Source organism: Ipomoea nil, unplaced genomic scaffold (assembly GCF_001879475.1).
Source record: "Ipomoea nil cultivar Tokyo-kokei standard unplaced genomic scaffold, Asagao_1.1 scaffold1421, whole genome shotgun sequence".
In the NCBI taxonomy this organism is placed as follows: domain Eukaryota; kingdom Viridiplantae; phylum Streptophyta; class Magnoliopsida; order Solanales; family Convolvulaceae; genus Ipomoea; species Ipomoea nil.
Window position 1 is genome coordinate 5,786,121 of NW_017617849.1, and position 69,938 is coordinate 5,856,058.

The 69,938-nt window shown below is 34.8% G+C and overlaps 9 protein-coding genes across 20 annotated transcripts in view; 5 read left to right on the forward strand and 4 right to left on the reverse strand.

Moving 5' to 3' along the window:
* The window catches only part of LOC109187197 (50S ribosomal protein L9), a 3,156-nt gene extending 2,458 nt beyond the window's left edge, over positions 1–698 (forward strand). For both annotated transcript variants that reach the window (XM_019337324.1, XM_019337323.1), the window contains one exon: positions 293–698. In XM_019337324.1, coding sequence (XP_019192869.1) covers positions 293–457 — 165 coding nt within the window. In that variant the 3' untranslated portion in view covers positions 458–698. The remainder of the gene's footprint in view (positions 1–292) is intronic.
* Positions 699–1,786: 1,088 nt separating this feature from the next.
* Positions 1,787–10,042, forward strand: LOC109188352 (GBF-interacting protein 1-like). Of its 5 annotated transcripts, XM_019338989.1 has the most exons (13): positions 1,789–2,209; positions 2,871–2,914; positions 3,424–3,526; positions 4,396–4,513; positions 4,694–4,886; positions 4,923–5,052; positions 5,170–5,346; positions 5,965–6,352; positions 6,722–6,748; positions 6,860–7,160; positions 7,715–7,876; positions 8,393–8,881; positions 9,189–10,042. In XM_019338989.1, the coding sequence occupies exons 1-13, from the start codon at positions 2,005–2,007 to the stop codon at positions 9,462–9,464; spliced, it is 2,613 nt and encodes an 870-aa protein (XP_019194534.1). In that variant the 5' UTR covers positions 1,789–2,004; the 3' UTR covers positions 9,465–10,042. The 5 variants fall into 5 exon arrangements, with proteins under 5 accessions (XP_019194536.1, XP_019194537.1, XP_019194534.1 ...); XM_019338991.1 differs by lacking the exon at positions 7,715–7,876 and having other exon boundaries at positions 1,787–2,209; XM_019338990.1 differs by lacking the exon at positions 6,722–6,748.
* A 3,918-nt stretch (positions 10,043–13,960) lies between these two features.
* LOC109188127 (U-box domain-containing protein 2) lies at positions 13,961–16,323 on the forward strand. The gene is made up of 2 exons (XM_019338665.1): positions 13,961–14,386; positions 15,251–16,323. The coding sequence occupies exons 1-2, from the start codon at positions 14,016–14,018 to the stop codon at positions 16,074–16,076; spliced, it is 1,197 nt and encodes a 398-aa protein (XP_019194210.1). The 5' UTR covers positions 13,961–14,015; the 3' UTR covers positions 16,077–16,323.
* A 403-nt stretch (positions 16,324–16,726) lies between these two features.
* LOC109188128 (probable E3 ubiquitin-protein ligase XERICO) lies at positions 16,727–18,360 on the reverse strand. 2 transcript variants are annotated; one of them, XR_002055358.1, is made up of 4 exons: positions 18,251–18,359; positions 17,982–18,053; positions 16,837–17,499; positions 16,727–16,755 (listed from the first exon to the last, which is right to left on the reverse strand). XR_002055358.1 is itself a non-coding variant. In XM_019338666.1 (3 exons), the coding sequence occupies exons 1-3, from the start codon at positions 18,311–18,313 to the stop codon at positions 17,023–17,025; spliced, it is 612 nt and encodes a 203-aa protein (XP_019194211.1). In that variant the 5' UTR covers positions 18,314–18,360; the 3' UTR covers positions 16,803–17,022. The 2 variants fall into 2 exon arrangements, 1 of the variants encoding a protein (XP_019194211.1); XM_019338666.1 differs by lacking the exon at positions 16,727–16,755 and having other exon boundaries at positions 16,803–17,499; positions 18,251–18,360.
* A 4,486-nt stretch (positions 18,361–22,846) lies between these two features.
* LOC109188328 (zinc finger protein CONSTANS-LIKE 9-like) lies at positions 22,847–27,415 on the reverse strand. 5 transcript variants are annotated; one of them, XM_019338958.1, is made up of 6 exons: positions 27,163–27,413; positions 25,544–26,263; positions 24,776–25,003; positions 24,076–24,377; positions 23,577–23,708; positions 22,847–23,476 (listed from the first exon to the last, which is right to left on the reverse strand). In XM_019338958.1, exons 2-5 carry the CDS (start codon positions 26,126–26,128, stop codon positions 23,579–23,581), a joined length of 1,245 nt encoding a protein of 414 aa, XP_019194503.1. In that variant the 5' UTR covers positions 26,129–26,263; positions 27,163–27,413; the 3' UTR covers positions 22,847–23,476; positions 23,577–23,578. The 5 variants fall into 5 exon arrangements, with proteins under 5 accessions (XP_019194503.1, XP_019194502.1, XP_019194504.1 ...); XM_019338957.1 differs by having other exon boundaries at positions 22,847–23,456; positions 27,163–27,412; XM_019338959.1 differs by having other exon boundaries at positions 22,847–23,708; positions 24,076–24,359; positions 27,163–27,415.
* Positions 27,416–34,269: 6,854 nt separating this feature from the next.
* LOC109188339 lies at positions 34,270–43,111 on the reverse strand. Of its 2 annotated transcripts, none has more exons than XM_019338974.1 (17): positions 42,506–43,111; positions 41,638–42,350; positions 40,239–40,827; positions 39,738–40,099; positions 39,283–39,600; positions 39,087–39,158; positions 38,741–38,821; positions 38,582–38,616; positions 38,382–38,469; positions 38,157–38,309; positions 36,594–36,785; positions 36,438–36,517; positions 36,261–36,333; positions 36,056–36,157; positions 35,606–35,711; positions 34,987–35,074; positions 34,270–34,781 (listed from the first exon to the last, which is right to left on the reverse strand). In XM_019338974.1, exons 1-17 carry the CDS (start codon positions 42,906–42,908, stop codon positions 34,598–34,600), a joined length of 3,639 nt encoding a protein of 1,212 aa, XP_019194519.1. In that variant the 5' UTR covers positions 42,909–43,111; the 3' UTR covers positions 34,270–34,597. The 2 variants fall into 2 exon arrangements, with proteins under 2 accessions (XP_019194519.1, XP_019194518.1); XM_019338973.1 differs by having other exon boundaries at positions 38,741–38,827.
* A 317-nt stretch (positions 43,112–43,428) lies between these two features.
* On the reverse strand, positions 43,429–46,457 carry LOC109188340. The gene is made up of 4 exons (XM_019338975.1): positions 46,274–46,457; positions 46,097–46,196; positions 45,512–45,898; positions 43,429–43,754 (listed from the first exon to the last, which is right to left on the reverse strand). The coding sequence occupies exons 1-4, from the start codon at positions 46,378–46,380 to the stop codon at positions 43,626–43,628; spliced, it is 723 nt and encodes a 240-aa protein (XP_019194520.1). The 5' UTR covers positions 46,381–46,457; the 3' UTR covers positions 43,429–43,625.
* Positions 46,458–51,249: 4,792 nt separating this feature from the next.
* LOC109188461 (protein transport protein SFT2-like) lies at positions 51,250–55,266 on the forward strand. The gene is made up of 4 exons (XM_019339158.1): positions 51,250–51,545; positions 53,096–53,363; positions 53,476–53,580; positions 54,641–55,266. The coding sequence occupies exons 1-4, from the start codon at positions 51,355–51,357 to the stop codon at positions 54,749–54,751; spliced, it is 675 nt and encodes a 224-aa protein (XP_019194703.1). The 5' UTR covers positions 51,250–51,354; the 3' UTR covers positions 54,752–55,266.
* An 8,835-nt stretch (positions 55,267–64,101) lies between these two features.
* On the forward strand, positions 64,102–66,316 carry LOC109188331 (aspartyl protease family protein 2-like). Its single transcript, XM_019338962.1, has one exon. The coding sequence runs from the start codon at positions 64,318–64,320 to the stop codon at positions 65,950–65,952; it is 1,635 nt and encodes a 544-aa protein (XP_019194507.1). The 5' UTR covers positions 64,102–64,317; the 3' UTR covers positions 65,953–66,316.
* Positions 66,317–69,938: the final 3,622 nt, after the last annotated feature.

Consider the following 69,938-nt stretch of genomic DNA (forward strand, 5'->3'; position numbering starts at 1 on the left):
GCACATGGTATTGAAGCTGACATTCATACAATACACAACTAGTCAACTACTAACATAATCTCATAGTGACTTGAATTGGATTAGCTGCTTATAACTGTAATATAGTTGGTAATATTTTCATGGCACCGATATTATACTGAACAAATGTGTTTCTGCATAATTGTTCTCGGACATATTGTATCAAATGCGTTTATCACATATTGGTATTGTCCTGTTAGGCTGTTTCATACGACAGAGTAATTCTAAATGTGTTTTGTTAAGAAAAATTGTTAAACTTATTTGTCATGTTCAGGTTGCAAGACAGCTTTCTGTGAGCATTGAACCTGAGAATTTGCACTTACCTTCTCCTCTATCCTCTCTGGGTGAATTTGAAGTGCCACTTCGCCTACCAAGGTCCATCCCTTTGCCCGATGGAAAGGTGCAATGGGCTCTCAAAATAAAAATTCGGAGAAAATAAATAGGAGCAGTAACTCAAAAACACTTTTGCTACGAGAGGAGAGCTTGTTTTTTAGCCGGGAATGCAAAAATAGTTGTAGACGAAGGGCTAAACGATCATTCCTAAAGAGTCTCCTGAATCTTAATAATGATAATTTGATGTAATGGTGCAAGTACTGCTGGCATAATATTTTGTAATCTTGGCTAGGAAAGGATTTGATTATGATCTCCTATTCTTATTCTGCATTCATTTTCAGTGGCAAGAAAGTCCACATAGGGAAGTTGCGGATTGAAAGCCATGCATTATGATTTATGCATACCCACCGAATTCAGCCCACAGATTTTCATGTTTTGTTACGTGTAAAACCCATGGCCAAATGATGAGTCTGGTAACAGAGAGAAACTTATAACTATTTGATAGTAAATTTTGCTTCATACCTTTTAGTTCAATATTATTGCAACTAATTTTTTTATTAACTTTGTAAAAAAAAAAAAATAATGCAGAATACCTTTTTGTTAAAGATGCATACATATTTAATTGTTTGTTAAATACATAATAAAAAAAATGTTGTATATATTAGTTCAATACTTCAATGTATGTTTAATAGACATTTCTTATGAATATTCGAATTTAGAGCTTTGTACTTGGTGTATAATCACAATAAAAATAATATTTCCCCTGTTATATTTTACTTGTTTAGTTTACTGTTCAATGGTCAAATAAATTCTTTATTCTTTATTTATTTTAATTATTTTTTTTTGTGTTTTATAAATTTTAATGTAGTTTCTAAATATATAAATTTTATATATTAATATTAAAGTTAATGTTATAAAAAATTGAATTCAAAATAATTTCAAAACTCATTAATCGAATCATACACATAAAATATGACAAAAGGAATGCAACAAAATATATGCTCCGAATTTAGCGTTGATTTGTCGCATGACTTAAAAGGTCATAATTGAAAGCGGTAATGTGAGAGTTTGAATCTCTATGATTGGACCCGAAAGAGTAATTCCTTACAAGAGTATTGTCATATTATTGCTTCTTGTAATTCTAATTAATGTTACATTTGTTACTATTTTAAATGGTGACTACATGATCGAATCTCGATAGTAAGACATATGTATTAATTTTTTGTACTAAAATATAGAGCAGATATTATATTGTAAAGAGTTATAAGTTATAAGTGTTTCGAAAAAAACAATTTGATATTTTTTGAATACAAAAAAATGGCTATTTGATTATACTAAAATGTTGTCAACTTGGTATTGGGAGAATCCAGGTCTTCCTGCTCCAATTTACCTCCATGCTATATAATACGGAGTAATATAATTATATGTTTACATGGTTCAAATCAAATAAGCCTTACTCAGCTCCTGCAAAATTTTAGAGCTAAAGAAAAGCAATTTGAGATCAGAATATTCAAAACCCTTTTTCCCTCTGCCCCTTCTTAATCTCCAGATACATATAATCTCTCTTTTCCCTCTCTCTTTCTATATAGATACATATATACAATATAGATCCATACACAGATAAATAGCTAGTATATACACAGATTGTGGGGTATGCTGAAGATGAGCAGCAGCGACAGCAATAGTGGGGTTGCTGGAGGAGCAGAGGTGGGCAAGGGTTCAATTCCGAGCAGTGTGTGGAAGACGATCCAGCAGATAAAGGAGATCACCGGAAATCACAGCGAGGAGGAGATATATGCGATGCTCAAAGAATGCTCCATGGATCCTAATGAGACTACCCAGAAGCTCATCTTTCAGGGTGGGTCCATTTTCTCTGTGGTTGCGTCATGTGTATACGTATACAGCTTTTTCTCTAGTTTACTGAGTGGCGTAGTTTGGTTTTCTCTTTACATTTTTTTTTATTTGATCTGTATGCACTATACAGTTTGATTACTTGGCACGTTCAATTTTCTGTTAGATTTCTTTCCATATATATTGCGATTTCTTAATTTTTATCTGGTTTTAGGGAGTATATGCATGTTTTTGAGCTGCATTATGTAGGTTCACCAGTGTTTGGAAGTGGGGGGGGGGGGGGGGGGGTGTGGTGAGTGAAGAAAGTGAAGGAAATAGCTTGGTGTCAATGTATGCTAACAGTGTATTCACCATTTTGTGATTCCAGGTGAAAAAAAAGAAGCTTTTTTACTTTTGACATTTTCAGAATCATTCATATTACTTTAGCTTTCTGGAATTCTCTGAACATTATGTTTGATTCAATTGGAGAACTTGTTTTCCCCTTCTTTTTTGCGAAGCATAGCATTTTTGCATGCGTTGCTAGTTCTTTTTGTAGTGAATTCCATGAATTTGTTGGAGAATTTTCCCAAAACCCCATAGCATAAAGGATATTATTTTCTTTTATGATTTTCCTTCATTAATTGCCTTCTTTCTCCTTGCAAAATAAAATTTTATTTTTTCTGTTGCAGATACCTTTCACGAAGTAAAAAGGAAACGTGATCGGAGAAAAGAGGTATATAGCTTTATTATCCACATGCCACTGAGAGACCCTACGAGCATACAGCAACAGCAAATCTATTTATCAGTAAATTTCTTAAAGCAGGATAAAACTCATGTAGGCTTTTTTTGAAAAAATTGTTTGTGCAATGTATTGACGTAATTAAGTAGCCACGTTTTCGTGATCCTTATAACCTTATTGCATATATTGTAACCTTTGAATACATGACACACTAACAATCTGTAGGTAGAATCAGTTATAGAAACAAAACACTTCATTTTTTCCCCTGTAAGTCCATAACTATATGGTGTCTTAAATTGCATGAGTTGCAGATTAGCAGTTTCATATGCTTTCATAATCCCTATGTTATTTAGTGGTTGACATGCTTTGGTTTGAGGTGAATAATAAGACTTCACCTTACTTTAATGGTTTCATTGCCTTCAATTTTTACTTTGATCTTACTTCTCTCATATTTTCCCTCTTTTTCTTCCATTGCAAAGGGCTTATATATTTTTTCTTTTCAGAATGTGAACAATAAGTATGGAGAGCTTAATCGGAAAGCAGGCACACAGGGGCGGGGGAATAAGGGTGGCTTTGGAAACTATTCATCTCGTTATGTATCTCATGGTAAACCTCCATTCTAGAACGCTTTTCTTTGATATTTTCTCTAAACGATTTCCAAAAAGCAATATGGAAATCTCAAGATTTTTTGGTACACATTCTCATGATATTTTTTGTTTGGAAGATTTGCTTTTTCATGATCATACCGTTATTATCTTCCCCTTTGTAATGCACATCATTGAGATTTCCTTTAACTATAGTTTTTAACATCAAACCAAGGGTTAAAAATGAGCATACTCCTCTCTGCTTACTATGATCACCTCTTTTTGAAGCCAACAAGCTACATTGTATTATTGTTTCCTATAATTTTGTAAAGAATAAATGTCACTTTTCGTCCTCTGACTATTATACATGAATCACATTTGGTCCTTGACTATTAAAATTTTATAATTAGGTGCATGACTATGTAATTTGTATCACATTTGGATTTGGTCATGCTGTCCAATTTCCCGGTCAACTATTGCTGGAAATGCTCCTTCCGGAAGAAGCATCTTCCAGAAGTGCTCTTTACGGAAGAATCAAATGCAGTGCTCCTTCTGGAATCTGGCAATAGTTGGCTGGGAAGTTGGATGACAGGACAAAATGTGATACAAATTGCATAGTCATGCACCTAATTAGAAAATTTTAATAGTCAGGAGACCAAAAGTGAAATTTTCTCTTTTGTAAACTATGAGATGGCTTCAATGGTTTTAGACACTTGCATTCCTTTTTCTGATTATTGTTACTCTGATAGTAATCTAGATTCTTGATGACACAATATGATAAATTGATAATGTATCTCTGGAAGAACCTTAGCTTGATTTTAGATACCTAGATGAGCCCTGCTTAAGCTTAACTGTGAACCTGATTATATTTATTTGTGCACACATTTTTAGATGCCGGTGGTGGAAGGAAGTTAATTTCTGGTAAGGTAAATGGAATCAGCCAAACTTTGGAGAAGAGCATTAGCCCAACCTCCATCCCTAGTTCTCAGACAGAGAATAATAATACAAGGTGGTACAGATGTGCACCTTGCTATTTGTTTATAATTACTTGATCTCGTATCCATGTTCCTTGAACTGTTAGACTGTGCTTCTATGGTTGCAAATATTCTGGATAAACTGTTCATCACCTTCCAATGTTTCTTATTGATGCACTAATTTTGTCATTGTTATTACCAATTTCCTTCTTCAGCTTGTCAATAGCTTCACCTAATGAACCTAGTGGTGTAGCTTATGCACCAACTACAGGTGCTGTTGCTGGTAAGTTGGAGGGGCAACCAGAGCATCTTATTGATGCAAAGAAAAGCCCCAAAGTTGAACAAGTGACCAGTGATATGCATGGCCAGCAAATGCAGAATCCTAGTAACTCTACTGCTACCAATGCCTCATTTCCTTCATCAGGAGTTAATTTCTCTGCTTCTGATCCAGTGCCATTCCCATCACAAGGTGCACAGCCTGATGGTATGGGTGCAATTCAACATGAAGTAGGAAATAGGCATGCACCTGATGAACACTTACCTTCCAACTCCAATGATAGCGAAGTGACTTCTGGTAAAGGTTTTCATCAATAAATTGAAGTGCATTGTTAATGTTCTGATCTTATCAAGATATTTTTTCCTTACATTGTAAATAGATTATAATCCTTGTTTCTGTCAATTATTAAAACAGCCACTTCTGAGGTTGGGAGCTCAAATGTGCGAGGAAAAATGCCTAACAAGTCCCAGGGACCTGGAAAGAATTTGCCTATAGAATCCTCACAGCCTGTTTCAACTCTAGGTGGTAGTGCTGTTGGTATGCTTTCATCAAATTACAACAATCAGTTACTGGTAACTGGGCCACAAAAAGGTATACAGCTTTGACATTCTAATTATACAGTATTTTTATGCCATGAATCCATGATATTCTTGGTTGAATTCTGCTGCTTTTGCATGGTTGATAATCAAGGGCCTAGTTTTTATGCTTGCAAAGGATGCAGCCTGTATAAACCATTTTATCACTTATTTGTCAGAGGTAGTGTGCTTTAGTCTTTCAATTTGGACATTGGTGTATGGACTTATCTTAGCTTTTCCTTTTTATTTCTTATGCTATATAAACAGATTAATTTTTGTTTACCTATTTGTACGATGTAGGTTGCTTCTTCTCTTGAATATAGTTTGGAATATGATAAGGGTATTGCTTATCTGGGGTGAGGTTTTAATTTAAGATGTCCAGTGTCCCTTCTCAAGTGTTGTTGCTTTATTATGAAGACTGTTAAATCCAAAATAGAAAGTCCGCTACCCTTGCTACTCCATACTTATTAATCTACAATATGTCATATGAAAATGAATGAATATGGAGTATAAGTTAGGAGTTACACTATGCGGTACAGTAAGTATTAATTAATATTATTTATTTGTCTCATACTCTCATGTGAATTAAGTTAAGCACTTTGTATTAACTTGGTCTTTGTGTGTTTTGTAACAGCTGGCCCTGTTAAAGAGTGGAAACCAAAAGCTACAAGTGCAAATCCTGCTCTGGTGTATGTTACAGCTGTTTCATCTGAAGTGCCTACAGTTTCAGTTGAACCCAATGCTGAAGTGCAGCCTATACCTGTTGCTATGGGTGCAGATGAAGCTGGTTTTGAACTTCAAAAGAAGTTTGAGGAGTCTCACATTTTGGATGTTCAACATGTTATCATCCCAAATCACCTTCATGTACCTGAAGCTGAAAAACTTGGGTTTTGTTTTGGAAGCTTTGATGCTATACATGGCTTAAACACAACCTCAAACAGTGGAACCAAGAATGATAAGAATCCATCTCTTTCTGAAACTTCTGATGCTATTGAAGAAACTGCAAAGGAACAACTTCCAAGGTCTCTCTCTCTGCACCTTAGTAAAATACAATTCCTATGATTTTCAAATTCTTGTTTATAAATACTCTGCATCACTTATATTTGTATCCAGAACACCAGTGGGACAAAAAGAGATTGGTATCCTAAAATTAGAAGTGGCGATACTGATCGATGTGAACTACTCAGTATATTTTACTTCCACCACTTTATTTATTTTTTAATGGCTAGTGGAAGTTAGAAAGGGTATGGAAAGTCAATTGGAAATTGCTCCTTTTTCTTCTCTTGGTTTCCAAAACCAAACAAGATCTTGATTGGAACTGTGGAAGTGTGATAAAGAATTAAAGATTTTTATGTATTTATCTTGTAATATCTTTGTCTACTTGGGCTCAGGAAGCAAAGGGAACAAGCTCAGCTTATGTGAGCTTGAAATTCTTTATCCTCATTATCATATATTTTCTTTTTAACATCCAGCTATATGCTCATCTTTCCTAGCATTTTTCAATGAGTGGATTTCATGATTGTGTGCAGTGATGGAAGTGCATTGGCAATAGCAGATGTGGCAGATTATCCTGATCCTCCACCATCATCATCTTCACAGGGGCAGGAGAATCTATTATCCAAGGCCAAGGGGGATGAGCTTTCTTCCTCTATTGCAGAATCCAACGAATCAAAACAAGAGAATGTGCATGGTGATCATCAATATTCCATTGTGCAGACATCCCCTAACCACAGTTATGACATCATGCCACCAAAACTAGGCAGTCAGCTTGGACCTCTTGAAAACTCTGAATCTCAGGCTTGTGACATTCCACAGCTTCCAAATGTTGTTGTAAGTCTCCTTTCTCTGGTCTTCATGATATGTTCTCTGGTTATATACTTATGTGGCTCCATTTACATAAATTTCCTTTAAAATGTCGACCTGGTCTTTTGATTATAATCCTTAGCTTTAGAGAATATCTGAAATGAACTGTATATGGCTCCCCACATTTGCCAATGGCATGTGGGGAGCACCTGGGGTTGAAAATAGTTCTTTGCTAGGACAAACATTGTTTTCCACAAAGTTACTCCAAGAGGCAATAAGCTGGACCAAACAATGTTTTTCACAAAGTGCTCTTTCAAGTAGAAGAAAGGCTATTTGCCTCCTTTTTTGTGGGAAGCCTCAAGTTGAAGCTAATTTGAAAAGTTTTTTTTTGGAGAGACACAAACCTGTTAATGAAATTATATTATATTCCAAAATTAGACTTATTGATTCTAAATAATTACAAGAAATATATTCTGAAATGTTCTTATTTATATGCTCTTTTTAAAATAGATCCTTTTACCTTTTATCTACTTGGGCCAAACAAGCACCAAATCTATAAATCTATTAACTTATCTGTCTAGGTTCCACAACCATTTGATCAAACAAGCTACTATCCTCAATTCTGTCGGTCTAGTGGGGATGGTGATGGCCGCATTTCACCCTTCCATTCAGCAGGTGTTCAGGCCAAGTACAATGGAAATGTTGCAAATATATCCACACAAACTACACAATCTAATCAAGAGGTTTGACAATTATCAAAACTTTTTCTTATCTTTATTCCTTTATTCTGTTTTTTTTTTTTTTTTTTTTTTTGGTCTGGGAAATTAAAGGGGGAGGACTGGATGGAGTAAATAGTAGATATTTGTACAGTTCTTTACACTGAATACACTAAATCCCTTTTATTCTTTCACATACATAAAGTCTCAAATGGCCTCCATTTTGTAGGAAGTATGAAACAAAAACCTTTTTCCAATTATAAGTTGCAACAAATTTTGGCCTTTTAATTATTCTGTATTTTTTATTTTTGCAAATTACTTTGTAAATAGAATAAATCTAAAGAATTTATAATATATTTGTTCTATTTCTGATTTCAAGTTTCAACTTTTGTTAATTAGATGATAGATTAGCATACATATGCTTACTTAAGTATATGAACAGATACTACATTGTAATAGAGCCAGTAACATTCAAAAAAAGTATATATAAATTGACGGATTAGCATACATATGCTTACTTAAGTATATTTAAATTGATTACAGGGTGCCAACCCTCTGGCCTTAACTACAGCAGCTGCTGCATCACTTGTGACTCAAACTGCTGGGCTTCTACAAAGTTCTCTAGCTGTACCTCAACCCCCTCTTGCAGTATACCGACAACCATCTGGGATGCACCTTACCCACTACCTGCCAAATTATTTTCCTTATGGTCACTATTTTTCACCATTTTTTGTTCCACCACCAGTAGTACATCAATTTCTGAGCAATGGTGCATTTCCTCAGCAACCCCTGGCTGGCAGTGTTTATCCACCGCCAGCAGCAGCTGCCAAGTATTCACTTTCACAATATAAGCAGGGAGCTAATGTGCCAAATTCAACTCATGTTGGACTTCCTGGTAGCTATGGACCATACGGCTCATCAACAGCTAATTATAATCCTCCTTCCGTAGCAACAGCAGGGAATCCAACATCTAATGAAGATCTTTCTGCATCTCAATTGAAGGAGAGTAGTGTTTATAACACAGCGCAGCAGGTTGGTTTAAGTTACATTAGAATTTCTATGTACATACCTTCTTTTCTATTTCCCATGTATGTTTTTCCTTTCGGAGCCGTGTCATTTAGTTCATGGAAGGGTAGGGTCATTTGGGAAGGGAAATGAAAAGAAAGATTGGCCAACTAGCCATTGACTAATTGCTGATGTTGCGTTATGGGGCTTTTACATGATCGAAAGAGCATTTTGACTGTGTTGGTTGAAGTTTGTGTGTAGAATTTGTTCTAATTGAAATTTTAAATATCAATTGCTGATTAATTATCAAGGCGGTTTAATTTGATCCTTGCAGAATGAGGGGTCTGGTGTCTGGATTACTCCACCTGGTCGAGATGTATCTAGCTTGCAGGCTAGTTCTTTCTACAATCTTCCTCAGAGTCACGTGGCGTTTACACCCACACAGCCTGGGCATGGAACCATTGCCGGTATTTATCATCCAGTACCTCCAGTTAATAACCCCACTCTTCTTCACCCACCCATGGCTGGTGCCGTTGATATGGTGGGACCGACAGCTACTGTCTATCAACAACCACAGTATTCTCAACTTAACTGGCCAAACAACTTCTAAGGAATAGTATTGTTTCACAAACTGGAAACAAGAAATGCCAATCCAGCGTTTTTGCAACTTGGAAGAAACTGCATGATGGTATATCATTTACTGCAGGTTTAGTGTAAAATGATGATTAAGGCATCCAAACGGACAAGGGAAAAGAAAAAAGAAAATAGTTGGCTGGATTCAAAGGGTGTAATCCTCCCGCAACGATTGATGACAGTTAGACTTCGTTTAACAGGTATATGTGAATTGTTTTTCCCGGGCATTTGTTAGCCCCTCTGAACCTTCAGATTACTTGGATATCTGTGAAAGTTGGACATTCCTATATTACATTCAGTATCTTTTCCCTTCTGGAAGGTTAGCCCTCAGGAAAGCAACATTTTTTTTTTTTTTTGGAGTCTAGGATGTCTATTGTTTAGGCACATTCTTTGTTTTGCTTCATTGTCACTTGTAAAAAGGTTAATTTTGACAGCAAGAAGGGATGTACCCGGATGTGTTGTAATTGGTTTTGTTATGAGTAAAATGCAGCTTTTGTTGTTGGTTCATGTTTGTGTGTTCAAGGAAAGATGTACATGTTGTTGGAACAATGCAAAGCCTATGGATTTTGTGGTTCTCTTCTATCCTCGCGGTTTAGCGTTGACTTTAATATTCATCACAAGATGGTTCAATTGTACTTTTTTTTTTTTTTTTTTTTTTTGTTGGATGGTTGAATTGCATAAATAGTACAAATTCAATGACCATTTGACACTTTTTTTTCTTTTTAATTTTTAATAGTAAATTTCCAACCCTTCATTGGGATTAACACATTCAGCTATTCAAGGTCTTTATGCGACAATTCGGTTGGATTATTGGAAATATGGTCTTGATTGATTTTAGCTACCTTTCTTTAATTTATTATTATTTTTAATTGGGGGTGGAAATTCCAACATTATACAAGAACATCCTCGGTCAGATATAGACTTAGAAGTGGATAAATACAATATGGTATGCAATTCAATGCTAAAGTATCCATATGACTTTGATTGGTTGGTTCACTTGTTGATTGTTATTTGGTCATTCCATTTCCCGGCCACCTATTTCGTAATGAACGGCGCAATCTACTCACACGTGACACGACACTCAATAATGCATTATATTAATGCCTATACTTATTTAATTCATTCGTATTCTTTTTATCTGATCACAATTTTTATTAATCACTCAATTAAAATTACAGATTAATCATGTTTATATTATATAGGACATCAAAGATTACTCCCCTAAGTGGGAGGTGATAGGTTCGAGTCTAATGGAATAGTTTGAGCGTCCTCCTTCCCTTGTAATAAAAAAAATGTAAGACATAAAAAATAACAGAATATCTTCTTATAGTATATGTATTTTAAAAATTTTATTTACTTAAAAAAATTAATGAAATTTCGTATTAAGTAATTTGACTTGTAGCATGTAATGGTGGTATGAGTTAAATTAATCCTTTGATTTACGAGAAAGTTTGTAACTACTATTTATTTATTTTTTTGAATGTTTGTAGCTACTATTTATTAACTGTTAATAAAATAAAATTATATATATTAAATGCTACTTCTTATATACAATTTGGTTATTCGAACTAGCATTATCTATTACTCATTTATATAGTGACAGTATTACCAAGAGTCGTATTTTATGGTACGTCCAATTACATGGATAAACCTTAAAACATTATATAAGTCATTTCGAATTCAATTTTTATTCTCCTTAAACGTGTCACATACACACGTATACATAGTTACAATTATTACGTATACAACTAGAACAATGAACCTTTTGTATCACATAACAAGATTTTGACAATTGAATATATATATTTGATGGACATCACAACGATATATGTATTATGATTTTGTATGATAAAGCTTATTTTAGAATTTATCAGTGTCGTTTAGGCACTGACCACCTAGCGTATCATCATAATCGATAGTTTAATTTAGGTAATTGGTCGCCTAGGCTTCTTAGGCGCCGACTAGGCCTCCTAAGCACCGACTAGGTCACCTTGTTAGCCGATTAGCTATTGTTTATTATTTTTTTTAAATGAGTTATTTCACTCAAAACGATATCGTTTGGAACGAAATAACTCTAATTTGTTCAAACTCTAAATGCTTTTTAAATTAATATTTAATATTTTAGTATTAACTATTAAATATTAAATAATTTATAATTATTAAGTTATAAAAAAAAAATTAAACAATTTTTTTAAAAAATAAAATAAAAAGAACTTAAAACACTCAAACATTGATGAACCAAGATAGACGAAGGGTTCATACACACTTTATTCTCATTTTATCATGCCTTTCTCTCTCTCTCTCTCTCTCTCTCTCTATATATATATATATATATATATATATATATATATATATATATATAGTATTTGATGATTCACTTGTACATCGATGATAACTTAATTACAAACTGAACGATTGCATTTTGTTTTCACTGAAGTATCATCAATCAATAAATTAAAATGATACTCCTAGACGACACAAAATCCTTTGTCACTAACACAAATTTTGGCATATAATAGGTGATTGATCATAGGGGGTGACGTCAAATTCATTCAATAATTCAAAACACAATCAATCACCCAATTCAATTAAGATTAGGTTAAAAGAACAGGAGTACAGCTGGTACGATGAGCGCATACAACAATCACTGCAAAAGTTTGATTAGCAATATGTTTTTGTTTGGGCTTGCTTGAATTGGCTTTTAGGTTCAATCTCCATTTCACTGTACAGGTGTGGTTTCTTCCTCACCTAAGACAAGAAAATTAGGGTTACATCAGGGACCACCCACCCCACAATATATACCTCCTCAATGCCCTCAATGAGTACTTTAGTTTGGTCCGCTAATTAATATATTAATTACTTTTTTAATAGAATAACGAGGAAAACTTATTTTTTCTGTCACCATTAATTGAGGATGTGCACGAAATAAATTTCACATTGTCACTCTAGCACGTAAAATATCACAATGATATAAACTATCTTAGGTTGTCCATAATTGACTGGTTCAAACAAATAATAGTTGCTCCCAATAGTAATCGAATTTAAAATTTTGTGATTATCAAACCTGATGCAGGCGTAAACTACACTAAGAAGACATTGTGTGACAAATTCGACCAAAAGAATCTTGCCAATAATCAAACTTGTGACATTCAAGTATTAGAATTATGCTTTATTTCCTCTGCCCTTTCTTTCATGACAAAGTTTCCTAAACCATGATTGCTTAAAATATTATTACCACTAATCATCATGCAGTTGAATACTCTCTCTCTCTATATATATATATCTTAAATATGCAACATGCTTAAAGATTATATCTTGAATATGCAACTTGCTTTAAAGATTTCAATACTTCACATAAGTGCCGGTTGTACAATTTGTAATGGCCTGCAGGCTGTATACATCATTTTTAAGTACTAGCTATGATACTTTTTTTTTTTTTTTTGGTTCTCAAAAAAAAAAAAGACTTTTTTGTGTTCTTTGAATGAACTAATAAAAAGCTAAGGTACACAAGTTGTCAGCTACTCAAGTTGGTATGGTATAGTAATTGGGTTTATTTATATGATTTTTTAAAATATATTGATCAATACTAGTACTTTTTATACAACCATATTTGATAACATAGTTAGTTTATCAGTTAACTTTAACTTGTTTGACACTATTAGCTGTTTGACTTGGATAAACAGTAAATATGAGTGTTTGATTAATTATTTTTTTGTAAAAACTTATTGCTTCAAAACGTTAAAATTCAAAAAACTGGGAGCAGCTTTTTCAATTAACTTTTTAAGAAAATCATTTTGTATGTAATCAGTTATCAGCTAACTACTAATTTATCAAACATTTTTCTACAATCAGCTAATGCTATTAACTAGTCAAACTCGCTACCTCAATCAACTAACAACTATTTACCAAACACCCACTCTGTATAATCAGAGACATATTATACTTGATTATATAAGGTATTCTTAGCTTTAGTTTTTGACAATACCAAGTAACATGCATGCTTCATTACAATGGGTACAAAAGGCAACAATACCAAGTCTAATTATCTATATATGTTCTCAAAACGAAAGAAGTATACACAAACACCAAAATTAAAATACCATACATATTACTATAAATAAAAATAAATCAAAACATTTTTACAAATTTGTAAATAATTATTATTTCATTTATAAAAATGTCACGTCATAATGACTATAAAAATATTACCGGTGTAATATATACCTGGTAACTTTTATACATGATAGATATTTTGAATAAATACTCTATATAATATACTATATATATATTATTTTATTTTGAAAACCAACGAAACTTTCATTAAATCAAATCATAACCAATTAACAGGTAATTGGCTAATTCATACGCCTAATAGCTACCCGTATTAGAAGTCTGCTAAAATGGGCGGAAAGACAAAAAGACAAAAGTTTCGTGCTGTTTAATATTTTCATCATTTGGCCTTTTTATAAATACACAAAAGTTTATGAATAAACTCCTCTGTAAATGAGGGAGAGATAGAGAGAGGGAGATGGAAGATGAGGATTCAGTAATGGAAGTTTTAAGGATGGTGGAGCCGGAAGAGGAGTTGAAATGCGAGGAGCAGGAGGAGCTGAGCAAGCACAAGAATAGTAATAACGGCAGAAGCAACAAGAGTATAATCGAGGAGCTGGCGGAGAGGCTGAGGAGCGCCGGAGACTCGGAGGAGGCGAAGATTGAAGCGGCGAGGGACATCCGGAAGCTGGTCAGGAAGTCTCCTTCCTCCACCAAGACTCGCTCCCGCTTCGCCGCCGCCGGCGTCATTCCGCCTCTCGTCCAGATGCTCTGCCCCTCCTCCTCCTCTCTGCCCGCCCGCGAGGCCGCTCTTCTCGCCCTCCTTAATCTTGCAGTCCGTAACGACCGGTCTGTATTCCCCTCCACTTTTGCTCTCCAATATCATCCCCTTTAGATTTTTGTGTAGTGGATTTAATATTACGCATGCATTAGATTGGATCTGGAGCTTAGTAGATTGAAATTCCTGTGTTTTTCCTCTTCTATTAGAAATACTAAAATCTCTAGGGTTTGGCCTGAAGTTGAAATCAATCGACTAATCCATCTTATCGCATTGAAACTCATGTCAATTAGTGCTAATTTCTAAGTACAATTGAAACTTTTGCACCGTTCATATTGATTGCACTTAGCTCAACTGGATAAAAAAATCCATATTATTGAATTGAATTGAGTTTATGTCAATTAATACCTTTACACCATATATTGAATATCACACATGAGCTGAACTTAAAGTTATCTTACATTGAAAATTTGTTGTGGGCTTGAGTTGTATGGTGGAAATCATAATTGTATAATAAAATATTTATAAATTCTAATATCTTTTTCACCCTGGACTAGAGTTATATATATATAGACATACAAGACATATATCATCACTTTTTGCAGAAAATAATACCACGATTCAATTCTATTATTGTCTAGATTCATATTCGTGGTTCAGAATGGTTTCTGTTTCATTTTTCTTGCACATAGATTTAAGTGTTAACTTGTTGGTTCTTGGCTACTATTGTAAGTAAGTAGTTATATGTCATGTTTATATCCATGATTTATTTTGTTCCTTATAGTTGGTTCTGCACCTCCTTGCTTGGTGCAGTCAGATGATTTCTTCAGTTTTGTTTTGTTTTGTTTTGTTTTTTTTTTTAATCTACCAGGCCTTGAACTATCTGCTTAATCCACTCCAGTCAATTTATATTCATTCTTTTAAATGTTTACCAGAAACAAGGTCGGGATAGTTTCAACTGGTGCTATCCCGCCTCTTGTGGAGCTTCTGAAGTGTCAAGATGGTCACTTGCGGGAATTGGCAACGGCTGCTATTCTGACTTTGTCAACAGCTGATTCCAACAAGCCAGCTATAGCAGGATCTGGAGTTGCACCGCTTCTCACTCAGATGCTCAGCTCCGGTAGTGTTCAAGGAAGAGTTGATGCTGTCACAGTTCTCCACAATCTCTCCACCAGTGAAGAAGATCCTAAGCTGGTTCTTGATGCTAAAGTGGTGCCCCCTCTGATAAATCTTCTAAAAGAATGCAAGAAATACTCCAAGTTTGCTGAGAAAACCACAGTTCTTCTTGAAATCCTTTCCAATTCTGATGAAGGAAGGATTGCGATTACAAATGTAGACGGTGGGATACTAACACTGGTAGAGACAGTTGAAGACGGATCTCTTGTTAGTACAGAACACGCAGTTGGAGCTTTGCTATCGTTGTGCCAGAGCTGCAGAGACAAGTATAGGGAGCTCATACTCAAAGAAGGGGCAATTCCAGGTCTTTTACGTTTAACTGCAGAAGGCACTCCCTTAGGCCAGCAGAGAGCTCGAACTCTTCTGGACTTGCTTCGCAATTCCCCTCCCGAAAAGAGACTGACATGCTCGATGCTGGAGAGAATAGTTTACGACTTTGCTGCACATGTCGATGGAGCAGATAAAGCTGCCGAAACAGCCAAGAGATTATTGCAAGACATGGTTCATAGAAGCATGGAGATGAGCATGAGCCGAATACAGCTACGGGCATCCTCTTGTACACCTTCTTCAAAGATGTCAGTATGAGAAACCATTTCAGCCCAGCCGAAATTTTATCTCAGTATGTTCACTATCCTGCAATTTTAGCTCACTATCGACGTGTCGTCATATACTACTACTAATCTCTTAGATAGTCTACACTGTTATGGCAAATACAGTATAACACTGCGCCATTTGAGGTGATTTTATGACCTCAAATGGCGCAATGTGCGTTGTATATCTCTCTAACGCAGATGAGTTTGTGTAAAGATTTTGCTTCTTGTACATTCGCCTACCCCTCTTCTTCCATTTCCCTTCTGCCGCGATTTGAAGTATTTTCTGTTTTTGTTATGCTGGTTTGAGAACATTTTATGATTTTCTTGGTTTAAATTTTGTGTATCTTACTATCTTTCTGAGCAGTTGAATGTCCGTTTGATTGACGAGAAAAACCCACAATCGCAATCATTATTTGAAGGTTTACACAAGGTAAATTTCATTTTGTGACTTTAACCGGTAACCACAAGGAAAATAAACCAGTCCATGTTATTCATAGCTAATCAACTCAATACTCAAACCAAGAAGATTCATATGTCGCTCCTACTAGAAGTCAAACTTATAATGTTATAGACCAAGTCAACAACTAACTTGGTTGGAATTGCCTCGAATGTGTTGTGTTGATTATATGCAAAAGAAAGAAATGGAGAAAAGAAAATCTTTAAGGAGCGATTCCTAGGGGTCTTAAAATGAAAATGTGAATATCAAAATTTTGTGAGATGAAGTAAAAGTTGGGAGTAGGAATAGTATTTTCCATAGTACATATCCGGCAATGTATAGAGTTCTGGTCACAAGAGACCCGTCACTGTGAAAGGACGCAAACATCGCCAGAAAACACAAGTACACAAGCTACTAAAAACACTCAGCCTGTACACTACCACGCTGTGCTCTATACATACAAACTCCCACAAACATCGTACACAGCCACAAAAAAAAACACTCACATCGGAGCAGTGTCACCATCCTCGTCCAGAGGCATAATGTAATTCCGGCAGAGGGGGCACGTAACATTCCAATACTTGAGCCATTTCTCGAGACACATCGCGTGGAAAACATGCCCGCAAGACAACTGGTTTACCATTGCATCTGGCGCAAACTCCGAGAGGCAGACAGAGCACTTTTGCTCCAGGTGCTCCGAGATGCAGCAGATCGAATCATACGGGACTGCAGGATTTCTGCTGCGGAACTCCTCCATGTAAGCCTCCGAGGGAGCTCCCCGACATTCAAAACCGTCCAACGGCCCTTCAACGTTGTACTCCTCCCAGGACGCTATCCGGATGCCAATGACATGAAGGATTGACCGGACTATCTCCTTCACGATGGAGATGGATATGGCGGTGTTCACCAGTATCACGCATAGCACACCAGCATCCGTTGGAGTAGGATAAGTTGAGAGACCCATAATCGACTTCAACCTAGTCAATGAAACCATTGAATCTTGGAAAATACGAAGATAAGTTCGAATAACTAAGCATTAACCGAAAGAAAACTTATACCACTAAGGGAAAGAAAACTTTCAAAATGCATCTATTTTCAACTAAAGGTTGAAACACTCAATTCTTATCCCAGATTTGATACTTGGAAAGGGATCTTGATCAATATATTTCCCTCGTTGAGAAGTAGAAGATCGAGTAAATTCTATTGCAGATATTGCATATTCATCAACATAATCAGCAAACAAGAATGGGAAAACGTTATAAACTTGGAATCCAACCACAAAAATCGAACCTTTTTAAGGATTATGCTAGAAGAAAGATAGAAACAGGATGACCAAATATGGAGCATAGAAATCAAATTAATCTCTCCAAGCAACAAAGGGGCCAAAAGGGAACCATAAACAACACTAAGATTGGATCAATGAATAGCAGTGAGAAATTAAGATTAAAAATTTTACCTTATTGTGGCTTGTAAAGCTGAGTATGCAGATTCCTCTGGGCAAAAACCTGTGAGAACAAGCTGGATACAAAGGATCTGCAAAGGGAAGGCAGAAAATGGAAACCATATAAGAAACACAGAAAAAGCTCACACCAATGAGCCAATCAGACTCTTGCAGATAAAAGTGGCATCTTCCTTATATGAAAGAAATACTATGGTCACAGAAGGTATCATTCAAGGTAGAGGCATACAGATATGGATGGCCTAACACCCACATGTGATGTGGAACCCACCTCAGTGAACAGAGCAGGTGAGGGAAAGGGAATATGATGAAGCAAAAGCCCTAATTCAATCATGGAAATTCAAGATATATATATATAAACTAAAAAAGAAAGGCATTTCATCAACAAAACCCCAACTTTAATCTTATTTCATTTTCTACCCTGTGCAGTACACACAGATCCAAGACTTGAAAGACTGGTGAACCACTACAGTCACTAAAAGTTGACAGCCATCAAAAGTACAAGAACCTGAGATCCAATCACAGATCATATTCTCACTTCCCCCCATGTGAAACCCATCAAGAAATGCAACAGAAAATGAGGCATTAATATCCCAGAATAGCAAAATTGAAAGACTCCCATGAACCAAAAGGAAAAGAGAACAAGTATTAATGGAAGATCAAGAAAAAAAGGTGGGTGTTTTGGGGGACTTACTCAGGAGATTTTGGAGGGCTTTTACAATACAAGAACTTGATAAAATGACTACTTTTAGTATTGGAGAAGAAGGGTAGAAGGGTGGTACGATCTCAAAGGAGTGGTGTTGTGTATTGTATTGATAATGGCTAATGATGGGGACCTCTCATCAACCTAAAGAGACCACCCCCCCTCGCATTTATGCCATAAAACGCTCTCAGGCCCCTCCACACATTCGTCAGTTTGCTGAAATTAATGTTTCTTGTGGGTTTGAGGAGGACTTGCAGACACAAATTAATGGAGTTTCAGATACAGATCAGAGACGATGAAGAAAGAAAGAAAGAAAGAAAGAAAGAAAGAACTTGAGTTTGGTCAATGTCTCTCATGTCTTTTCTTAATCATGATATAAAACACCACATTTCTTACGTCATAAGGATACTTATCTCTTCCTAATTAGTTGCACTTAGTGGCCACTTTTATGCAGGATGTGGCCCAATACCATCTTAATCTTTTCCCATCTAATTCTTCAGGAAAATAAAAAATAAACAAAAATTAGTTATGCTGCATTCTTTTTAGTTATAACAATCCGTGTTTAGAGCAATAGAGCGTATATAATTATATACTTTTTTTTTTTTTTAAATATGGGATCATTGAAAGAATCAAAATCTGAAAAATGGATCAGTAAAATTCTTTGTGTACAGAGTGTACATGCGAAGATAAGTTCTGAGGATTTAGGATTAGTCTAACATAAGTTGAAAAATTTAATATATCAAAAAATATTATTTATCCTTCCTAATCTGTTCATGCGTATTTACATCAAAACAATAGATATTTTCTCACGATTTCATCCTAAATGATGAAAAACTTTTGCATATTTACAAAATAAAAATGTTAGACACCTCTACGATTACCACTCACAAAATAACTACATCATGATGTGTCAAAATCCTAGACATTAGTTTTCTTTTTATAATTTTAATTTTAATTTTACTAATGGCTAGGATTTTGCCACATAATGAAGTGTGTAGCATAAACCTTTATAAAAATGTCACCACATCTTTTATTTAAAATTTTACTCATTTTAACATGGCTTTCCCAATGTTGTCTTCTTCCTATATGATGCAATGAAAGTTCTACATATTACAAAAATGTCATTGTATTTTTTTCTAATTAATTACTTAGATTCATTCTCATTTCTCAAGACTGGTGTGTGTGTGTGTATATATATATGTTTAAGTTTCAGGTGCGGGTGAATACTTTCCGTGTAGTTGTGTGGGTGATTAATATGTGTGAGTTTTGTACTTAATATGCGTGAGTCGTGTGCTTAAGGTGCGTGAGATTTGTGCTTAATGTGCATGAGTGTGTAATGCTTAATGTGCGTGAGTTTTGTACTTAAAGTGCGTGAGTCTTGTGCCTAATGTGTGTGAGTTTTGTGATTAATGTGCGTGAGTGTGTACTTAATGTGAGTTGCTTTGTGAGTTGTTGTTAAAACTTTAAAGTGCATAAGTTTTGTGCTTAAGGTGCGTGAGTCTTGTGCTTAAGGTGCGTGCGTTTTGTACTCAATGTGCGTGAGTGTGTACTTAATGTGAGTTGTTGTTAAAACTTAAGGTGAGTGTGTTTTTGTGCTTAATGTGCGTGAGTTTTGTACTTAAGATGTGTGACTTTTGTCCTTAAGGTGCATGAATTTGTGTTTTGAATGTATTTTGTTTGTGTGTTTAATGTGTATGTGTTGTGTACTTAAAATGCGCCAGTGTAATGCTTAATGTGAATCCACTCGCATAACCGCACGAAAAGCACCACCTGCACCTTATCCATTCCATATATATATAAACTACAAAATTGTTGAGAGAAAAAAATCTTAAAAGGACCCATTCGTATTTAGAATTAATGGATGGGCAGGACCAATTCAAAGAGGTATGTAGGTTAATAACCATACAATATTTGCTGAAGATTTTCTATAGATTTTTTGAAAACAATTTCTCTTTCATTAATTAATTATACCTGAAGGCTGAAGAGCTCCACGTTTGTTGTGTATGTATACCCTTCATTCATTTCTGGACATCGATTTCATCGAATATTTTCTCATACATTCATTGCATTTCTATTTTATTAATATAAATATAAATAATGATTAATGTCCTAATTAATTTAATTCTTAAAAAAAAAAAATAGAATGGCTAACTAATTGCCGAAGATTATCGTGTTGCTTTAGTTAATACTTAATAGTTCTACTAATTTTAGATTTTGTAGCTCATGTACTTGGTAAGTTGTTAGTATTTTGATTTACGAAAAAATCTGCAATTATTAATTGAGTGTACATCTTGAATAAAGTCTATCTTGTGACATTAGCTATTCAAGAATCACATTATATATATATTGGATGTAACCAGAGTTTCTACCGTCGAACGCAGTGACTAGACATCTATTTTGGATGGAACAGCTGGTTTGAAAATTTAACTATTGACCTTTAGTTAAGGATGAACGAGTCTCTTCCACTCAACCACACCCCTACTTCCTCCTGGATTGATTCAGGTAAAAGTTGAGCAAATTTTTTTTTCTTTTCATTATATTTTTTAAAAAATTAAGATATATGATAAATTTTTTTTTTTTAAAAAAAAAAAAATACACTTATGTGTGTGCACAATCATACATATATGTATGTGTACCTAAAAGGGAAAGCTGAGAAAAATGAAAAGAATGCATATATGGGAGAGGCGAGGCTGTGTTGTTTTATAAACTAGTACGTACTAGTATTAGTATATGCCCATGTGCCAACATAACAACTTATACATAGCTTGCTGCCGTTACGTCACTTCTAGCTACCTAACTTTACATACGTGTCCAACTCCATCACCTTATTGTTGGTAAAATTAAGTGTCCAATTTAATATAATAATTTGAGTAGGGTCCATTTTAATTTAAGTCAGGTGAAAGTGAATTTAGATTCTTTTAATTGAAATTATATATTTTATATATTATTATACCTTGATAATGTGTGAATGATAAATTGATTTTAAATTGAGTTTTGAAAGATTTTTTAATAGCATTTGTCTCATTGGAAAAACAATGGGATTACGTTAATATAAATATAATTTAATTTTTTAAAAGAGTGATAACGAAAATACGGGAAACCAGGTAGAATAAGCAAATAAATTATACGTATTATTGGTAATGGGTCACATCTGGATTCAGTACCGTCATAACTCATGAGTTATATTAGATACTGTAAATTCTTCTCCCAAAACGTTGAATCCCCAATTCCAATGGCCTCAGACAGAGCATTTGGGACGATGTAAATCACAGTAATTCACTGGCACAGTAGACAAGATTAAATACTTGTGCGCACAAGGGATCTGTCCACTTTGGACAGAATAAGAGAAACTATTGTATGTGGATCTAGTTGATTGAATGATGTTAGTTGTGTCATCCTGTGGCTCATCTGCCCCCCACTTAATGGCGGTTGGTGTGGTAGAGGTAGAGGCGATATTTTTCGTGAGATTCTAATGGGTTGTGCGTTGTTGTAACGAATAATATGGTCATTTAATGGTGCATTGGCGAGCAAAGAAACGGATAGTACAGCACAGTACAGTACAACTCCTCTCCTCTGTATAGCCGATGTGGTCGATCTTTTGGTACGATGTAAAAAGTGGATCGGAGCTCCTGTGACTCTGCAACCTTTCCATTTTACATTGGTGCTATCAAAAGTGGATATCCTGTGACCTTTTCCACCATCCTCTTGTTTATTACTATATAATAATATAGGTTTTTCAATTTCGCCAAATTATATTACAAGAAAGTAAATCGAACCAATCTTGTTTCACAACTCAACACAAAACTATATATTTTTCTGTACAAAAAGCCCAACCCAAACCCTTAATATTCATAAGAAGAATTCATAAGAAGAATCGAATCGAATTCACACTTTGCTGCTAGAAGCTGTTAAGCATATAACCATTAATGTGCAATCCAGATAGAGCCATGCTTCAATTTGGTGACTACGGTTCACGTGTTGCTCCACCCCACACGTGAGGGAGCATGTTGAGCATATAACCATTAATGTGCAATCCAACTATCAATTTAAATTTTTAGTTGAGATGGAGCACATGCTTCAATTGAAGCAAGTTTTAATTGAGACTTCTCATTCTGTCTATCATTACCCTTATTAAGAAAAAAAGGAAAAAGGCGATGATCATACTCAAGCAACTTACAATATATACATATTTTGCGAATATTATTGTATAATCTGGGTTGAATGCATGGCAGACAACCTAGCTACAACATATATGTAAATGTCTCCGACAAAACAAATGAAAAAATTACAATACTAAGTTTCTTTGCCTTCTTTGATGGTCATATATCCTGGGAAGTGGGAACCAATCGATATCGTCGTCACTCAACTCCTAAATACTGCATGCTGGTCAGAATATATACACAGACAGACTGACAGAGGAACGAAAAATATTACAGGCGGTTTTTTTCAATCCTCTGAGGCTGAACCAGAAACCGAATCCATCTGTTAGTTGATCAAGGCAGATAAACCTGGGATCTTTGAATTGAATTCTCGGTATAAACTTGATCATCGTTCGTTTGTTTTGTGTGAAAGGAGGAGGCCGAAGAGTTGTGATTTGAATCCCCATGCGGGAGAGCCCATGGAGGGAAGAGTGTTTTTTGTCTAGTTGTGTCAACGAATCTGAGGAGATCCATTCTTTCGTGATATATTGAATCTGATTGATGTTGTGCGAGGAATTGAAGCATCGTTCTTTGCATGCCCAATGTTTTCTCACTTCGAGGAAGCGAGAGATTCCCTGTGATAGAATCACAAAATCTGTCATTGCAACAGCCATTTGCAGGAAAATGTTAGATAAAATTCTTCCAAATTTTCTTGGATCATTTCTTTCCTTGTGTGTTAAGGATAAAATTTTTACTCTCAGTAGCTTCTGGTTGGGCTGAGAGGGTCGTAATCATAAGCATCGCCAGCCTTGACGAACCGCCCCTTCACACGCCTCCTAACGTCAGCTCTCGCCTTGCGTGAAGCATACCTCACGTGCTTTTCAAATCTATAACATTCATTATAAGAACACGATTAAATAGACGGTATTGGAAACGAACGAGTAAATAACCATCACAACTTCATAAATGGCCCCGGGCATAACCATTTAGAGCGGGTTGGATACATCAAGAAAAACGAGCCCTCCGTTTATGAACTTCATAAATGGTGGGCGGTTCAGATTGTTGAGCATATAATATATATAAACATGCAATCCAATTATCAGTTTAGGCTTTCAGTTGAGATGAAACACATGCATCAATTTGGTATTAGAGCCATGCCAAAGGTCCAACTATCAGCTTAGGCTTTTAGTTGAAATGGAACACATGTTTTAATTCAGATGCTTTGAAATTTCAAGGAAAAGAGATCGATCTTACGTGCGTGTCTTTTTCTTTTCTTTGTAGCGCAACACAGCATCGCTCCTGACGGATGACGGGAACGAATTCTCGGGACCAGACGGGCCCCACGGCGGCTCTCCCATGAGGAGCATCGAGGAAGCGCCACAGTCCTGATAATCTCCAGCACAGCTCTCTCCAGTGATATTAGAGAACGAGAGACTGGACTGTTGTCTAGCGAAACAGAAGTTCGGTTCGGTTTTGCAGCTCATTATGGAATCCGTAGATGCAGCATCAACGCTGCACGCTGGTTGCATCGCATTCACCTGTCCGATCAAGGCCCCCTACCAAGAATCAAAAATACATTTCAGTGCTTCATGCATAATAGATATCAGTAAGACTATATAAACTTTCACCACTTGAAAGGCCGTTCAAGAATTATAGACGAGCGGGCATAAATATGAAATTGCACGTGCAAACAAACACTTGCCAGCAAGAATGGATTGATAACCCCTAGCATAAATTACTAGATCTCAGTCTACAACCACATTAGACGAGGCAAATTAGGCCTACAAAGATCATGAGACAAAAATAATCAACCGAAAGAACAATAAACCTTGACATGGAGGATTTAAAAACACCGTTGTTATGAAGTATCATTTTATATAGAAGCAGCCTTGCAAATAGTTACTTATGTTAGATAAATAATAACCGGGCAGACAGAGTTCGATATGACAACAACCTCAACGGCATTTGCACCCTGACAACCGGAATCAGCAGCAGACATCTCCTTCGTTCCGAATAAGTCATCCATCCCTTCATTCTCGAAAAAGTGATCTTGAGTATTAAGAGATATGCCAAATAGTTCTTCGTAATTTTCAATACTTATATCAACTTCATCCACATTGAAATCCATATCAAAAGGATCATCCTCATAGAAACCTGGGCCTTTAGCTCCAGAATAGCAAACCTGAACGTAAACAAGATAGAAAGGCCAAGTGATTCTCGAGAATTGATGAAAAGTTAGCATGAAGCAGAAAGATTAGTCTAAAAAGTTCAATGCACAAGATATAACCAAGTGGTGATATAGAGTTCCAAGAAAAAAGTAAAATGGTACCACTAGTGAAAACCGGATAAAAAAGAAACAAAAGCATCCACCACAGCCCAAAATGGCAAAAAATCACTATTTGTTAAATGTCACATTAAGTAAAATGGACCATGTTATAAAGGGCCAGGGTCACTCAATTGGACTACAATGCACATGGGCCAAACCACACTAAAAGATTGAATCCAGCTTATTAGCTAGTCTAACCCATGGCCTTATAAACCCATATATTCTCTCTTATTTTATAAATGTAGGACTCTTAACAGACCACAAGCTATAGGCTCGGGATATGTACAAGTGCCAACATAAACATAGATTTGCCAGCAAAATCAAGCCGACAAGTTGTAAAATAGTCCGCAATCTTATTCTTTTAACTGAAAAATATCGGTCAAAAAACCAAATTACCTTCGGTGAAGTAGAGTTGGTAGCTCCAGTTGGCAGTTCCACGCTCTGCACCTTGTTGTCTACAGTTAGCACTGACGGTGCCATCCAAACGTTGGATTCATTCTCGGCTTTCATGCCACTAGCATCATCCACCGCAGACACATCTTGAGCGACGTTCTTTCCTTCGGGTCCTTGGCTATCTCTAGGACAGTTCTCGGTGATGCTCATCGAACCCATTCCCTGCTCACAAGTGGAATCGCCAACCGAAGGGAAATCCAAGAGAAATGACCACATACTCGAAAGCTCTGCAGCTGAAGGGCAGCCCGAATAACAACTAACTGCTTGCCTCTTGTGGGTTGAACCCGTGCTAGAACTAACATGCCCCGCCCAATCACAATTCTGGCAAAGAGATACCCTTTCCTCAATGCATCTCACAAAAGCAGGCTGTGCATTGCATCTCTCACATACAAGTGTCCTGGGGTGGCGCCGTGAAAGGGCATTTGCAGAATGAACATTCCGGTCACAGGACAGACACAAACAAGCTGCATCAGACCGACAATATACAATAGATCGCTGCTCCCCGCAAAATTCACACATATAACCCATTACTCTCTTTCGATTTTCCAAGATCAAAGCCCAGCAAGCTCACAATTCTCAGAACTTGAGCTTGGCACTATCCTTTTAACCGAATAAAATAGCTTATGAATGAAGACTTCCAACAAACAATCACTCCTCACAGTGCTACAAGGAAAAAGAATTGGCATTACTAAAACAAACTCAACTACAATGAGAGCACAGAATACAGATACATAAATAAAATAAAATAAAAAAACAAGACAATTGCACTATAACTTGGAAATAATAGCAAGAATTGGACAAAAAATCCAAAGAACAAGGATTCAACATCTCAAGTATTGCACAATGTTATCTTTATGTCCTAAACTAAAATTTTAAAATTCATACTCTGACCATGTTAAAAACAAGGTTGTTCTGTAACATAGGATCAAATTGGCGGCTGTTACAGAGAGTGGAAAGAAATGAAAAAGCAAAAAGCATATGAGATGCCAATAGAATAACAACCAATCAGTTTACTCCAGAAAAGAAAAACAAAAGTACTCCAAACAAACTGATTCCCAAGAATCAGAACAAAAAGGTGAAGAATTTAAACCACAGCCATTTGTTCCTGGCCATCCTAATCTTCAAAATCAACAGAAAGCCAAATGAAAAAATTCAGTCTCCTGACCAAGTGACTCCAAAAAAAATCACGAATTTGTAATAAAAATTAGATCTTTACAAATTTGTTAAAATTTTCATTTAATTAAATCATTCATTTCACCCAAACAAAGAAAAATGCAATAAATACATACCACACACAGGAACTGGAAAAGGAGAAATCCAGCTAACAAGTGAAGACACGTGACCCGATTAAAAAATTCAAAAATTCAAGCCGAAAAGGCTACAAATTTCAAATCCATACAAAGTTCACAAATTTAGGAACCCAGAACTCCATGAGCTTTAAAATTCCTCAAAATCAGAAACGGATCACACCGTAAAAATTAACCCAACTCCTAATAGAGGAAGAAAACAGAAACCCCATTTGAGATGCCAAAAAAAGGGGGAAAAGGTTGAAGGAAATCTACCTTTTTGCGTAAATTAACTGTGAAGCAGGCCAAGAAAACGGTAGAACAGAGACAAGTACAGATAACCTTTTTTCTCAGCAGCTTTCACATGGACAATGAAAACCCTAAAACAGAAAGATCAGACCTTTCCAGACACCCTTTCTCTCTCTCTCTCTCTCTCTCTATCTCTCTCTATATATCTCTCTCGCACCTCTGCTAGCTAGTTGTGTGCTAGTTTGTTGAAAATATGGGAGTTTGGGATAATCCTTTAAAATAAGTAATAAACTGATAAAAAGTGCAGGAGAGAGAAATGGGATAATAATTAAAAATAAACATTAATATATAAAAAGTGCAAGAGAGAGAAAATGGAGTTGTGAGGGTGGGGCCCTGTCCCTTTCATGAAAGTGAAAAGTTAGGCCCCACTTTTCTTGTGTCCTTTTGGGTCCCACTTTTTTCCTTTTTGTATTATTTTATCTCACCAAAATATCATATACATATGTACTCTACTTGCCCACAATTTTCATACGTGTATTCTTCTCCCCCCTGTACTTAAACAAGTACGGATTCTTCAAGGAAAAAAATAAAGGAATAAGGTTCAAATTGGCCACTGAACATAACCTGAAAATGTAATTAGGCTATTGAACGAAAAAAAGTGCAATTAGGCCATTGAATATTCAAAAAATGTGCAATTAAGCCACTGAACTCTCCAAACGTATGCAATTTTACCGGATAGCAAGTTACCATCAATTTTAGCAGGTTACCTGTTTACGTGGCAACTTAGTTGGTATTTTTAATAATTTTTAAATAATTTTTAATAATTAATTTTAATAATAAATTTTATAAAAAAATTGGAAAAAATTAAATAAAAAAATAAAATAAAGTCATTTTTATTTTTTAAAAAAAAATTAATAAAAAGTTATTATTAAAATTTATTAAAAATTTATTAAAATTTATTAAAAATGCCAACTCAGCTGCCACGTAAGCAGATAACCTGTTAAAATTGAGAGTAACCTGCTATCAGGTGAAATTGCACATTTTTGGAGTGTTTAGTGGCCTAATTGCACTTTTTTCGTTCAGTGGCCTAATTGCATTTTCAGGTTACGTTCAGTGGCCAATTTGAACCTTATTCCAAAAATAAATAAAAAAATCTTGACCTATTAAGCCATTGAGGTAAATAAAATTTTTACGGCGTGATTGGTTCGCGAAAAATATTTGAAGAAGAATAAAATTGAAAATTTATATAAAAGAAGTTATTTGAAAGATTAATTACATTGTTTGATTGTTGAAAAAAAAATTATTAAGAATATTGATTTCATTATTTGGTTACATTTGAAATTATAAGAAATATAATGATATAATGAGTATAAAGATCAATATACCGGTACACAACAACAATAACAACAACAACAATAATAATAATAATAAGGCACACACTTGCGTGAGACCTTCTCACATATCCTTATTTGTGAGACCGTCTCACGGATCCTTATATGTTAGACGAGTCAGTTCAATATGGAAATATAATGTTTATATTGAAAAATATAATACTAATCAGGAATAAAGTTTATGTTACTTGTAAGGAAAAATGTAATACTTTTATACATTTTTCGTATTACAGTTTCCTTTATAAGTAATGTTGGCAAGTTTTTTTTTTTTTTTTTTTTTTTTTTTTTGAAAGGACAAGTGTTTGTTACTTATAAAGAAAAAAAAATGTAATACTTATGAGCTATGAGGAAAAATAAAATATTTTTAAATTAAAATGTAAAAGTATTATATTTTTCTTCAAAATATTATATTTTTTCATATAAGTAATAAACACTTTATTCTTGATTAGTATTTTTTAGTATAAGTATTATATTTTAATCTTGACCTGACCCGTCTCATAGACAAGGAATCGTGAGACGGTCTCGCACAAGTTTTTGCCTAATAATAATAATAACAACAATAACAATAATTAAGAAAGTTCTATGAGGACTAGCCAAATTGTCCTACTAATTTTCCATTGAAAAATCTTTTTCGTGAAAAACAAAATACCAATGGTGAGCTAAGGATCGGAAAACATTTTCCTCATTCTTGAGAGAACATTTTCAAGTGGAAAAAGCTTTTCATGAACCAATTGGGAGAAAATCTAATTTCTCTCAAATTTAAGAGAGAAAAAATTCTTTAGAAAATTTTTTCCATCCAACCAAACTCCCCCTTAAAATGTCAAATTCTTATTAGTAAAATGATGATAAATTTATACACAATAAATAACAGTTTCGTCACATATCTTAATTTTACTAAAAGAAAAGAATGAATAAAAACGATGCTCTACTTTTTTTAGATGGCAAGGAAAACTTGTAATCACTACTTCAATGTATGCACTAAGTAAACCATGTTTTGTGACCTTAGCCGACAAAAGATCACAATGAAGTAAATTATTCTAGGTTGTCTATGACTAACTGACTTAATTCAAGAAAGTCAATAATACTCTGTTCCACTAGGAGTCGAACAATGCCCTACCTTTCATTCTAGATCAATTAAAAATGCCATGTCAATAATAAATAAAATATAGGATAAAAAGTCTCAAAATAAATGAACAAGTGAGTGGAGTATGATTCTCATACCTAAATGTCATGAGTTTAATTCTTATCAAATGCCAACATTCTTTTGGTGGAGTCTATTTACAAACTATCAGTCTGCTAGTATCAGATAATATTGTAGGTTTCTCTCCATCATAACTTATATATATGATTAAAAAAAATAAAAATATATATTATTGGACTTCTTTTTATTAGGTATAGATACCTAACACAAAAGTAGGATGAATAATAAATAAACTTAAATAAAAAGCTGAATTTTTGTTTGATAAAGTATGTCAACATTGTCAGGTCTTTAAAGTTAATATTGTATTGTATATGGATGGAGTAGATGTCAAAATTTGTATTAATATACAAAGTGAAATTCACATAATTTGACATTATGTTCTTTTATTTTACACTTTCTATGTATGTGTAAGTGTGATAAAATAAAAGTTTTTGCATATTTTTTAACTCACTTCTCCACACTATCTAAAATACTTTAATCCTTACAAATAAAATGCAAATTGCACTTATGACAGCAACTCAATATGTATTTTTTTCATGATTTTTTCAGAACAAAAATCACCAAATGTGTTTAATTTTTAACTAATGTAGAAAATGGTTTTTTTTCTCCTACAAATTGACTTTTTTTTTTTTTATAGATTTCACTGCTGAGAAAAATGGAAAAGGCATGTTGCATGGGCTGCTCGTTTGGGTTACATCCGCGCCCAGCTGGGCGTGTTACTATTCATTGTTTTGTTTTTTTTTTTTTTTTTTGTTAGATTTCTGTTGTTTTTTTTTTTTTTTCATTCTTTTCTGCTATGCAAAGTACAATATTTTTTACTATAGGAATGAATATCAAGGCCATGATTCAAAATTTACTAGAGGTAATCTTAAAATGGTCGGTTTGACTTTCTCTATTTAGCTTCTTTTTTTTTTTTTGAAATATTGTACTTAGAGTAATGACTATTTGTTGAATTGAATGCCAGTCATATCAAAAAAAATAAATGAATAAAATGTTTTTATTTTTTTTTGTATTTAATAACATAACATGATTAATAATAAAAGAAAAGAATGGTAGTTGTGATTAATGAATGGTAGGTGTGAGGGGTGTTTGGCACACTGTAATTGCAATTCTTTTACAATGCAATTCTTTAGCTTGACAAATTACATTGTTTGGTTGGAGAAAATTACAATTCCCTACTTTTGTTGAATTGAAAGTCATACCTCCCCCTATGAATTCCAATTCAATGAAGCATGGAAAGGAAAAAGATAAGGAAAATACTTTTTTACCCTTAGTAGTTATTATTTTTATTATTACATAGGGACATTTTAGTTTTTATATCACTTTTTCCCTTCACATTCTCAATAATTTTATTCTTCCCTACCAAACAATGTAATTTGAATTTCTACCTTATTATTTTTCCACCAAATTATAATTTTTTTTCCCTCATAATTCCTTCCTCCCAACCAAACGCACTGTAAGTGGTAGATTAGGAAATTGCCGACCAGCCGGGTAAGGAAAAGATTTTTATTTTAAAAAAAAAAAAAGAGAAAGAAGGAAACAAGAAAAGTAAAAAATTTTAATACTCCCTGACAGGGCGTTTGGTTGGGAGTAAGGAATTGCAATTCGGTGGGAATAAAGTATGAATTCAAATTACATTGTTTGGTAGGGATGAATAGAATTATTGGGTAAGAAATGAAAGAAGTGATATAAAGACTAAAATGTCATTGTGTAATAATAATAGTAGTAATAATTAAGGGTACTTTTGTCATTTCATCCATTTTTCCTTTTCCCACAACCACCGAATTGCAATTCATGGGATGAATTGCAATTCAGCAAAAGGAGAGAATTGCAATTCCCTCCAACCAAACGACGTAATTGTGGCTTCCACTGAATTGCAATTCAACTACAGTCAAATTACGCCCAAACAACAGGCCATGAAGTTTCAAAGTGAATGTATTAATTGTGTTTGATACCATTTTAATCTAAACAAATGGGATCAATTTTATCATTTGTTGCCAGAGTGATGTGCTAGGCTTTGTTTTTAAAATCAAATGTGACTTATTATCAAGTGAAAAGTTTAAAATAATATTTAAAAAGATGAGGAGTAAATCCGAAGCCCAACACAAGTTCGTATGGAGATGGCATGGGCGATCGGCCGGCTTTTAGGACTGAGGTGTGCAAAGGGGAAGGGTGGCATGCAATGATGGGACACATCACATGTTTAGCCTGAAATTTGTTGTTTACTTGTTATTCACTATAATTTTTTATCTTAAAAATATTATAAATAAGGAGTCTTAATTCCGATCCCCTTTAGACATCTATCATCAACAATTCACAACATAGTCACCATGTTCATTGTCTTCTACTTGTCCGGAAAGATGGAGTGTGTTTTGGAGAATTTGGCATATAATTTGGGTCAACTTCCCCGCTTATCTATTCACCATTCGTAGTCCAATTGCAGCATATACTAAGTGCCGATGACCTTGTTAATATTCGATCACAATTTCTCCAAATTACCTAGTTTATAGTGACATGTAAAAAATCATCAATATTAAATACAACCCGGTAATATAATATATATCAAATTTAGCCTTATCAAAAAATGAAAAGACATGTTGGGGTCTTATTTCTTTTTATTTTAATCCTGATGTGAAATAATAATAATAATAATAATAATAATAATAATAATAATAGTCCCGCGGGACTACTTCAACTAGTTCGAACGATTATTCTAAAACTTTGTATAACCTTGATCGATCAGAGGTGATGAAGATTCCTTGTGCGCAGAATGTACAGGCAAGGAATAGAGATTGACAGGGTAATTCACAATTTTTCTCGTCCAACAGCTCTAAAGGATTAGTTTGACATAAATTGAGAAACCTAACTTATAATAATAATAATAATAATAATAATAATAATAATAATAATAATAATAATGACAGATTGACAGTTGTGTATTTCAGTATTTGAGCTTTCACGGGTATACGGTCATAGTGATGTCATGGATGGTAATACTGATGGCAGGCCGATAAGGTCACGTGGCGTGCAAGAGTAGCGAGTATATACACAAATTCGTACGCAAAGTATAATAACAATAATAATAATAATAATAATAACTAAAGAATAAAATGAGCTGTGATAAATTAATTAATAAAAATGGATTTTGTTTGTTTAGGATAAGCCAGTGGAAGAGGTAACAATCAGCACAGCCACCACTTGAATGATGAGAAATGTGAGTGAGCATTGTACATTTGTACCCTCAAAAACCTACTCTGCTCTATTTACTCCTTTACCCTTCTGTCCTCCTCTTCACTCTTCTCCTTTTTCTCTGCCATTCTTTCCTCTTCTTTTTGTTATATTTACAAAAAATAAACTTCTCCTTATGAGGTCATCATCTGCCATACATTCTAGTGGCCTAATCTGCATCGTCCCATCATTTGCATCGTTCAAATGCGCGAGACAATCTCAACCATGTATCACTTGAAAATACACCACACCCTAGCACATAACATGCCTAGTTGACGAGTCTATTAAACCCGTCGACAGGTTTGACACCCCGTTGAGTGATGTAATACAAATCAATGCACCACATAGTACTTAAAAATGCATCACACACTAACTCGTAATGTACCGTTGAAATATACATGGTGCAAGAAATTACAAAATTGCCACCGTATAATTTCTCTTCTTCATTAATTTCTAACTGTTTGATCTCAGCTCATCCTTTAGTTCTAATATATCCGCATGACTGCACGGGAGACTAAGACTGCACTTGAGCTCTACTACATATATATTCTAGTTCACCGATTGCCGTAACTTACCTATCTTAGTGGCGTAGTGATCTGAGTGCTTTTCAAAAGTGTAGATTTGACTAGTAATCTTTTCAATCACACGAAGGAAAAGAAAATTGCGTGGAAAACATGTGGGACGGCGGGATGCAAACAAAAGTGTAGGTTCGGAGAGATCAGGCTGTACCTAAAGATTTTCAAACTTTTTTGCACCCCTTTTTTTTAATTTTCTGTAATCAAATGTTGAATTTTAATGATAAATAGGTGTAAACGTATATTAATATAGTTGTCATGTTTAATATTTTGTGTGAAATTGTCAAGGCAGAATAGACCTTACAACGCAAGACAGCTCATTATCACTCTCAGATTGTGTTTCCTGTCAACTTTCCCATCTTCTTCATTCCTTAAAGCAGTATTTATCACCTAATATCATACTTTCTATCAAATTACAATACAAATTCAAAATAACTAAGTTCCAATACCTACCAAAGACCATACCACAGCAGCATGATTGTGGCTCTCTAATGGGAGATTACAGGTTCAAATTCTAATAAAGGCATTAACTCTTTATGTTTCAATAGGTTGAGAAAGCATGTATGAACAATTTACATTGTAATAAAGTCAGTAGTACTAAAAAAAAATAGAGTGCATGAGATTATATATTACCGACTACTACCGACATATGAATTATTTAAACTCCGTATAATATATGAAAATTCAAATGGGCCCTAAATCCAAATCAGAGTGAAGAAGAAAATAGGCCAATCCGATAGAGTGGGAAAAGGGTGGGACAGTTGACTGAGGATGAGGATACAAGTAGGGACAGCAAAAAGTGGAGATATAATACAATTGTTACTTTTCGGTCAAACAATTGACCTTCATCACTATTATTCTTTACACAAATCATAAACCATTCAACAACAAGCTACTCTTACTCTTACAAAACTGCACTAAACATCATCAATATATTCTTCACCAACTCATACACGCCAAATTACTTGGGGAACCCCTTCTCCCTTCTATCATAGAAGAAGATCCTAACGTATACCCAACTCGCACCATCTCATCTATCCCGAGATCTTGTGAGCAGTAGTAAGAGTTCACCAGCACGCAGATTGAATTGCGCTGGAAATACACCTACATAACCGTATAACTCTCATATAACCTGGTTTAACACTCTTCACTGCAGTTTCAACATCGCCTATAATTGCTTCATCTCTACACTTTGTCCCATCAGCTCCAGCTGCACACACAGATGGGATGATCTCCCAAGGATAGATCCCTCTGTATGAAACAAGTAGTCAATATTTCATCATATATATATGTATGTATATAACATTGATCAGATATTTGCCGTGAGCAATCTTGCCAAACAATAGTGTAAATTTCTTATACTGTTTCAGATCATTAACATGACTGACACGTTTCACATAGATAAGGCAGAGAAAATGACAGGCTGCTGTTAAAGAAACCCACAGAAAAGACATACCTATTCAAGAACGATAAGCCAAGTGTTACTTTCACTTTAATGCCACTCTTAAAACTGATGAAATGAAGTTGCAGATCAAGGTCTCCAGCTGTCAATTGTCAACTTTTTTTGGTCAATATTACATACACAATTGACAATACAAAGTATACCAAAATTAGGGGAATGCTGTAATAACATTTTTGAAAATTAAAATTGAATTTAGTTATTTCTCAAATATAATTGATATCATATTAGATATTTTTATTTTTATTATTATTATTTTATAAAGATTAAGGACACTTTATGCTTGATATGTTTTTTCAAACTAAAACGAATATTCCATCACAATATTGACCTTTGAATCTTTAAATAATTATTAATTCCAACTAAATTTAAAACAAAACCAAAAAAAAAAAGTTATTAACTACATTTACTAGAGCACTACATGGTAAAATTATTTTAAGAATAGAGTAGTCCACTAATATTTTTCATCAAAACTAAATATAATTATAAAAATAAATATCAGTTCTAATGTGATAACAAAACCAGGTATGGGACGACTTCATCTGAAGTCCAATGTGTTTGCAAACCCTATTGCCTAATTGTGCAGGAGCCAGGAGGAAGAAAGGAATGGATTTACCAGTAAGAGAACAAAAGCGAGTATCAATCAGGTTGCAAAGCTCTATTCGCGCCAACTGTACCTCCTCAACCACATCAACCAAATTGCCTAAAAGGGACTGAGTCACCTGCACACATAAACAACATTCTCGTGACCATATAATATGTTGCTGAATGCGAAATGACTAAAATTATCAGGTGGATTGAAAAGGTATTAAGCAAAGTTATCTCCCTCTTCATTCCAGATTTCCAATGCCTAAGAATATTTTCTTCTCATTACAAGTATGAAGCAATGGGTACCAGGCTACCAGCTATAAATTACTTATCAAAATGGGGAGGAAAAAAAAATGCAGTGGCAAGGTGAACTCAGCTTTACAAGTCATAGTGGAGGTTAATCTTATTTTTAATTCCTTTGAAAATATGCCTTGGCTGATGGGAAAAAGAGCAAGCACAAATAGGATAGCAAACTCGCCTGTATTTCTTGAGCTAGACTTCTAGCACCAACGTACTTCCTGGATATCTCGCCTGGCAGCACAAATGCAAATACAGAGCAAGCATCCATATTTGGGAAACTCTACAGAGCAACTCAGCAACAAATACAAATAGATTTAAGTAAATCACGAGAAGCCAAATCCAAATAGATACCAATAGATTTGCTACAGTCTTACAACCCTTACCTTTGTGATAGCCATATCATTGAGTTCATTAGAAATGATAATGCTTGAAGTTGAACCAGCAACTATTTTCAAACTGTAACACAAGTGAAATTGGTATGTAAGAGCATGTAGTTAGAAGCCAAAAATTATTTATATATTGAAAAAAAAAAAAAAGAGTGGAAAAATAAATGAGAAAACCTTTGAATCAGGATACCAAGGTAGTTGAGGACAACAGTGTGATGACCAGCACTACTCCACATGTTGTGAATAACACCCATCTTATGAGAAGACAGAACAACTTCGTGAGACACAAGATAATGTTCATTCATACAATAAAACAGCAGAACTACACACCTGCATGTCCTGACGGAAGAATCTGCAACATTTTCTCTTCACCAAATAGTCCTTAACCAAGTCAATGGTATCATTACAATTTAGTTCTCCTTTCATTTTAAAATAAGTGTGAAAATATCTATTCAAATTTGTAATTTTCCTGTCTGAAACTTCCAGGGCCTGCATCATAGTGCTCACTTTGTTACAAGCCACCTGTTGGTGAAGATAAATGCAATTCAGTATAATCACTCACTATAAAGCATAGATACAAAAATTGCATGTTACACATGGACACGCAGACATGAAAACACTAGATTTTCAAGAGACATTTTGGGACACTATCTTATTCCTCATTTCCTCCATATTGATTATTACTCAAAAAGGACAATAATCCAAAAAAAAAAAAAAAAAAAAGACAAAAGAGAGTTATATAGCATGAAATAGCCTATAGAGATACAAAGTGACAAAGTTAACCTTAAGTTGTCAAAAGCAATGTTGTAAAAATCGGCCTAGGCGGCCGCCTAGCCGCTAGGTGCCCCAGGCCGAGGCGATTTCAACTCTAGGTGGCTTTTAGTTGACCGACCGACTAACCTGCCAACTAGGCACCCTCGGCACCGAGTTGGGCGGCTAACTAGGCAGAGTTGAGTGCCTAACTCGACCGGGTCGGTGCCCAACTCGACCGAGTGGTTTTTTTTCCTTCTCAGCTACTCTCTTCTATATTTCTTCAGCCATGTACTCAACTAACCATATAACATATGCAGTTGACTAGTTTGAGGGATTATAATAGTCTAACAACTCCTAGCCCCGAGTGGAAAAAATGGAGACGATATACTCAAATTACTCGACCACCTAGGTGGCTTAAGCACCTCCTAGGTGCTCTAGGCGCTAGGCGTCCCCCGGGCGTCTGACTATCGCCTAGCGCTTTTGCAACATTGGTCAAAAGTATAAGTTATATAAGCCACCAAAAGTTAGATTTATCATTCAAAGTTATTCAACTTCATCATCACCATCATCTAAATTAACCTTAAGCTGACATTCCTGACAAGATAGTATATTTAAACAGACTGTTATCATTTTGTCAAGATAGGTACCTAACTGCAAGAAATTTGTCAAAGATTGGATCCTAAATTCCTAATTGCACAAAATTTGGAATTCAAAACCTTAATTACACTTTTTGTTTTCAAAAAAAAAAAAAAAAAAAAAAAAAAAAACCTTAATTACACTTTTTTTAGTTGAGGTACTCAATTGCACTTTCACTAGGAGTATGAAGAGATATCTGACCCTTTTCAGATTTTCCCTATGAGAATGATTATGCACATATTTCTCAGGTAATATGTATGAATGTGTGCATATATAAATAGATATCTAGGAACTGCATTTTTAGATCCAATAAAGAAACCTGCCAAAGTTACCAACCCCAAATAATGGCATTAATGCCATTGAATGCTATCTCTCATTCTCTCATTTAATGAAGGAATAAGGATCCTGAACTTTACAATGTTTCTCTTCTACAGTTGAAAGCATAATGGCACAACATATCACCTTGCATATGAATGCAATAAAATTTTAAGCTTGATACTATACCTCTTGCATTCCATTTAGATTAACAGAAGACCTCTGCAGACAAAGTACATCAATATGGAGGTCTTTAGCAAATTTTGTAGATAGTTGAGGCAAAGAATTCAACTTCAAAGATTTACATTCTTGAACCCCAGAGCTTATGGTTTGAAATTTTTCCTGCATGCGAAAAGGAATTTCTTAGTGAAACGTAATGATACAAAAACAAAATCAATAAAGCACAAGCTGTACCTGTAGCTTCTCCTGCTTCACACACTTCAAGTGCAACTTTGCCTTCTCATACATGACCCGACACATAAGCAATCTTGCTTCAGCTATCCTGCTCAATCATTTATTCAATCTTTGAATGCGGGACTATTTTGAGCTAAACAAGACAGTTGATGAGAACAGAAAATATGTCACACATAACATAAAGCCAGAATGCGAAATACCTTTTCTCCTTTAGATTTTGAGGAGCAGATGTTTTCTGGAGAATACCGGAAAAGTTTGCATCAATAACTAACATGACTTTGATTTTTGAAATGTACTAATAGCATGCATTTGTTTCTTCTTTTCCTTATTTCTAGAAAGATGACACCATGTATGCAGACCTGAGAGAGAAGTTCATGGTGCAATGTCTCATATGTTTTTGACTTTTGCATGTAAGGTATGAATTCCTGAAGCATGTCAATCTGCAACTTAAAAAACAAAATAAAATGGGAAAAATTTTCACCAGATAATAAGACAACTTAAAAGGATTCCCCTAAAGAGAGTATCTTGAAGAGCACCCTAACTTAGAAGCATGAGCTGAATTGAAGAAAATTTAACTATATTAAATATGAAGCAACTCAAGCAAGCACTTCAATTGCAGAAAAGTTAACTTGTATTAAATTTGAAGCAATCAATGCAACGGAAGGAATTTGTTATCATATACTATAAAGCAAGAAGAGAGTATACCTCATCTACATTAAGTTTCCCTATTGACAAAGATGCCCATTGATCTGCATTCTCCATGAATTTTGACTTTATCTGCAAGTACAATAGATTTTTAGTAACAGAGAAAATACTAATCATATATTTTACATTTTCTTCATTTCTAAAGAAAAGGTGGTACTTGCTATTTCATTATGCCCAAACTAAAAATCATACATACATCACTCAAATATTTAAGTTCAGTGCCAACTATAAGGTTCCCACTGCACACTTCATCAGGACGAGATGAGATATCTACACTCTGATATTTTTGTAATTTTGGACTCCTATGCAACGTGATAATTTCATCCTGACTTTCTCTGTGTTCAACCAATAATTGGTTGTTTCCCCTTTCTTGAGCAGAATTATGACTAGATCCATCAAGCATGTTATGTGTGGCAAGCTGTAGATCTTGAGTCACAGAGAAAGGTTTACTATTATTAAGTTCCAGTGGTTGAAGATCTATCCTTCCTGAACCATGCGAAAGACTTTCAGGAGTCTGCAATTAAGATTTGTTAAGTGCTAAAAAACAATTGCAGAAGCTGCAATTACAACACAAAGGAGCATCTGTGCACTGTAAAACATAACCATACATGTAAATCAACAGAGCTTAGAAAAGGGAGATAAATCACTAACCTCCGGTGATGGCCCATTTGAGTTCCTCTCAATCAAACAAGAAGCAGGGTCATAAAGAACACAGTCAACTACACCCATAGAAAGGTCATTTTTTGAGTGCGTAGCAGTTTCACAAGTCTCATTCAGAACACTGCTTACCTTCTGCTGATCAAGCAACCTTGATTTTCCATTTGGGCTACACAGGAATTTTTGCAATGTTGACGGCAGTTTTTCCGAGGATTTTCCTGGAGAAAAATGAATTTGTTGAGGGGTACCAGTTGCTTGTTTTTCTCCTATAAATTCAGCTTGGAGGGAATCTATTCTAGAAGTAAATAACATCTTCCCCTTAGGGTCTTCTGATATCAATGGACTATAATTCTTCCCTGAGCAATTGAATAAAGGGGAAAAAAGAGGGTGGTCAGTAAGATTTCTGTTAACCAGTACAAAGAATGCCAGCAAAGATACAATCTAAAGTTTTCCAACACTTAACATTGCCTGAAGGTTTTTCACTAATAGTTTTACCTTCATCATGTGCCAAAGCCTTGAAACTTTTACTGTCCATGCCGAATGATTGTCTTTCCAGTCCTTCTATCCGAGCAACATTTGAGAATTGCTCGTCTGCACAAATGATAGGAATATCCGCAAGTTTCTCTTTGAGATCTTTATTAACTTTCTCCAAGTTAGAACTAATAGGAGGTGTTTTTATAAACTCCAATGATCTAACAGGCACATCATCAATTCTATCACCCATAGCAGAAGAAAATGCAGAAGCCTTGAGCCTTTCAAGTTTGGAAATGCTTCTTTGAATGGATGCGGAGCTCACCAGGGATATCATATTCTCTTTTCCAATAAAGGAATCATCTTGAGCAGAAATTACCCTAGAACGATATTTTTGTGCAGAGCTTCCTGTGAGTATTAGTCTTCTCTTAGCAGGTGAAGGTGATACAAACCCTGTCAGTGGAGATTTCAATTTACGAGGAGTGTGTCCATGAACATGAAGCCTACTATCTGGACTCAACAGTGTGTCACAATTAACTGAAGAAAGCTTCTCAGATCTCCAATCCTCAGAAGCATCAAAAGAAGCCTCCATATTGTTATGGATTAGCTTGTCCTGCAAATGAAACAATTAATAATTCCTGCTGAAAAATCAAAAGAAAACATTGAAAGGAGCATAATGATCTAGTCTTCTTCCCATCCTACTGTAACAACCAAATTACCCGAGGATAGAACTAAGAAATCAGTGAAACCTTTTGAAGAGAACAATCACTCTAGCATTTCAATACCCAGACTAATGACATATACATAGTGTGCAAAAGATGCACCGCATAATCAAGGCAACATATGTAGGAACTAAAGCAGGATTGAGGAATAGCTGAACTGTGCAGGAACATCATGAGCCACATTTATATTAGAGGTTGGTGAATTAAAAATAAAATTTAGTTGATTCTGATAGTCTTTCAAGTTAAAGATTGCAAACACACATAAGGACTTAAAACCATGCATGAGATAATGTGTGCCATAAAGGGTTGAAACTGAGTGATCAAAATTTCAGTCTTTTAAATGTGTGTGTGTAGGCAGATATGCATATATAGTAACTTGCCTTTAGCACTGATAAAGTACTGAAACAGCTCATTTCGACAGGAATTAGTCTTGGATCCAGAAGGCATATAGTTGATATTGGAAGTTGGAAGAAATGTATAATGACAGTTATTTGAATTCCTTAGTGATTCTTGATTGTTGCTTTGATAACCAGAGTATATTGTGAAGTTCTGTCTCTCTTTAGTTAATGAGATATAAAATGAATATCAACCCCCGGACCTATCAGCATGTCAAACTTATAAAAATTGTTGGTTTCAGAAGACAGAATGTCTAGTGATTTTACATGGAAACACAACCAAGTGATTAGGAATGAGAGTCTTACTTTACTTAATTGATTAGACAACAAAGTTCCATTATCAACTGAAATGCCAGAATCTGGAGGATTGGATACAAGAAATGAGGAACCATCGGTATCATGGGAAAGAGGGGCTACTCCAATAGCACCATTTGCCTTATCCAGCATCCTGTGCAGAGTCTCAGATGGCATGTTATTAAAAGCCATGGCACCTGCTTCCTGCTTACCACTCTCATCAAGATCCATAAGACCACTTCCATCCTCTTTTGATGTTAAGTGGTTGGGTTTCTCGTTTGTAGGTAACGTTGAAGCACTGATATTATCTGACCTTGGTGCAATATCCAGTTCCATTTCTCCTTCCGCTAGAAGTGCATCTAAGTCAGGTGGCAATCTACCATACTCATACTTGTGCAAATGTTCACCAACCAGACTCATATCACTTGAATCACTAGTTCCACTTGCAATAACCGCAGGGAAAGGAGAACTAGAAATTGGCTTCTTTGTTTCAGTGAGCACCATGGAGTTTCCTTGGGTGCATGTTGGTGTTTTCTCTTCAAAGGAGAGATGGATGCCAGTTGCGGTCTTCAAGTCTACCCCTGACTCTGACCTAGCAAGGCTACGGAAATGCATGGAGAATGCTGTTGAATCCATGGTAATGTCATGATTGTCATCTGAAGCGGCAGAATCTGATAGCCGTCCAGGTCTTATAAAATTGGGTGATACAGGGCCAAAAAAATGATCTGTACAAAAGAAATGTCAGCCAAAAATAATGCACATAAACAATTAACCTAAATAAATAAACATAAATCAAATATACAGTTGATTTTATGATATACAACAATAGAAACCGAATGCACAAAACATACAAACACAAGCAATGAGTAGGAGTACTGACCGTCATTTGAGGTGGCAGAGCCAATTGTACTGCCCGGAGAAGGAGATTCCATAGGCCTTAGGAAAGACCTCCGCATTGCAAGCTCTCCATCCTCATCGTCATCACTCACATTCCCGTCTTCTACATCCTCCCCATCATCGTTCGCTTTCAAATTGACGAATTGAGGGAAACTTAGCTCGTTCTCTTCAAGCCCATTTCCCTCACCCGCCTTAGCGAGGGATTCTGGAGGAGTCTCCTCCTCGTCGCGGTCGAAGAAGTGCACGGAAGTCATCTCCGCGAAGCTCACTCTCCGTGCCTTCTTCTTCCGCATCTCCAACGCGGTACCGCAGCCATCCTCCGACGTCGCCGTGTTGTTCAGCTGCCGGTCATCGCCACCGGCGGTAGGTCCCGCCTTGGAAGACATGGTGAGAGATGGATAGAATTTAAAAAATCGAAACTTATTAGGGCTTGTTTACAGAGAAGAGTGGGAGTGAGAGAAGAAATGATTTTGTGCGCCAAAGAAATGAAATTTAAATTTCTTCCGGAAAATATTCTCAAAATTACAATCCGCCCCATAAACTCTTGAATATTTACACAACGCTCCTATAGTATTCTACATTTCTACCTACGAGGTCCCCAGCCCCCTGTCGGCCTGTCCCCTGTCCAATTTCTTTCACGAGAAATTACCCAAATGCCCATCAATTTCATTATTTTGATTTTTTTCGCTTTCAATAATGTATTTAACTATCAAAATTTATATATTTTTTAGTTTTCAGAAGAAAATTAAAATTGATATAATTTTAGATAAAGCAATACATCCAAATGACTAAAATAGATTCATTGAGATAGTAAACAACATTATTGAACAAAATTAAATGCCAATAACTAAAATGGTAAATTCACTATGGTTAATAAACCAAATTGAATAGAGGCAAGAACCACGAAGTTTATGAGGAAGCTTTTATTGAGTGAAAGAGAATGAAACAAATTTCTAAACTCTACACTGCAACAAGGACATAGAATTTTACCCAAATTGCTAGTATGGATTTATATATAAATGATTGTTTGCAAGTAGCCATTACAGTCATTTCATATGATATGGGAGAAAATACAATCAAACAGCTACTGCAAGATGCAAAATTTAACCATACAAGGCGCGCCAAGGCTCCTCGGTCTCCCTACACATCTTCGTTGGATCCAATGTTATCCTTTCCCGTGATAAACAAAGAGACGAGAAGCTGGCCAAATACTCCCCGATCTCATATATAGCCTGCCAAGCATATCAAAGAAAAAAGGAAGAGAACTCAATGAGACTGTAAATATGGAGTACTTTCTGAGTTTCTGCTTGGTGCTTGTAAGAGAATGGCTCAGTAACTGAAGATGCCAAAAGTTTAAGAGTGCTGTATGAAAAGTGTAGAAATGTTCATGTTGAATTAATAAGTTTTTTTCTTTTTTGATACATTAGGATTCTCAGCTTTCGCTAGACCTAATCTTAAGCTCTCTGCCCAAAGGGGCTGTGGAGGAGGTAAATCGCAAATCACCCAATCAATCCTCAGCTTCCACCCCCACTCTGCACACAAGGAGTTTTCACCGCCTCTAATCAATTTTTCCTGCCACTCGAGCAAGCTAAGCCCCACGGGGCATTTTTTTGCTACTGTTTTATTTAGAGCAAGTGCGGGTATCATTACTAAGGATGATATAAGCGCGAACATGGAAGTATGAAGAAAGGCTTAATGTCGTAGTAATTGCTACCAAAAATGTCTGGCAGTATCTATCTTGTCATGCTTGAACTAAAGCAGTCAAGAGCTGGTTTTCTTGCCGGAGATTTATTTAGCAGCTGTAATAACTTACTGCCTGGCAATACACAAGCCAATCAGCTCGGCCAGCTGCAAAGCATGAGTTAGTGTAATGCTACTATAAGGACAAATCATATTAGAGTCATGACAACCAATATTTTACAAATCATCTAACGTAGCTTGTTACCTTGGAATGAAAAGTGGGTTATAAGTGACGGCAAATCTATTTCATTAAAAGAAAACAAGTTCTTACAATTGAAGCAGCAAAATGACACCTATCACTTGCCAATAGAACACTTCTCTAAGTCTCTAACCTTTTCTTCAAAATTTAGCTGTCATTACTTTCAAGTGCTTTAAGCTCCTCATTTATATTTGACAATGAAGATCCTACAGAATGTAAGGCATTATCTATGCTGTCCTGCTTAAACTCAAGCAGTCAAGAGCTGGTTTTATTGCCACTGAATTTTATTTTAGCAACTGTATCAACTTACTGGCTGGCAGTACATAAGTCAGTCAGCTCGGCCAGTTGCAATAGCAATATTTGGTACAAAAATACTACACAGGCAAACCATCATGAGTCTTGATAAATCTAAATTTTTGCCTTCTAGTACTTGACAAAAATTTGTCAAGAGACTTAAATATAAGAGTGATCCCATACTATAAAAATAAAAAATAAAAAATAAAAAAAATATCTTGCCATAAGGATCTGATTTTTATATTTGACAATGAAGATCCTAAAGAATGTAAGGCATTATCTATCCTGTCCTGCTTAAACTCAAGCAGTCAAGAGCTGGTTTTATTGCCACTGCATTTCATTTTAGCAACTGTATCAACTTACTGACTGGCAGTACATAAGACAGTCAGCTCGGCCAGTTGCAATAGCAATATTTTGTACAAAATACTACAAAGGCAAACCATCATTAGTCAAGACAAATCTACATTTTTGCCTTCTAGTACTTGACAACAATTTGTCTAGAGACTTCATTAAAAGAGTGATCCCAGACATAAAAAACAAAACGTATTGCCATAAGGATCGGATTTTTACATAATGTGTGAATTTCAAAAGAGCATACCCATGGCCCTTTAAGTTGCTGGCTGATATTTTCAATTTCTAGGATTCAAGTAGCATAAAGTTACAGAGTACTATTCTGTGTTTTTTCTCTTCTTTTTTTTTGGAATATAACAAACCATAAAGTGAAGAAACAAGATACAGTACAAATATTGTATGTACCTCAAGCTGTTTGTCTGATGTCTGGCTGTGTATACTTTCAGTCTTTCTGATCAAAACAACTGTAGGCAACATCAATACCCGGACCAACTGGAGCAAGCAGGCCAATTGTTCATGAAAAATCTGCAAAGATGGTGGTGGAGTACGCAATTTTGACACCAAAGCTTGAGTTACATCAGTGGAGGGGCCAAACTGCAGACCATAAGTTAGAGCATGGTCCATTATGGCTGAACTTTTACTGTCCACCTTAAGCTTAGTTGCTGGCACAATGAAGGGGACTACAACTGTAGGAATAGTTGATGATTCACCTGCTGCTAATACAGACAGAACTTCACTTAAAGCACAAGCCAAGATTGGAGGCTCATAATTTTCCAAAAGCAACACAGACACCTGAGAAACACCAAAGAACCAAACCTCATTTGCAATTCCAATAAAAGTGAGCACAAACCACGAAAGTTAAACATTGCTTGTTAAATTACAAACAATAAAGAAGCCTATAAGCAGAACTAGCAGAAATCACAAAGTACCAAGCACGACAGCATATGTTCAATGTTCGACCTGGATTTGCTATTTGGAATAGATTAATACCTCATAAAGACCAGTGTGAGCTTGGAAATGAACGACCTCGCCAGAAGCTTTTAAATCTTTGATTCCGTACTTTTCCAATGACAAGTTGAATGATTCTTCGCTGGAAATAGAAAATATAACCGTGTAAACTAGGTGGCTTGCGGGAGAGGAGGGAGGGGCTGAAGAGATGATGCTTACCGAGATTGAAGATCGGAGTTAGGGTTTGGTCTGAGAGCATGGAAGATGGCGGCGCCAAAGCCATGCAAATCTTTGAATAGCACTATTACCCTCGGAGCTACCTTCATTTTCAGGCTTTCAGCTTCGCTGCTTTCTTGTTAGAAATCCTAGAATGCTAGGGATAGGGTTATACTGCCCCGACGGCAACCCGCTTCAACTTTTTGTTTTATAGTTTTTTTTTTTTGTTCTTTTTAAAAAAATCATAATGAAGAAAGTCATAACATTAATTCAAGTCTAAATACAATACAATACATTAATGGCCCGTTTGGTTCACGGAATAGGCCGGGAATGGCATAGCATTCCCAGTAATAGGCCTATTCCGTTGTTTGGTAACCATTTCTATTACCAGGAATAATATTCCTGGTAATAGCCTATTACCTCAAATAAGGTAATAGCTATTACTAGGGCCCCCCCTGGTATTAGCCTATTACTGAACGCTCAGGAATAGATTTTAGAATCTATTTCCTTTTTTACCCCTTTCTTTAACCTAATTTTTTTTATCATATATATAAATTTATCCTATTTCACCACCGTCGTCGCCGCCACCACCATCGTTGCCGCCGTCACCACCATCGCTGCCGCCACCACCACCATCGTCGCCGCCGCCACCACCACCATCACCGCCGCCGCCGCCACCACCACCATCACCGCCGCCGCCGCCACCACCACCACCACCATCGCCGCCGCCGCCACCACCACCACCATCGCCACAACCGTCACCGGCCCCACCGCCGCCGCCGCCCCCACCACTGCCACCGTCGCCACCACCGCCACCGCCACCATCACCACCACCGCCATCGCCACCACCATCATCCCCGCCACCGCCACCAGAACCACCACACAGCACCACCACCGCCACAACCGTCGCTGCCCCCACCACCACTGCCACAACCGTCACCGTCAACACCACCACCGTCGCCCCCACCACTGCCACCACCACCATCACTGCCACAACCGTCACCGTCAACACCACCACCGTCGCCCCCACCACTGCCACCACCACCATCACCGCCGCCGCCACCACCACCACCATCACCGCCGCTGCCACCACCACCACCACCACCATCGCCGCGCCGCCACCACCACCACCATCGCCACAACCGTCACCACCCCCACCACTGCCGCCGCCCCCACCACTACCACTGCCGCCACCACCATTACCGCCACCACCATCACCACCACCGCCACCGCCACCACCATCGTCGCCGCCACCGCCACCAGAACCACCACACAGCAGCACCACCGCCACCACCACCACCGCCACAACCGTCGCTGCCCCCACCACCACTGCCATAACCGTCACCGTCAACACCACCACCGTCGCCCCCACCACTGCCACCGCCACCACCACCACTACCACCCTAGCACCACCACCACCACTGTCACCATCGCCACCATCACATATTTTTATAAGGGTATTTATGTCTTTTAAAACATATTTCATTTCTATTCCTTAAATCAACCAAATACTGTAATATAATTCCTAAAGTCTATTCCTTCCGCGAACCAAACAATAGAATACAAATCCTATTCTATTCCTTATGGAATAGCATTCCTATTACCTCAAAATTCATTCCGTGAACCAAACGTGCTGTAATTCGTGACCATCATGGTAATTGGATCGCGGGCTTCACCTCCAACATCGGTCGCACAATGAATTATATGGCCGAGCTTTGGAGCTTTCGTGAAGGATTGCTCCTTGTCATAGAACATTTTTAAGAGTTCGAGATCATTCACGTGTTCTGGAAAAACAACCAATTTGCATATTACCTAGCCAACTTGGGACAAACCAGACTTTGGGGCACATCGTTCCTAAACCAGCTCCTCGACGGCTTCAAAGCCTTGCTTGATCGAGATGCTCACAACATTGCTTTCAGTAGACTTCGTTAACTTTTAGGGCTCTGTGGGTCCTTCCCTCTCCCCCCCACTCCACACACAAACACACACATTCAAGATAAATGGGGACGGTTTGTTCGGTCTTTTAATAGTAAACAAATTTAGAGTTCGAAACCTATATAATTGAGGGCGATTTTCCTTTATTTTTCTTTCATTTCTCTTTCCTAAATTTACACTAGATTATATATACTTTAGCACTTTTACAGATTGTAATCAAGGTTTGGAGTACCAATTTTGGACCCCTTTGTCCATTGTAAATATATTAGTTATCTTTAATCCAATTTATTTTAGCTTTATGTTTATGTTTTTTTTTTGTGTAATTGTGTTTTTTGCTTCATATCTAAAAATATAATATGTGCCAATACAAGTTATATTCTTGATTTTTGTCCCTTTTTATACGCTAATAAATATATACATTTTGCTTTAATTGTTGTATTTTTCATTTGTATTGAATAAAATCACCCTTACACCGTTATAACACCGTTAATATTTAATATGTCCACCAATCTTACCATACACCTACATCTATCATATATTTTTTCTATTTTTAATTATCATTTTATTAAAATTATCATATAACAATTAAATTAATTATAAATTATATTTTAATTAAATATTTATATGAATGTTAAATTATATATGTGTATATATGTGAGTGTTAGCTTAGTATTATTTGTAAATTATTATTATATAAAAAATATATATATATTTTTGATCACTATATAATTCAAAAGTATCATCACTTGAAATACATAATTTTAACTAATTTTTTAAAATTTATTCCAATTTTGTTGCGACTTTAAGGAATGTCATAATTTTTTAATATTGTCCATAGGTTTTCGCGCGTACAAAAATGCTAGTATGTTAAATATGTGCGAGTATACCCCTTTGAGAATTGGGTTAGGTTAGCTTAATCTTCTTAGATGCTTCATCTATAATTATTGCATAAAGCGATAGAAATTCAAATTATGGTTATTGATGTTCGTGGATGAATGTTTGTCATATATTGTTATGGTGTGGTGTACTGATGCACGACACTTACAGGCGTTTAGTTGAATGTAATTGAATTGTAATTCAATAAATGCCTCAGTACATAGTTTAGTTTAAGAGAATTGCAATTCAACAAAATTCAATGCTTTTAGGAAAGAAAAAAATATAAGAAATGACAAAAGTATCATTAGTAACTGTTATTATTATTATTACACAAGGACATTGTAGTCTTTATATAATTTTTTCCCTTATTATTCTCAATAATTCTATTCCTTTATATCAAACAATGTGATTTAAATTATTTAAATATTCCTACTTTATTATTTTCCCATCAAATTGCAGTTCATTTTCTTTATAATTTCTTCATCCCAACCAAGCACCCCATTATAAATTGCTTTTGGAGGGAATTCAACCCCAATGAGACTTATATTGAATTTTTAAGCCACTAATTTCACAACCTTTGTTTCTATTATGAAAATATGGGAAATAGAGGGATTTATATGCTTGTTGTGCTTGAAGTACTCAAAATCGAGGTATCACAAGAGTGGACGATTCTTACTCATAACCATTGTTTATTTGGTTATGATAGTGCCTTTTAAACTATAATTTTTGTGTGCATTTCCATCTTTCCCCTAGTTTTGCGTTTCATTCCCTCAATCATTTAGGTTCTTTGCATATAGGAGGTTATGGATAGTTATGCTGTGCATCCGTATGCACCAAGCATGGTGCATCCGGATGCAAAAACGATGTTGTTTTAACGTCTAACTTAAAAAAAAAAATCAGAATTGTATAACTACACATTCATAGTTTCATCACATCCATAATTTCAAAACTATACACCCAGAATTACATAACTACATATCTATAATTTCATAACTATAAATCCAGAATTGCATAACTACACATCCATAATTTTATAACTATACATCCTGAATTGCATAACTACAAATCCATAACTTCATAACTATAAATTCAGAATTGTATAACTACACATTCATAACTTCATAACTACACATCCAGAATTGCATAACTATACATTCAGAATTGCATAACTATACATCCAGAATTGCATAACTAATTAAAAATCCAGAATGAATGAACTAAAAAATGAATAACATAATGTTGTTGCTGGGAATCAAAACTGATTTTTTTTAAAAAAATAAGACGCGCGTTTTGATACAAAATGACGTTGTTTTTGCATCTGTATGCACAATGTATGGTGCATACGGATGCACAACACAATTTGCCCGAGGTTATGCTCCATTACCCAAGTCCTTGTTGCATTCATTTTCCGTTGTTATCTTGCTATTTGTTTGCTTCTCTTTTTAAATTATTGCTCAAATCCCATTATTCATTGTTTTGCTTAGCTGCTTGTTGCTTATTGTACTCGCATATAGTGTTTGTTAAATTTAAGGTCAAATAAGCCTTTAAATAATTGAGGCAACCATAACTAATTTGGTTGGGTTGTTAGTTCAGTAATAAAAATATTTCAAGTTTAATTTTTAGTGGAATAATTTATTGGTCTTCTTAATTTGAAACTTTAAATTAACAATGTTTACTCAATGCATATATTTGGTACTGGTTTCAAATTTTCCTCGTTACTAAAAATAATAATGTATATATAATTGTTTTTTTACAATCTAAGATAGTACATAACTAAAGTTTAAAAGTGCCATTTTTTAATTTAATTTAGAAAGTAGTAAAAATGTAAAATTTGATTAAAGTTGTTGATTAAAAAAAAGTCAAATAGACCATCGAACTACACATGCAATTAGGCAATTGAATCTAAAAAAAAAGTACAATTTTTAAAAAGTAGTGTCTCACAAGCATGGTCGGACAGATAGTCTATCCTAACTTCATGCTCAAGGGACGAGGTGCTGAACCACCATGCCAACTATGTTGATTGTTAAGTGGTTTAATCGCTTGTATGCAGTTCAATGATCTATTTAACCATTATTTTTTAAAAAAATGTAATAGTTTTTTTTTGAAAACAAAATTGTACGGAGTAATAGTTTATTGAATAACAAATTACAATAAAGCTTGATTATAATGGAGTTTCGATTTCCATCGTCCCACGGGGCTATACTGTAACCAATCTGAAGCTCCGTGCCTCCGTCCAGAGAAAACGAAAGTATAATTGATAAAAGAAAAAAAAAATGCATAAAACAGCACAAGCGTGGTTTACGGGAGGCCCGAGCAACGATCTGGAGAAAAAATCGCCGTCTCTACTTGCGGATTGGAACGCATACGCCGCCGCAAAGGACGATGAAGCGTCGTCGAGTCTCGGATTTGATCTCGAAGCTGCCGTCCGTACAGCCAACGACACGGTCACCGGGACTTTTGGCGTGTAAGCATCTACTCACTATTTCTCCGTACAAGTATGCAGACTAGGGAAAACAGCTCAGAAAATGTTAATTTCCTAACCCGAATTTCATTCAAGTATTTCTTTCGAAATTTAATTGAACATGCAGTATGTCTTTACCGATCTTTTAGTGAATTGTGTCTGATTAATCAGGTGAATGATGTATATGGTTATAGTGTTTAGATTGGCATAGAAATTGTGCGTTATCATGTAAAGCTAGCGCTGTGATTGAACTGACAAGCTATAGATTGGTATTTGGAACAAAGTCGGACTTAAATGTTGAAATTAAAGTGAAGGACTCAAGGACAAGTGCAATTGAAGCCTGCTAAATTTTGATTCATATGATATAGAAAATAGAATAGAAGTGTATGGAAGTTGTGACCAGAACTGAAAGCGTGCTTGTGTTGGTGAAGTTGTGATGGAATTGTGATATTACCATGTTAAGATCAATCTACCTCATGCTGTTGTTTATGAATTTGAGCTAGTCTCTAGGTTGTGACCACTAAGAAGGTTGGCTATGGCTGGAGAACATCAAAGATTTATCATTGCATATTTGATTAGATTTGGATGAAAAGGAGAACGATCAGTGTAAGGACAAAGGTCCTCTTTTGCAATTAAATGTTCATTACAAGTTAGTTTAGATGCACTCATTTTATGTGGGTTTAAAACTTTAGCTTAGCTGAAGACAGTATATACTTATTTTACGTCTTCATTCACTATGTAATCTCTTTGATGTATAGTCCAGCACATATGGTAAATTCAATTGGGTGCAATTCGGCCAAATTTATACCACTGGTACTGTACATGAGACAATTGGGCAATATAGATTTACTTTGGAACAACTAGATAACAAAATAGGACTTGAACTGACCTACTCAGTTCAACTAAGCCATAATTCTACAGCTATACAGTTGCTATGTTTCCATTTCGATCTGTTTAATGCTAAATTTGTAAATATCCCCATGAACCAGCATGTCTTTCTTAAAAACTTTTATCCAATCAAGTTTTGATCTACGGCTTTCCTTTCTCATCTTGTATCGCTGCCTTATTTCACTCTATGTCGGGTACTGATAGATCCACATTGAATTAGTGCAAACCATGTTTAGTCTATTTTCTCTCAATGTCTACTCAGTTGGGATCACTTGTGCCTCACTCTGACTACTGTCATTCTAGTATGTATTCCGAGTCTTCCATCTTAACATTCTCATTTCAACTATTGCTATTTTATGGGCATTTTGCTCCTTCATTGTTCATTATATTCTGTTACTCATAATTCTCCACATTTGCCAAACTAGAATTGATCACTTGGATAGAGTCAAGCCTAGCTATTGAATTAGATTAAAGATGATAAGTGTATTCCGACTAATGAAAGTATGAAACAAATGTGAACATCCTTGGTGAATGTAAAACATAATTCAGAACCAGTAATTATATTTTTGAGATTTACATAGAATGCCTTATCATACCATCATTATCACTATTTAATATTAATAGCTATCCGTTCATTCATTTTCTTGTCTGTTATTTGCATATAGGGTCTCTAAAGGAGTGAGAGATTTGCCCGGGAACTTTCAATCTGCCACAAGTACTGTTCCTTCTGGAAAGGCTCTTATGTACTTTGGGCTATTTCTTAGTGCTGGAGTATTTTTTATCTTCATAGCATTCACCATGTTCCTTCCTGTCATGGTGATAATGCCTCAAAAGTTTGCTATTTGCTTTACTATTGGATGTGCATTCATTATTGGCTCATTCTTTGCCCTCAAAGGTCCAAAAAATCAACTTTCGCACATGTTATCAAAGGAGGTAAATTAAATCTGTAGCTTATGGATGTGTTTACTTGTATAATTTCCCTATTTCCTCTGTTATCCACCTTTCATGTCTTAGTTTTTTTTATGCTTTTCCTTTTCCTTTTCAGAGGCTTCCATTTACAGCAGTTTTCATTGGCAGCATGGTGGGGACAGTTTATGTTTCAATGGTGATGCACAGTTATATTCTTTGTGTGCTCTTCTCCGTGGTGCAGGTATTGGATGTTCTTTTCATATTTCATAGATTTCCTTCTGATTTCTTTTATATTGGTCCTTTAACTTTAATGATTTTCTTTTTCATTGTGGTTTGATTGTATTCAGTATCAGAATTTGTTCTTAACATGTTAATTGGAAGATATTATAAGATCGTAATATTTGGTAAATAGCTTGTTAGGGTTGCATATGTTTCAGATCCTTCGTGTAGGGAAGTTTGCCGTGCACCTTGTTTTAATTCCTTATATCTTCTCAATGAAAATCTCTTTCTGGAGAAGTGTTTCTAGTCACAAAGTTCTTATTTTTCTTGTCATTCAAAGTCTGCAGAGAACAATTTAAGTATAACGTGAATACAGTTGATATGATCTTTCTAATGCACACGTGACATGTCAGACACCAACATGCCGTGTTCAACAGACTTACAAAATTTAAGAAACAGATCTGTGTATTTATTTATGTTTCCTGGTCAGGGGACATTCATGGCCCGTCAGTGGGACACATATTGAAGCAGTTTGAACTGAAATTTAATTCTTCCAAGTTTTGGTGACAATGTAGCTTAGCTACCACTTTGAATCTTTGTAGGCTATTTCATACTATAATGTTCTCTTCTTTATGGTTTTTTGATTGTCTTGTTTGTTGGGTATCATTTGTTGCTTGATATGCATAATAGTAAAATAATATCTTACTTATAGTAAAGAACTCCCTAGTAAATTAAGTTTAATATCAATAATTATGAAGTCTAATTTTATGTTACTCATACTTAAAAGCGGATCATGCCCCCTATATTTGGAAATCTTGTATCCTCGTGTCTGTCTCCATGCCCAACATGACACTATCCTTGCTTCATAGGGTTGGGGGGGGGGGGGGGGGGGGGAGGGGTGTTGATAATTGGCTAATGGGATTCCACTCTTGTGCTGAGCTTTTAATTATTTCATATATTCAAAATTTCAAATAATGTTTTCTGCTTTACACGTATGAAGTTTGCTTAATTGCTTCATTAGTAATCCCAACTATAGAAATATTTGCTCACAGACTGATTTGTTCTGTTCCATACATTGCTAGGTTCTTGCTCTAGCATATTATGCTATCTCCTACTTCCCGGGAGGATCGACTGGAATGAAATTCCTCTCTTCCACCCTCGCATCTTCAATACTAAGATGTTTCGGAAGGTGACAGATGTATCATGTATGCTCTCTTCACGCTCCCATAACCGAAACCATCCCTGAGCTGATTCACACAATATTGCCTCGGTGGTCCATCACATCTAAAATTTGCTTTTTCAAGAGATTATATATTTCTGTAAACTGCATTTTCCGAGCTATCGAGCTTCATGCTGAACCTGGTTTGATACAAGCAGGCTGGTCTACTTGTGCCTACCTGTACCAACCCACAGGTCAAAGTCCACACAAAAGCTATTTGTTAACTTTGAATTCTGAGTTCATACGTGCTTTAAGAACAATTCAAAGTAGTTGATGGCTTTCAATGGTATACATATATCCAGCTCATTTTTACGTGTAGTGAAAATTCTTGATCCTTGATAGCAAGACAATGACTGCCAGAAAATGAAAGCTTACTGTTTTGTGGGAAACATACATGCATATAATATAAATATTAGAACATTAATTAGCAGTGTGAGGTTGACCACGCAATATAGGATATCATAAATAATTATATCTTTCTTTTCAACTTTCGGATTTTTTTGTTTTTGTTTTAATGTCTTCCATTTCTGTTGGACTAAATGCAGCTTCTTTGAAACGTATAAAAGAATGTTTTGGCATCCTTTGAAGTTTTATCTGACACGAATATAATTAATCTCGGTGTGTGAGGTCTTAAGTATACTTGATTGAGAAAATCTGTTGTTAAGCATTATTCAGTAAACAATTGCTTGAAACTCTCTTTAGTTTACAACAATATGATTTAAAAATTTTCAATTTATTAAGTACAACAATATAAATATAGACTTTCATATGCCAATAACAATTTCAAATAATTAATTGAAACTGAATTGTCTATAATTAATTAGTAATGGTTGAATATTCTAAAGGAAAAGGATTTATAGTGGCACACTTAATTGGGAAATGAGGTGACGGATTTGAACAAAAGTTTAGTGTCTAACAAATATATAATTTATAATTTTATTACATCTTGAATCCCGAAATTGTTGTACACTTTTATTATAACGCAACTGACTCTATAGGGAACACCTAAAAAAATAAAATTTGAAAAGAAAAGGTTAAAATCCCACTCTTTTTATTTTTGTTATTTTTGGTTAACAACTTTCTTTTTTATAGTTAAGATTAAGAAGGAAAACTATAGGACAAAATAAGAAGAGATCACATCAAAAAGGGTTAGAATTTATGAAACTAATCAATGGAAAAAGAATAAGAGGAGGTGAATAAAATTTGAAAAATCGGAGAACTATCATTTTAAAAAGAAAAGAAAAGCACATAGTAAAAGAATAGAAATTGTTTAAATTGTCAGCAAATGCAGCTCAGACGATCAGTTGATTCCTAGGCAGTAAATTATGAGCAAGGACCAGCCATGGTCCTCCTACCTAATGATCGAGTGGCTGAGTCAGGGGCGGAGCCAGGATTGAATAGTGCGGGGGGCCAACTATACTAAATCAAATACATTGATATCCAATTAACATATTTCTAAATAATTATTACATTACAAATTTAATAAAGTTTAGAATAAATCATTTATAATTGAATCTATATTAAATTATTTTGCAATATACTTTTCAATGCACATTGCTTTGTACGGATGAAAGAATGAAAACATTCACTATGTTTTAAAAGATTATTGATTATTTCTTGAAAAACCCTAACTCTTCACAACATAACATAATATCAATTGTTTTCTCAAATACATATACTACACAATTGTTACATTATTATGCATTTTAAATTAAATACAAAATTTATCACATAACCACAAATTTACATAATTAACCAAACAAATGCACCTTGATATTCATTATTTAGAATTAAAAAAAAAACAACTATTTAAGATAAACAATAGAATATAAAACAAAAATTAACTAAACAAATAGTTAGAAACAAAAATATAAATATAAATAAAAAACAAAAATTAACTTGAAAAATATGCATAAATTTTATTAATAACAAATTATCTTGTTATAGCGTATATGCCGCTATATGTATGGTTCTAGAGAGAGAAACTAGTAAGTAGGTTAAATAAAGTTTAATTTGAATGTGAGTCAACAATATAAAAAAGACATAATTTGAAATGGGAGAGAACTAAAAAAGTTGAGAAGATGAAGAATTTTATAACTTAACCAGTAAAATTAATTTAAGTGGAGGGGGGCCAAATATTTTGAAGTAACAACAAAATTTTAAAATTCTATATAATATTTAAAAAAAAAATTAATACATATATAATATTTTAAAAAAATTGGGGTGGGGAAGGGGGCCAAGGCTCCCCAAGGCATTAACTTGCCTCCGCCCCTGGGCTGAGTCATCGTGATTTATCATTCACTATCTTGTAGGGACCTAAGGTATGAAAATTCTGTCTTTTATGAGTAAGAAATTGTGAGATGGTTAGACTTTGAATGTATGCAAATCCAAACACAAAACGACAGAAGAGGCAGATGCATAATAGAAATGCACAATAATCTGAAATTTTTTTCAAAAGTTTTCAAAATCTTTAGCTTCCTCCAAGAAACAACCACTTCTCATTTCAGCATTTTGATGGAGCTTTGAGCCTAACTTGATCGCGTGTTGGAAATGCTACCTGCTCTAATACTTCCAACGCAATCTCTTCCCCTATTATATATATATTTTTTATTTTTAAAACAATATTAATTAAATTAGGTATTTCTCCATTTTGATATATGCCACCACATTATACATTTTATATTCATAGGTCAATCCACCATAATTTTCTATCTTTCATCATTTATAAGCTACTTATAGATTAACTGTATTCCTTATAAATTTTTATGTATTGACGTTTATATTCACCTTTTATAATAATAATAATAATAATAATAATAATAATAATAATAATAATAACTCGTCAACCAATAAGTAAAAAATAAAGTATATTTTTAATATAGTATCTCTTACTGATCTAATTTTATCAACCACACAAAACAAACTAAGAGTGTACACAGTGGTTTAGTTTTTGGCATGAGTTTTTGATAGCTTTTGCACATACACCCTAAGTGAAAAACATGAAACAAACAAAAGAATAAATAAATAAAATTAAAGAGGTAGGTGGTAGCAACCATGTGATTGTATAGGTGATTTTTCTTTACTTTGCAAAAGCTGAGCTAAAAAACTCGTTTATCGACAAACCTGTAAAAACTCATGAAAAATCTCATCAATTGGGACACTCTACTATAACTTTATTTTATTTTTTTTTGCATTTTCACTCCAAATAGATGTTGTGAATAGATTATATGTGCATGTGAAGATTTTATAATATTGAAAAAGACAATGCTTATTTCTTTAAATATAAATGAATTATGACTTTTTTTTTGGTAAATAAATTGATAATTATTTATAAAATGTCATTATATGTTTTTATTTGTGATTGTATAAATTACATGGTCAATATCTTTTCAGTATTGTCGATATATATATATATATATATATATATATATATATATATATATATATATATATATATAATCATGTATGATTTGAGTGTTTGACAAAATTATATAGGTAAAATATATAATAAAAGCATAAGGCGTGACGTCTTCAAACCATGTTTGTCAATTTTATTTCTTTGATATTTCCCTTCTTGTGTTTACATATGTTGAAGCTTAGCTTCAAATAATAATATAATGTTGTCCACCAAGTCAAAATATTTATTTGAGATTATTATTATTATTATTATTATTATTATTATTATTATTATTATTATTATTATTATAATGAAGTACGGAGTAATGGATCAAATAATGACAACTCTAACCACTGATATTGAACATAGTCAAACAAACACTGTTTGCACCTAAATTTTCTGTTCAAATCCGATGACCTCTACCGACAACATATCGGAATGTCCAAGTGCGTTTGGTAGTCCACCATTCTCTATGTACATATCCAATTTGCTCTTTCCCATTTTTGGTTGCCAATGGAAAAACCTTCATCCAACTTCCTCGTACAAAATTAACTACCATTACTTTTTTTTTTTTTATGAGTGAGAAGATAGAGCATGATTTTCATATCAAAAAATTACGAGTTCGATTAATTATTATTCATACCACATCAGTCGAGCTTGTTGTACATGTTCACATCTCCTGTGTAATTTGCAGACTAATACAAAAGTATGCATGAATTACCACGCGCACGCCCTCAGGTAGTGGCATCCAAAAATTTTATATTGTGTATGTGTTTTACAATGTCATTTCTTGTGTTGTTCCAAAAGTATATACCTACATATAGGTTCTGTTTGGTAAATGGTTGTTAGCGGATTGAGTTAGATGGTATGACTAATTGATAACATTAACTGATTGTAGAAATGTGTTTGGTAAATTAGTTGTACTATTAGTTGATAGCAGTTTGATATAATTTATTTTCTCAAAAAGCTAACTGAAAAAGTTCCATTGAGCGACTTTTTGAATTTTAGCATTTTTAAGTTACAAAAAGCTAATTAACGAAACACTTATATTGATTTTTTAATCAAATCAAATAACTAATGATGGTTAAGGAAGTTAAAATTGACAAATAAACTAACTATTTTACCAAACAGAATTATAGTACTCTGTATCTTATTTTATTAGATATAACAATCAAATTGATTAGACGCAACTCTAAAAAGACAAGACTTGCTTCCATGAAACACGGTATAATTTTTCATAACGTTTTTCTTAATTAAAAAGACATATTGATCAATCTAACCACTTTTTTTTTTTTTTTTTCTTGTTATCCTAATTTATATGTTTTAATCTGAATTTGAATCTCGTTATTCCATTGGACTGAATCTTACACGAAATATACTCCGGTCCATAGTTGAATGCATGCATACATATTCTCTGGTCTTCTCTTTTTTCCAAGAAAAGAGAAGAATGATAGATGGTAGGTTTGGATTATTTTGTAATGTATATTTAATAATCAATAAGTTTAAACTTTTACTAATTAACAAGACACGTTAAACATACCTACTTCTACCTAGTTAATGAAACTTGTCAATATTAAATTAATGATATGGTTGCTTGGATTAGTACATAGGGAGAAAATTAGCAAAAATACAAACATATACGTACATTGTAGACAAGTAGACAACAAATGGTTAGGTATGTATCTACCAATTACATACGCAATTATTTGAAAAAAAAAATGGTTTAGTAGGCAGTATTTGGGGTAAGAGACCAAGGTTCAAACCTCGACGGCAGCAGTGTGGGAATTATGTCCAAAGTGGGCAGATTCCTCGTGCGCATCGGCATTTGGCCCTGCTTACTAACCCATTGAGTCACCGTGATTTACATCCTCCCACATGCTCTGTCGGGTTGGAGATTCAGCCTTTTTGGAGTAATTATGTGAAAAAATTATACTAGAGTCGGGTTTATTCAATGCATTTATATGCTCGAATAGTAGTTGTGAGTTTTTTCTCATTCAAAAAAATTATGTGAAAATATTATAGTTTGAAAAAATACTGAATGAATTAGAATAACCACAATAATATCTTACATAGAAAAACCAACGACCTTTATAAAGAAAGACCAACATATAAACTCTACTAAAATTATTTTCAGCGATGTTTTAACGCATGGGTAATGGTTTTTATTATAAAAAAAATTGACACCTAAGAATCAATTAACATTAAGTACAAATCTGAAATATGTAACATGTTAGTTTGTTAAAAGTTTATTGAAATCTTCCATCCTATATGAACATGTTTCTTGCATGCCCGGAGTTCAATATAGTACTGTCTCAACATAGATTATCTTGTATTTATGGAATTCTCAAACATTAAAACCTAGCTATCTAGGTCATTACAATATCTAGGATTATTAATAATTAATTAATTATGGAGAGTGGTCCAACTCCATCACGTACCGGCCACTAAAAACCAAAGATATTCACTGCAACTTTTCCTGTGTGTTTATTGATTCTATTAATTAATTCTATTTTGTTTCGTATTAGTGAACATTCTGCAACACTTAATGGCAGGCAAACATCCTCAGCTCCCATGTTCTTACTTTCAAATTCCAATATTTGATTGTATGTATTTTGTAAGACAATGGTGATTTTTTTTTCTTTCTTTTCTTTTAAATCAATTAATAAAAGGTACGTAATGCCAAACACCTTGTGCTCAGATGACATGTAATGACCTCTTCCATGTGGAAGGTCATGAGATCGAGTCTCAATGGAGGTGTTTACTGCTGAAAATTATGGGATTTCCGGCAAAAATACAGATACTACAATGTAATAGAGTCAATTGCATTCAGAAAAAAATAAAAATAAAAGGCATGTAATTGACATATATGATCTTGAATGTATTGGTCATATTTTCCTTTAATTAATCCGTAGCCATTCTTTATACAGGAAGATTCTTCCGAGCTTCCGAGACCGTAACGTTGACCAAACGAATGATGCGAAACACATAAAGGTCGTAACGGGGTTGTGCTATTTGACGGTTGACCCGGCCCGCCTTAATTTATGGCTGAGCATGCTCGCAAGGCAACTATAAAACCTGCATTAAATAATAATAATAATTATTTAATGTATAAATAAATAAAGTCTCTGTCACTTTTCAAATGACCCTCATTTCTTTAATCTTTAATATAACCACCAAACTAATTTATTCTTTGGCGTCAATTATGGTTCTAATTGTTTTATTAATTGTCGAATAATTGTAAAATTAGAATAGTAAATAAAATCATATCTTAAAATTAGATTCTTTAATTATAATAATTTGTATATGAATAAAATATTTCTTTGATTGACTAATCTATTAAGGTGTACTATACTTTTTTCAATGTATATAACATATTAATGTCATTTTTGTTGGATCCTCAAACGGTTTTTTTTTTACCTAACAAGTAGGGACGGAGCCAAAGGGGGACAGGGGGCATGTCCCATGCCCCCCTCACCCCACCCCCACCTTATATATAGTCTTTGTATGTATATATGTATATATAGTACAAGTTTTAGTATTAGTATAAAAAAAAACTATAAAATGTTAACAAGAGTGCGTTTGGCAATAGTGAGATTAATGGTTCAAATCTTAGCATCAACCTAGTTTTACAATTCATTAATTATATTTCATATTTTGTTATGAATATTTTTATAAAGTTTCGATGTGTTATTTTTCGTCCATATCCAACAATATTTACAACTATATTTCTTAAGTCATTTATTTATTTATTTTTAAATTATCTCTCTCTCTTTTTTTTTTTTTTTTAATGTTTCGTCATTACTGAAAGTTTTTTCTAAATCCGTCTGTACTATTTCGCCCCCCCCCCCCTCCCCCTCAACCAAATTTCTGGCTCCGTCCCTGCTAACAAGTTAGGATAACTAGTAAATAAATTATTACTACAAGTATAAAGTTCAAAATTCGACTCTTGCATGTTAAACAACTTTACATTAGGTCTTTTTTTTTTTTTTTAGTAAGAATTAAACATTGTTGGTGTAATTTAGTATTACCGTATTCTAGTATTGTATGTGTGTGCGTTTCGAGTGATAAGCAAACTCACAACTACATTACCCAAGAATATGCACCGAGTAAACTCCACTCATATATAATAGTCGACAAATCACATAGGAGTGAATGAGAGATAACCTATGCAAAAAAAATTATGTGCGACAAGTTGAGTCTGATCGTGTGCAATATGAGAAACACCTTGTGTAGGGATGAAAATGGGTTGGGAGTGGCATGGAACTGAAACCTTAGTTCTACATCCGATTTCGGTCCGGACCTTTTAGTTTTTTATTTTTTAATTTTATTTTGTACTTTTAAAATTGTCCAAATTCAACAATTAATTATTATTATTATTTTTTTTTTGGAAATTTTCCATTATAAAATGTTTTTAAAATGGTTATAAGATATATTTAAATTTGAAAGTTACACTATTAAAAAAAATTGTTATAGTTATAAACTTTAAAATGTTATTTAAAATTTAAACTTCAATCAAATTATAGTTAAACTTTAATCTAATAATAAAAAAATAATTAAAATTTATTTATTTATTTTTTTAAATTTTTTTAGTTTGAAACCGAAACTTTATATTTTTCCGTTCTTAACTGGAACCGAAATTGTAAATACGGTTATGGTTCCAATAGTGCACAATTCGTCTTGAATCGTGGTCATTCCTTGACCCACCCAAACCGTCCCACATCGGGTGGACTTTTATAAAATCTACACATGCCCTTACTTATTGCGGGTATTCGTTATGGGTACTCATAACTTATTATCTTATTAAAAATTTCTTAAATAATATTTAAATTACTCACCTATAATAAAATTCACTAATATATTAAAGCATAATATAATAGAAATATTCAAATATAATAACTAAATTGTTACGAATTTTTAAAAAATAAATAATCTTATTAGTTTAGGACTAAAAATAGTAAAAAACAACAAAATTTATATAAATTTTTAAAATTAACTACATATTAATACTTATTAATATATATATATATATATATATATATATATATATATATACATACTACATATGATCGGTCAAATATGTATATGTAGGACGGATTAAAATTTTCATTTTTAACATTGTGTGACAAGTGTAATCAATAATATGTTGATATGAATTAAATTACAAGTGTAATCAATAATATATTGATAAGGATTAAATTAGTGATTTTTATGAGTCTTGGGGTGAATTAATAGCATTTATTTCGTCTAAGATACAATCGGAAAAACCGGAAAACCTAAGTTATAGAAAAACAAAAGATATAAAGAGATTATTTTCGTACATAAATTTTAGTATTGACGCAATAAATAGTGTAAAACATGAAGCATGGGACATCGTACGTGAGTAGTTGCAGGCGTCCCAGTAGTAGTTAATAAGAGTTTACCGGTCTGAACACCTCAACACACCAACACAAATTGAAATTGAACATTACAGCTTACCAGTTTGACTGTGTGGAATTTTTATTCACATTCCAACGTTAAAAATTGTGGTTTTCTCCGATTACATCTTACGTTTGAATTGAATTTCTCTGTTCCATTCAAACTGATCATTTTTTTTTCTCAATAAAAATGTTGGTTTATCTTTGGCAGGGCAGTAAAGGCCATGTTTAGTATCTGGTGACTGGGGATAATTAGATGGAAGTCGGTAAAGTCCTTAAGAGTTAAGTCCAGCACACAGCGAAACGGTTTATAAATAAAGAAATAAGTTGCGTCTTTGTTATCAGCTATAGCTTTTGACCTGAGTGATAAGGGCTTTTTATCCTAACAGTTTCCTTTCTATTTTTGTTTTGATTATTTCTGATTATTATTTACTGCTAATTTCTAAAATTATGATGAATAGAAAGCGCGTAACCTGGGAGAAGGTTCAAAGTCATTGTTCAAACGCTTAAAATTCCAACCTCGACCCCAAAAACCTCAGTCTTCAAATCCTCTCTCTCTCTCTAAGCTTTCTTTACTTAATGTCTCTCCACGTTTTTGGTTCTCACAATTCCTGAAAATCCCATTTCTGCAAGTTTCTGGGTTCTGGTTGAGTTCTCCGTTCTGGGTTGTTTTCAGTTTCTGATTCAGAAAAAAAGAAAAAAAAAACTGAGTTTTTTTTGGGTTTAATCATGGTGACTAGGTGGATTATTTGGTTTATGGGTTGTCTGTTCTTGTGTTGTTCTGGGTTTGTGGTGTCGGGTGGGATTCACAATCTCATGAATGCCACTTCTTCCGGGATTGAACTGCCGGAACATCCCAGTTTCAACGCCGTTTCTTCGTCGTCAAGCTCTGGCTGCAGCTTTGGGGCGGCGAAAAAGTCAACCGCTACTGTTTCTCTGGTATCTCAGGAGGTTGATTCTAATGGCGATGGAGAAAGAGAGCCGGTGAAGTTTCATCTGAAGCACAGATCAGACGGGCGTGAGAAAATGGGGAAGAAAGACGCAGTCTTTGAGTCAACCACCAGGGATTTATCCAGGATTCAAACCTTGCATACCAGGATCACCCAGAAGAAGAATCAGAACACCATTTCCCGCCTCAAGAAAGACAAGAAATTTCCGGCGGTGGCGCCGCCGGCGCCACCGCCGGAAACTTCCATCTCCGGGCAGCTGATGGCGACGATTGGGTCAGGGGTGAGCCTGGGCTCAGGGGAGTATTTCATGGATGTCTTTGTGGGTACACCTCCTAAACACTACTCTCTGATTCTTGATACTGGTAGTGATCTTAACTGGATTCAATGTCTCCCTTGTTATGATTGCTTTGAACAAAATGGCCCCCATTATGACCCCAAAGATTCTAGTTCTTTCCGAAACATAACCTGCCATGATCCTAGGTGTAACCTCGTATCGTCCCCAGACCCCCCACAGCCCTGCAAGTCTGAATCCCAGACTTGCCCTTATTACTACTGGTATGGAGACAGCTCTAACACCACCGGCGATTTCGCCCTCGAAACCTTCACCGTTAACCTCACAACCCCTGCCGGGAAGCCGGAGTTTAGGCGGGTGGAGAATGTGATGTTTGGATGTGGGCATTGGAATAGAGGCCTATTCCATGGGGCTGCAGGGTTGTTAGGATTAGGGAGAGGCCCTCTTTCCTTTGCCTCTCAGCTTCAGTCTTTATATGGCCATTCATTCTCATACTGTTTGGTTGATAGGAATAGCAATTCCAGTGTTAGTAGTAAGCTGATCTTTGGTGAGGATAAGGCCCTCTTGACCCATCCCCAATTGAACTTCACTGGGCTAATTTCTGGGAAACAAAACCAGGTTGAAACATTCTATTATGTCCAGATCAAATCTATCCTGGTTGGGGGACAAGCCCTTAATATCCCCGAGGATACATGGAATTTGTCCCCGGAAGGGGCCGGGGGAACCATTGTTGATTCGGGAACCACTCTCAGTTACTTTGCAGATCCCGCTTACAAGATCATAAAACAAGCATTCGCCACTCAGGTGAAACGCTACCCGGTTGTCCAGGATTTCCCTATCCTCGACCCGTGTTACAACGTTTCCACCTCTCGAGGCGGGCTCGAGGAACTGGAATTGCCCTCATTCGGGATCCTGTTTGGGGATGGTGCCGTCTGGAACTTCCCCATCGAGAACTACTTCATCGAGATCGAACCTAAAGAGCTCGTTTGCTTGGCGATCCTCGGGACTCCTCGCTCCGCCCTCTCCATAATTGGCAACTATCAGCAGCAGAACTTCCATATCTTATATGACACCAAACAGTCCAGACTGGGGTTTGCACCAACCAAATGTGCTGATGCCTAATATTTTTGCATAATACATACATACATACATATATATATTTTTTGACAGAAGAAGGTGGTGGTAAAAATTAAGCTGTAAAAATTGGATGTGGGCACACCTGGATAGCTTTCATTCTTTAATTTCCCAGAAATCTATAACTGCTGTAGATACAAAATACTCTCAGAATCTTCATTTGTTCTTCCCTTTTTGTTTGTAGTTTCTCATCATCATTATACATTGTTTAACATCCTATGTACAAGGTTGACTGCAGTTTGCAGAAGATCAGAACAGATGCTTTTTTGTTTTTGTTTCAGAACTGCAAATCTTGTTGTTTCTTCTGTAAAGGATATCAAATCTCCAATAAAAGTACTCATTTTTCTATTTACAGTCAGCTTGTAGGCTTGTAGCCCAGAAATATATGAACTTCACAGTTATCATTCAATCATCTGTATATCTGCAGGGAATTCACAATCTTAGACAGATTTTGCAGGTGATTATTGGTATAACCTTTTTTTTTTTTTGGAAAAAATTATTGGTATAACCTAGTCAACAATTAGGTTGTTGCATTTACTCCCAACAACCTTGAAAGATGTTTCTCAAGATCTTCTCGGGCCCGAAAACTGCTTCCTATGTCAAATTGAAGGACATGCTTTATTTTAACTAAAAAGTTTAAAGTTGATAGTGAGACTATTGTATGTCTATTAGTTATACGGAGTATATATTATACTCAATTGCGAGTGGCTCCCGAATAGGTCGATCGACTAGGTGCATCGGAATTTTTCTACCTGTCACAAATTTAATTCTTATAAAATTTATGTGTACGTACAAATTATCGAATAGTGGTACAAATTATCGAATAGTGGTTTTGGGTTCTATCCTCACTCCAAAAGAAAAAAAAAAAAAAAAAAAAGGATGGGTAGAAGTTGCAAGTTGGCAGTGATGACTTGGCCAGCTCGCCGTGTACTTGGGTTGATGATCTCAGCGTTGGACATGTTTTAACCGGTCAACTTTTGAACAACACTTTAATTCAAAGTCCTTTTTTTTTTTTTTTTTTTTTTTTTTGAAAGAATTCAAGTCCAACAAATTGAGGAAATTCCCTTCTTTTATGTCAAATGTGTGAACAAAATTTGGACAAGAATACAAGTCAAATCCTCGTTTAAATTATGAACAAAATATGCGACTGCTTAGCTATCTTATTTTTAGAGGTGTCTATAATTTAGTGAGAAGATTAGTGAATATAATTTTTTTTAAAAAATAAAATAATATCATCATATCTACTATTGGGCATATATTTATTTACGTAATTTTTTAATTATTCTTCGTGTGTAATTTTGTTGATTAACATACATGTTAATGGTGGTCATAGTATCGATTCAATCCCAAACTACCTTAAGTTAACATATAATTGACTTTGACCTAGGAATTAATCGTCAAACAGTCAAATTAGATCCTTCTTTAAGAGAGATTCGTCTTAAATTGACTCGAAACCAACCGTTACCTTGAAACTAATGGTTTAAAGTATATCCTTCCTTTATTGCTCTTATTTAGTGTTTATTCACTTCTTTCCTTTTAATTTACAATCATCTATTATTGTCTACCAAATAATGTAATTTGAATTTTCACTTTATTCTTTTTCTACGGAATTACAATTTCTTTCTCTTTTAATTATCTCTTTCTAACCAAACGCCCTGTAATGGTTTGAACTAGACCCTCCGTACAGAAGTCTTGGCTTAAATTGATTCAAAATCGACCATGAACTTGAAACTACTAGTTCAAACTAAATCTGTCACACATGGTCTTCTTAGTGTGATTTTACTTTTCTTTTGTGATTTGTGAACTTTGATCCATGAATAAGATTTATTCAATATACACTTTGATAGTAATTACGAATTTTCTTGTTAAAAATAAAAATAAAAATGAAGCAAGCTAGCATCGAGATTGACCTCAATTCCTCAAATACAAGTAAATACAAATTCCAATTGCCCAAAGAGGCAAAGACTCGGTTCAATTCATATATTGACTGAAATCTGCACCTTACAAATCTCAAACGCACAATCACAACGGTAAAACAATGTACTTTTAGTATATTAAAATGTACATTATATTCAGGGGATGTACACTATTTGTATATTGAGTATATATTATATTATACAATATATATTCAATACACAAATAAGGTACATTTAGCATATTAAAAATGTACTTTTTATATAGTCTACACAATAATTTGCCTCAAACGTATAGTAGGGCCTAGCTCAATCGTTATGCCATGGAACCATGTTCATCATGGTCCCAACGGTAACGGTGCACCGCTTTTCTTTTAACCGCGCAATTTTTCTTCTTCATTTTCACATTTCGCGGTTTCACTTTCTCTTCGCGCAAGTTTCTTCAACATTCATAAATTATGGATTTGCAGACATGGATTTATGAATGTGCAGTTATGAAATTATGAATTTTCTGTTATAAAATTATGAATTTACAGAAAATTCATAATTACATAACTGTAAATTCATAATCTCATAACAGAAAATTCATAATTTAATAAATATTTTTCTTTTATGCGATTATGAATTTTCTGTTATGAGATTATGAATTTACAGTACATGCATAATCTCATAACAGAAAATTCATAATCTGAACAAACATGCGCCGTTAACAGCACATTAACTAAAAAAAAATTTCCCGTCAAAACAACACCATTTCGACCCGTGTTCACCATGTTTCCGGGACATAATTTGCGGGCCTAGCTGACGTGGGCATATAACATTATTTGGGCTGGTAAACTATGGCCTAATATCTGACTCACGGCCCAATAATGAAAAGAACAATGGTTAATTGGTTATACCCGACTCCTGGTCCATAATAAACATTGTAAGGTAAACAATTAATATATGTGTTATTTTTAATATATTGTAGGTTCATCATATTTAGTATATGTTTATTTGTAGTGTATTATCTAAAAAATAAAAATAAATCTATAGTAAACTAAAAATAACCTGTATGATTGATCTGTCTTGGACCATACTTTATGGTATAATTTGTCTGAAAGAAAATGCATGTTTTTGTAAGAGATTAAAGAAGAAGATGATGAAAAAGAATTTATTGTTTTTTTTAATACATTTTGCACATACATCGTAAAGCTCAAATCAAAGTGCATGCATAAATGCATGTTAATTTCAGTAGCTGTTCTGCCATAAGCCTTCTTCAAATCCCGTTTCTTCTACCAAAAATGCACCATTATTATTATTATAATTATAATAATAACAATAATTATTATTGTTATTATAATAGGAATAATAATCAAGGCCATACTCTCCCATATCAAGCATCCCACCACCCACCTCCACCGTGCACGGCGGCGCCGGAGACATCTCAGTCACGTCCAGCAGCCACTCCAGCTCATCTCCGACAACCTCCCCACCCTCCTTCTTCTGGCGGCTGCTATTACTCTCCTCTGTCCAACCGGCCGGCGGCTGAATTACGCATCCGCCGCCGCCCTCTTGCTCTTCACCGGCGGCCGGCTCTTCTTCCAGCAACTTCATAAGCGTATCCGCATCGAGCTCCGCCATATCCATGTCCTCGAATTCGACAGACGAAGAAGAAGCTTCTAAGCTCATGATAGAATCAGACGCCATTGGAACTGAAATTGTGTGTAGAGGCGGATAGAAAGAAAGAAAGAAATCAGAGCTTTAATTTAATTTGCAGGATATGAACATATACAAGATGCAGGGACCAATGGGCTTAAATAGGCAGCTTGCTGAACCTGTATTGAATAAAAACTTAATTACTACAAAAGAATTAGGGTGTGTTTGGTACACACTATGAATAGAAATCAAATTCATAGTTACTGTTTAGTTGACAATGACTTTTAAAAACACAACTATGGAGATTTAATTACCCTTTCAATTAAAAATCTCATTTCCTAATTAAAAATGGATATCATTCCATGTTATTGGCTGGTAATCTAATTTTTAAGTTTGAATTAATGTTTTTAAATTTCTGTTTTG

Excerpts from the sequence above, each read along its gene's own strand:
- LOC109188352 (XM_019338989.1), top strand. The coding sequence starts at position 2,005 with ATGCTGAAGATGAGCAGCAGCGACAGCAATAGTGGGGTTGCTGGAGGA. Across the intron at positions 4,887-4,922 it reads ACTCTACTGCTACCAATGCC|GATCCAGTGCCATTCCCATC; the intron begins TCATTTCCTTCA and ends TTCTCTGCTTCT. Across the intron at positions 6,353-6,721 it reads GCAAAGGAACAACTTCCAAG|GAAGCAAAGGGAACAAGCTC; the intron begins GTCTCTCTCTCT and ends ACTTGGGCTCAG.
- LOC109188127 (XM_019338665.1), top strand. The coding sequence starts at position 14,016 with ATGGAAGATGAGGATTCAGTAATGGAAGTTTTAAGGATGGTGGAGCCG. Across the intron at positions 14,387-15,250 it reads CTTGCAGTCCGTAACGACCG|AAACAAGGTCGGGATAGTTT; the intron begins GTCTGTATTCCC and ends AATGTTTACCAG.
- LOC109188128 (XM_019338666.1), bottom strand. The coding sequence starts at position 18,313 with ATGATTGAATTAGGGCTTTTGCTTCATCATATTCCCTTTCCCTCACCT. Across the intron at positions 18,054-18,250 it reads CACCTGCTCTGTTCACTGAG|ATCCTTTGTATCCAGCTTGT; the intron begins GTGGGTTCCACA and ends TTCCCTTTGCAG. Across the intron at positions 17,500-17,981 it reads ACTCAGCTTTACAAGCCACA|AGGTTGAAGTCGATTATGGG; the intron begins ATAAGGTAAAAT and ends GTTTCATTGACT.
- LOC109188328 (XM_019338958.1), bottom strand. The coding sequence starts at position 26,128 with ATGGGTTATATGTGTGAATTTTGCGGGGAGCAGCGATCTATTGTATAT. Across the intron at positions 24,378-24,775 it reads AGGGTGCAAATGCCGTTGAG|GGGGCCTTGATCGGACAGGT; the intron begins GTTGTTGTCATA and ends GATTCTTGGTAG. Across the intron at positions 23,709-24,075 it reads GAAAAGAAAAAGACACGCAC|ATTTGAAAAGCACGTGAGGT; the intron begins GTAAGATCGATC and ends TGAATGTTATAG.
- LOC109188339 (XM_019338973.1), bottom strand. The coding sequence starts at position 42,908 with ATGTCTTCCAAGGCGGGACCTACCGCCGGTGGCGATGACCGGCAGCTG. Across the intron at positions 39,159-39,282 it reads AACTTAAATATTTGAGTGAT|ATAAAGTCAAAATTCATGGA; the intron begins GTATGTATGATT and ends TTGTACTTGCAG. Across the intron at positions 36,334-36,437 it reads CTTGGTATCCTGATTCAAAG|TTTGAAAATAGTTGCTGGTT; the intron begins GTTTTCTCATTT and ends CTTGTGTTACAG.
- LOC109188340 (XM_019338975.1), bottom strand. The coding sequence starts at position 46,380 with ATGAAGGTAGCTCCGAGGGTAATAGTGCTATTCAAAGATTTGCATGGC. Across the intron at positions 45,899-46,096 it reads CTCACACTGGTCTTTATGAG|GTGTCTGTGTTGCTTTTGGA; the intron begins GTATTAATCTAT and ends GGTGTTTCTCAG. Across the intron at positions 43,755-45,511 it reads CATCAGACAAACAGCTTGAG|GCTATATATGAGATCGGGGA; the intron begins GTACATACAATA and ends TATGCTTGGCAG.
- LOC109188461 (XM_019339158.1), top strand. The coding sequence starts at position 51,355 with ATGCATAAAACAGCACAAGCGTGGTTTACGGGAGGCCCGAGCAACGAT. Across the intron at positions 53,364-53,475 it reads CGCACATGTTATCAAAGGAG|AGGCTTCCATTTACAGCAGT; the intron begins GTAAATTAAATC and ends TTTCCTTTTCAG. Across the intron at positions 53,581-54,640 it reads TGCTCTTCTCCGTGGTGCAG|GTTCTTGCTCTAGCATATTA; the intron begins GTATTGGATGTT and ends ATACATTGCTAG.
- LOC109188331 (XM_019338962.1), top strand. The coding sequence starts at position 64,318 with ATGGTGACTAGGTGGATTATTTGGTTTATGGGTTGTCTGTTCTTGTGT.